Raw genomic sequence first — 64,254 nt, forward strand, 5'->3', positions numbered from 1 at the left:
TGCTCAACAAATATGTGCAGAATAAATGGATCACAAATGCTGAAAATTAGCAATTATTAGTATTATCAACTAAATAAATGAATAAACACATGATGATCCCAATCAGTTATTACAGTTTTGCTCCCTCCTAAATTCCCTGATTCTCTTATTTAATCTAGTCCTCCCCTTACACTAGAAAACACTTGGGTTCTCCCATTACAGAAATGAGATTTAAGAGGTAAATTGATTTTAGGAAAAGATCCAGACTAATAATTGGATGGCTGCCATCTGTTCTGAGCAGCAAACATGCAATTCTGACTGAGATATTTATCACTACTGCTCTCTTGTCTTTAATTTCAGCCAGGATCTGCAGATAAACAAAATCAAAAATTTTAAAGGTTTGATATTTTAAGCTTAAATATCCATCCAATAGCAATCAAGCTTGGCCCACACCTGGTCCATTCTCCCATTCTCTAGTTTCCCTAAATGTCCCTTGAGGATGTATGAGTAAAGACAAACTACACTCATGTATGACTTCAGACTGTGGAAACTGGTGGGGTTCACCTTAGGGTTCTATGGTGGGGTGACTTTAAATGACAATATGGGGAAATCTTTTCTCACTAGGGCCACAAAGGTTACCCAGAGGAGATCCCCACAGAGTTCTAACTAAGGGGTTTATACCCAGCTCTAAGTGTTCTGGGAGCTAGATGGAGGAGAAGGCTGGGGGCCCAACTCTTTCTCATAACGACTGATGTAACCTTCAGCCTGTGTTTCACCTTGCCCTGTTTCTTGGGCAGAACTGATGAATGGCTATTAGAAAGTCCAGGTTCCAATCCTGGCATTGCTACTTACTACCTGTGTGACAAATTACCTATCTGAGCCTCAGTTCCCTCATTTTTAAAATAGGGCTAATATCTGCCAGCACCTTGTAAGATAAATCCAACGTAAAGCATTTGCCTATAGAGAGTACTCAACAAATGTTAGCCATTATTATTACTGATATCAATAATGCAAAGGAAATTAGAACATCTGTTCAATGTGTGGGGTGTCCTTTTAACCTCTTCAGCTGAATGTTGATATGAAGGTGCTTGATAGCATCTAAACATGTAACAATGAGGTAGATGGTAATTAGGATTTATTACATCAAAATTTAATTAAAGGAATGGTAGGGGAAAGAAAACAAAGTCAGTCACAAAGCTTCCCAGCCTCTGCTTTGACCTAAGAGTTTCGCTGGGCTTGACTTCCTCTTTCTAAAGGGCCAGGGAATACTCACATGGTGTCGGACTACATGAGTTACAGAATGTCTCATCACACTTTCAAAGTCTCACTCCTTTCTCTTGCATAACTGGTGAGGTCAAGACGGGCAACTTCCTGAGTGTCATTGCTGAATAGGATCCAAGAAAGAACTGCATTCCGTAGAAATCCAAGACAAGAAATAAGGGAGGGTGGTACCTGACATTTAAACCACACTGAACACAGCTGGTGGACCAAGTTCTTAACAGAGTCACGTTAATGCCTTTGATTTCTCCATGACCTATAGATTCCAAAATTTGAAACAAACTGCTGAAGTAGGAGGGGAAGGGCAGCCTGATGTAAATTTACCACTATATTAAATTCTAAAGTTACTCTAGAATTTTGTATTCTTATCTAAATGCAATTAAAGGAAGAAAGGCAAGCAAGTGACTTGGCCCAGTCAAGGTAAGGCTTTGTCTTTGCAACTCTGGAGGACAGTACAGGTAAACAACTTTGTACAAATACACACAGACCCACACACGCAGAGATCTGGTTGTGTGTGGCTAGAGCAGAGGCTGATCAAGCGCTCAGTGCATGGGCTTCTAGTGCTACTCCTAGCAAAGAATGAATTGGCTAAGGAACAGTTAATAAGAAAATGTGCCTTGCTAACTGTGCACATGACAACAAAGAGCTGGCAGCTCCTGAAGGAAAAGGGCTTGTACGGCTGCCGTTCAAACTTGTCAGTCAGCCCGTGCCGGCAGCCTCAGCGGCTGCTTCCCCAGTATACCCTCGTTACATGTGTCTGGCCTGATCTGTACATCTGCTCAGAGACGCTCCTGCCGGGTCGGGGATTTCTGCTTTTCTCCACCGCTGCCAAAGCGGATTTCTCCCTGCTTCTCTGTCACCTCCACTCCTCTCCCCCAGGAGGCTCCTGCTTGATGGTAGTTTTGGACTTCCCTCACTGGCTGCCTGTCCTTGACTTCTAGAATGGAAGAAGCTGAGCTGGTGAAGGAGAGACTCCAGGCCATCACAGTAAGTCTTGCATGCAGTTACAACTCACGGAGGAGGGTGCTTATACGAACGACAGACGCGTTGCTAGCTGCCCCTGCCGCTGAGCCCCGTTAAGTGGAAAAACAGAACTGTCACCTTTCACGGACGACAAGTCTCTGCCACTCTCTTAACCCTGGTGACCCGCTGTAACTCTTGGTTTTCCGAACCTGAGTACAGGGCAAATGTTCTTGATTTCCACAAAAACTGTGCCTATGTTTTAAATAGCAGTCAGAAGTTTTTAAGGCAGTTTGATTAACCTTCTACGTACCTTAAAAAAATGCAGATTTTCCTTAAATTTATATTCAACAAACAATAGATCAAAAAACAGATCCCTAACTTGGAAACTTTTTTAAACAATTAATTCACCAAAAAGTTAAAATCTTTTAAAAGGAAGAGAGAAAAAGAAATAAAACAAATGACTTGAAACTTTTTATTTGTAGTTGTGGAAGTGTGCCCAGAAAGCCTAACAAAATTAAAATGAATGTCGTCGTACTTAAGCTAAGCATTAAACAAGAGAAAAGTAGGTAAAAGCATGTATCAGATTAATTCTAAGATATCAGTTTCCAGCAGAGTCACAAACTGAATAAGATCCTGATAAAGGAATGCAATGCATGCAAAGCAATGGATTTGGAAAATATTTCGTTAATACCAGGAAGGAGAATAGTGCATTTTTTATGTTTGTTCTGGGAAAGAGTCAAAGTGTGAAATGAATTACTTTCCTTAAATGATCCAGCTTTTTTTTTTTTTTAATTTTCCAAAATCCTCTATTTGGCAGTAACCTGGAAATCTCTGGCACAATCACTTATCATTAGCTACAACTTATAATTTTTTTTAAAGAAAAAACACTTTGGAAATCAACATTCCAGTTTTTCAGCATTTTCTGCCACTGAAATTAACCGTCAGGAGTACTTTTTAAAAACTGATGCATAATATCACAGATGAGGATTTATTCATTTTAATGTATATTGGACATTACTATCTATAAAAATAACTCTTCATTGCCTTGTGAAAAGAAAACTGATGCAAAATCAGGGTGGGTAGAAAGATATTACTCTTTGCTCTTCAAAGTCCCATAGCATAAATTATTACTATGCTAAGCCCAATTTAGAATTTTTATTAGAAGGATACAATGTTTCAGTTCCACCCAGAAAGATGCAATAACTTGAAATATTTTCTCAGCCAGTGGGTAGGAACCAAAAATCCACAGATAAAATTGGCACTTTTCCGTAAGACAGTGCTCTCGAAATGTCCAACTCCTAATTAGTACATTTTGCTTTCAGAAAACCTTGGTTTGGATTATTGTTTGCTTTGCTTTGTTCTTTTTTGTTGTTAAACTCAGCCACCATTTCAGCTGTCCTGCTTTAAGGGACAGGAACTGGGCCCTGCTCTGTTGTTTTTGGCGTGGGCCTTTTAGGTTACAGCTGTTGTCTAAAGGTTACTGTATGAGACTGTGTGAGTTGTGTGGGCACAAGCTCCGCTTTTCCTGATGCTTCTATCTCCTAATTAACTAAATTGAATCATGTATCCAATGAAATCCACAAGTAGCCCCTTGTTCCGCATTTTCCTTTTTTGAATCACAGCCCACCCTTGCTTCCACCCTTTTTACACCTGGTGCACCTTACAACTCGTACTAAAGCAGCATGTGTTCTAAAGGTATGACTGCATACAGTTATTCAGGAAAACTAGGAATTTTCACTGAGGGTTCCAAATGCAAATAGAGCTAGAACAAAAGTCATAATGCCTTAAATGCCTTACAAGCAGACAAGAGAATAAATAGGTTCCTGAATATACTGGTGTGTGCTTTTATGATCATTTAAAAAATAAAATAAAATAACAACTACTTTTTGGAATATTTCATTAGCTTAACCATATCCCATTAGAAAGAATTAAGCAAATCTCCAAAGTAAAATCACAAAGTAATTCTATTTTGGAAGTAAGATACTTGTATAAAGATTGTAGAGAAAAAATTGAGAAGAGTTTATGGGAGCAAATCTCCAATAGCGTACACCTCACCAGACTAAGTCCAGTCACATTGGTCACCACCTAAAAGGAAAAAATGGAGCAGTGGTGTGTCCATGGAAACAACACATCCACTCATCTCCCTCCCGGACACCCTGGGAAATGCCAGCTTTCTCCACCCTTGCCTTACGCAGGAAGCCACCTCAGCTATTCCCCTTCCCCCTGGGGAAATGAAAACATACAGTGTCCAGAGAGTTTGCAGGGATTGTTTCACTTTTGGAAGTACTTAAAATCTTCAAAATCTCTGACCTAGACTAAAACTCAGAGACAATATCCTCATTTTAACTGTTTTCCTCTTATTTCCCTACACTGAAATAATTTTTACATACTTTAAGAACAAAATCATAAGACAATTGCCCAAAGTAACCCAACACAGCAACTCATAGGCACTTTGTTAGAAAAAATAAAAAAACTTTTGACAGTCTAAGAAAGATCTATTTGATTTTTATACTAAAATTTATCCCTCCAATTCCTGGCTGTGAAATGAAATAATCTTCACTGTTATATTTATTCCACATGATTTTGAGCGCCCAAAAAGTCATTATTTCCACTGCAAGGAATTTAAAAAACAAATGTATATGCCTATAACTTGACAGAATCAAGTGCCAGTCTTATTGTTCCTCTTTTTAAAAAATCAGATTAAGCGTAGTAAGTAGATGGAATGTGACACCAGCCTCTCAAACTGAAAACTAAATTACTGTGATGGTGCCATTCATTTCTCATATCAGTAAGTTGAATTTTAGATTAGTCAGAAGTCCTTCTCAAAGACTTTAAGAGGGGGAATTCCCTGGCGGTCCAGTGGTTAGGACTCTGCTTTTCACTGCCGAGGGGGTGGATTCGACCCCTGGCTGGGGAACTAAGATCCCGCAAGCCACAGGGCGAGGCCAAAAAAAAAAAAAAAAAAAAAGAAGGACTTAAAGAGAATAAAGACAAAATTATGAAAGTACACAGAAATGATTGTTTAAAAGAAGGCACCTCATTTGGGTATACCAAACATGGGTTATATTTTGTACACTTACTCTCATGTTTCTCCTTCATTACTTTATCCATGTACAGGCGTACCTCGGAGATATTGCAGGTTTGGTTCTAGGCCACTGCAATAAAGCAAATATCACAAAAAAGTGAGTCACACAAATTTTTTGGTTTCCCAGTAGAGATAAAATTTATGTTTGGACTGTATAACATAATGCAATAGTATTATGTCTAAAAAATAACGTACCTACCTTAATTAAAAAAGACTTTATTGCTAAAAACTGCTAACCATCATGAGTCTTCAGCGAGTTGTAATCTTTTTGCCATAGTAACATCTAAGATCACTGATCACAGACAAAGAAATACTGTATGTTTTCACTTATATGTGAAATCTAAAAAATAAAACAGACAAACAATTATAACAAAACAGAAGCAGACTCACAGACACAGAGAAAAAACTAGTGGTTACCAGAGTAGGGGGAGGGGGGAGGGGCAAAATAGGCAAAGGGGATTAAAGGTACAAACTATTAGGTATAAAATAAATAAGTTACAAGGAGGTAATGTACAGCACAGGGAATACAGTCAGTATTTTACAATAAATTTGTATGGAGTGCAATCTATAAAAATATTGAATTGCTAGGTTGTGCACCTGAAACTAATATAATATTGTAAGTCAACTATACTTCAATTTAAAAAAAAGACTGATCACAATGAAAAAAAAAAAAAACAAAAGATCACTGATCACAGATCACCATAACAAATATAAAAATAATGAAAAAGTTTGAAGTATTGCAACAATCAGCAAAATGTAAAAGTGATCAAATGCTGTTGAAAAAATGGCGCCCATAGACTTGCTCCACGCCCGGTTGTCACAAACCTTCAAACCGTAAAAAAAAAAAGAAAAAAGCAGTATCTACGGAGTGAAATAAAAGTGAAGTACAATCAAATGAGGTACACCTGTACCAACTCTTCACTTACTCAATTAATGGTCAAAGTATATCTTAGCCAAAGAGTTCAGTTTTCAACTCTAAGTGGAAAACAGGGTACTTCAAACTAATTAAATATTACATTGATTAAAAAGTCTCTTGAGGCTTAAGTTAGTACATAGTGTTTTAACAAATAGCTGATTTTGATACAAAAGGACAGCTACTGAAGTAGGCTAGCGATTTGAAACGCGCTTCGAGTATCACCGGAACTGACAGTACCAATGTCTCCAGCGTTCTCGGGAAGAGTGAGATGAAGGACTGAAAGAGTTATCCCTACAGAGTTCCTCTCTGGAAGTAAACATGGTCCACACTAAAGAATGATGAAAAGGCGCAGGTAAATTTCCCTCAGAAATAGCAAGATCCCCTTATAACCAGCAATATCCTATACTGCTCACATCCTCCTCCACAAGGAACACGTTTCCTTATCTCCACTCCGACGGTGACATTAGAAAATACTGTTACTAAATAACATGGGGAGACTCAGACTGGAAAACTCCTAGATCTTAAACTGGCTAGAGATCATAGATTCACAAAAAGAGTACTGTTTGGGGTGAGGGGGGTGAGCTCAGAAGAATTCTGAGAACTAGAATCAATGTACAGAGAACATTGAGGAGAAAGGGGGTAAGAATAAAGCTGATATTTTTACTCTTATCAAAGCTTAACATTTAATGTTAGAAATGCATGTTATCCACTCATTCTCTCATTCCCTTTATTCAATTCATGGTTTTTGAGCACTTACTGTGTGCCAAACCTCATGCATTCACATTAAAATAAGTGAAGAAAAGGCAATCAGTAGTGTCAGGAATGGTATGGGATGGGTTGCAATTTGCAGTCGCATGGTCAGGATGGGCCTCATGGAGAGGGTGACATTTGATCATAGATGAAGGAGGTGAGCTTGGTCAAAAGTTAGACAACAGCAGTAATCACAAGAACAAGCACCAGCCTAGGCTCCATTTGGTAATGAGCCATTTAAAGGCCTGATGCTGGAATCTGAGCAACAGATTTGCCGGCCAAATCTGCTCATGACGCAGAATTATCAAGAGCTCTCACATTTCCCCGGGTCCACTCCCTATTTTGTTCCACTCCCAAGGAATTTTTTCTAGACTTGTAAACATAGGAATGTAGGGGGTAGAAAGCTCTTTATATACAACAGAAATCTACCCAATACAGAGACCACTATTAAAACAATAACATAAATACACACAGGTTCTATTAATAGTTACTTCCTTAGCACATGTTTCCTCTCACTAGACACCCCACCTCATCTCGTTCTCTTTTTTTTCACTATCTGGGATTTTCTAACAGTTAATAAAACAGTTAATGACCTCAAAGCAGGGCCTGCTACATAATTTGTGAGGCCTCGTACACAATGAACATGTGGGGATCCCTGTTCAAAAAGTGTTCAGAATTTCAAGGTGGTAACAGCAGAAGTTTAAAAGCATTCAGACTAAGCACTGGACCCCTCTGAGCATGGTGCCCTCACGTATGACTTCACAGGTCACATGTCCAAGAAGCCCAGGCTGGCCAGGTACATTTTTTTCCCTGTTCATTCTTCCTGTACAAATGAGAGCGTGAAAACAAGTGCAAGCCAGCCTGGATCTTGACAGAAGTTAGACCTTAACATGTGTTTGGATCGCTGTGTTATTTAGAGCTCTAAGGACTCCTTAAAGCAATAATGACTAAAAGGAAGCATAATGAACCATTGTTCCACTGTACCTCGTGGTTAAGACAAAGTTACGGGAAGAGTTCCCAATTTGCCATGAGCATCCCAAGACATTCACATAAAGATGGTATGTGGAGATACACGAATCTCCTAAGTAAAGATGTCCTGTGACACTATATTCAAACAATAAAGCCTCTGCACAATTTTCCACAGTGCTATACTGAGATTACATGTTTCTTCCAGAGAGGGAAAGGTTTCTTCAAACAAAAGTACTATGCCACATTTCTTTGCCAAACATAATAGCCCACCCACAAAGGAGACCATGTGATGAGGTATAATAATTTTGATAGCTTATTAAGGAAACTGCCTTTTGATAACCAGGGGTGGTTTTTCCAGTGTGCTACAGAGTGATAATGCTACTTTGCAAAGCCCTCTACTGACAAGGATCCCCATGAACTTTCTCAACATTACTAGATGGTGAAGAGGAAAAGCTGCTTCTTTAGAAAACTGTTCTTAAAACAAACCAGAGAGTAAGTCTAACAAGAGTCTAAACAAGTACAGCATAGTTCAGGCTAAAACCAAAACAGAGCTTCCACTTCTTAATCTAAAGTTTCAAACTACCTAGCTTCTCTTGAAATAAAATAAGAATATTTTAATTTATTAATTTATTTAATTTATTTAAATGGCAGTGGTGTCATTCTGGGAAGTTCAAGAAGTTTCCTCACCAGCAACCCTGTGACATGTCTATTTTTCTAAAACACCATAGGAGCAGTTTGAGTGAGATCTGAACTTACGGCTTTTATGTAAAACCCCAGTGACTGGATTCACTCTAACCATTTCAGACATAGAGCCAGGTTATTTTCTGAACCTCTGGCTTCTGCCTTAAGCATCAAGTTTTCAATGTGTAACTGCATCGATGATTGATATGGGGTGATACAACATGTTAAAAGGAGCTACATGAGCTACTCAAAATCAATCTATGCTAACAAATACAGATATAAAGACATATCCTAAGCACAAGAATTCTGCGATTAAAAATAATAATAACACCAAACTCCCAGTCCATCCCTCCCTCACCCCCCTCTCCCTTGGTAACCACAAGTCTGTTCTCTATGTCCATGAGTCGGTTTCTGTTTTGTAAATAAGTTCATTTGTGTCACATTTTGGATTCCACAGATAAGTGATATCCTATGGTATTTGTCTTTCTCTTTCTGACTTACTTCACTTATTATGATAATCTCTAGGTCCATCCATGCTGCTGCAAATGGCATTATTTCATTCTTTTTTATGGCTGAGTAATACTCCGAGGTATATATGTACCACATCTTCTTTATCCATTCATCTATTGATGGACATTTAGGTTGTTTCCATGTCTTGGCTATTGTGAATAGTGCTGCTATGAGCATAGGGGTGCATGTATCTCTTTGAATTATAGTTTTAGGAGTTTGGGGTTAGTAGATGCAAACTATTACATATAGAATGGATAAACAACAAGGTCCTACTGTATAGCACAGGGAACTATATTCAACATCCTGAGATAAACCATAATGGAAAAGAATATTAAAAAGAATATATATATATATATAAACTGAATCAATTTGCTGTACAGCAGAAATTAACACATTATAAATCAAATGTTTTCAATTTTTTTTAAAAAGATGGGAAAAATAATAACCGTTTGGGGTTAACATATACACATTACTATATATAAAATAGATAACCAACAGGGACCTACTGTGTAGCACAGGGAACTATCCTCAGTATCTTGTAATAACCTATAATGGAAAAGAATCTGAAAAAGAATATATATATATATATATATATATAACTGAATCACTTTGCTGTACACTTGAAACGAACACATTGTAAAGTATACTTCAATTTAAAATAATAATAATAATAACCTATTCTTGCATAGCATTTAGACTTTAAAAATAAAAATAAAAACTTTCACATTCATTATCTCATTTGTCCAAACAGTCCTATGAGTATTTTCAAAAGCAGATGTTGCCATCCCCACTTTATAGGTGAAAAACCTAAGACCAAGGAAAGCTAAGGGATTAGTTAAATAGTAGAAAATGGCAGAGTCTCTGCTCATGACATCACAATAAATTCTAGTAAACTTCAAACCCATAAACCTCACCCTTGTTCAGAACTTCCTCTGTTGTTCACTCTTAATAAAGTTTGAAGTGGACCAAAGAGAAGAATCTATGGAGGTTCTGCTTCACGTAATCCCCTTTTTTAACCCAAACCAGTCCTTCACACCCTGCAGTCTCCTCTCCTCTTCCCCAGGCTGATAGGCGTAAAAGTGGGAAAGGAAAGAATGTGATGCCATTGCAGAAGCACTTGTTATGGCTTTAACAGGAATGGGACAGAATCATTTTTCGGAGCATCCCATATTCTAAGCCTCGGTTACCTTCTCCCCATCCCACTTCCATTACATAGTCTCTTCCCTTCCAGCCAGGATTTCTTAAGGCAAAGACATTGTTGCATCTCTCACAGCCCCTCAACACTGAGCTCCACACTAGTTGGAGCCCAAAAAACCCGTCATGAATAAGTGAATGAGTGAATACCATCAAGCTGAAAGGAAGGAGACAGCTAATGATTGTCTGCCCAGCTAACAGTTTCTTTTTTTTATTTACTGAAGACATGGCCAAGTTTATCATCACCCTTTGATTATTCAGGAGTTTGTTTTGTGTTTGTTGTTTATCCTTGTTTTGTTTTGTTTTGTCACAATTCATTAGAACAAACAGGAAAGGGTAGACAAGGGAATAAAAGAGTAGAACATAAACCAGATTCTATTTAGAGATCTGTCAGAATTTGTTGTAAAGCTGGGAAAGAAGACTAAATTTACTAAATAAAATAAGGTTTAGAAAATTTGTGCTTTTTAATTCACCCCGTAAGTAGTAGTGTTAACTACATCCAATTCCTATGGCTAACATAAGAATTAGGGTTTTTCAAAGCTAAATTCAGAAATAACCAAAGGACCAGGAGAAAACTTAGGGATTTCTTCATCCACGTTCCCATCCCCGTTACACCATGCTCAAGAGATGATCACCCAGCCTCTCCTTGAGCACTTCCAATATCAGGTGGATTAATACCTCCCAAAATACCCTATTCCATTTGAGAACAACTCACTGTGTTAAGAGTTCTGACATAATGTGCCAGAATCTAGTGTCCTTTAACTGCTTCCCAATCATGACTCTAGCCATTGAAGCTGTACAGCTTTATTTTCTTGATTTCAATCATTCCTCATATCACAGGCTCATTCTAGACACTCTTTTAAATGTCAGTGTCACCCTTAAAGTTTGGTGCTGAGAGTTGAACAGAACACTCTGACCAGTACAAAGAGCTTACTGCTATAATTTCCCTTGTTTGGCTAATCGTATTTCTACAGATATATTTGGGAAGTGATAAGGAGTGGTATAAGGAGCATTATCTTTGGAATTATAGAAAATTAGGCTCAATACCAATTCCAACACGAGACCAACTTTATGACTTGGGAAAGCTGATAAACTCTCTGGTCCTCACTTCAGTGTCTCTAAAATTAATAATGAGTTAACTTGAAAGCTCAGTATCCAGATACACAATGAATATACAAAAATCAATAGCTTTCTGAAAAACAATAATTAGTCAGAAATTGTAATGTGAAAACATCCCATTCCTGATAGCTACATTTTTTAAAAAACTGTTGAAACCTAAAAATAATCCTGTTAAGAAAATGTGCAGAATTTATATGAAGAAACCTTTACGTTTTTATACCTACTAAGGAACTGTGCAGGATGTATATAGTGAAACTTTACTAAGTGATATAATATATATGTCTAGAGAAGCACACCATTCCTTGAGGTAATGTTTGAATCCAAAAAAAAGCTGTCATATATTTTCAAATTTATTTTAAGTTTAATGCAATTCCAATCAAAATCTCTAACGAGGCATTCTTGTTCACTTCTGATGGCACCATGAAATTGCTAAAACAGGATAATTTGGCAATTGGTAAAAGAAAACTCAAAAACTGTTTTACCCTTTGACCAAGAATTTCATTAACAAGGAAATTTATACTAAAGAAAAATAAGAGATGCATACAAGATGGATTCCTAAGATGTTCATAGCATAACAGAATCATTTCTATAGTATATAGTACAAAAGTTGAAGCAAATTCAACGTCCAAAAATAGGGATTAGCTGAATAAACACAGTGCACATATAAATGTGTGTGTATATGTATGCATGTATGTGAAATAGAATAATGTGCATCCATTAAAAATAATTTAGAAAACTATTTAATGACATGGTATATCATTATGTTCATGATATATTTAAAAAATAAGATTACTAAGTGTGTAACAAACAATTCAAATTTTCTATGAGCTATAATATATCATGCAGATGTAAATCATATATACCAGTATCGATCTCTGATTATCTCTGGATAAAGATAATTACTATTAGGAGTAACTTTTAAATTCCATCAGGGTGTGTGGTTTTTTCGTTTGTTTGCTTGTTTGGTTGATTGGTTGGTTGATTTTTTTTTTTTTTTTTTTTTTTTTGGTTTGGTAGGGAGTGATGAAGCATAAGGAATTGGTTGAGTTTTCAATTTAGTTTCTATTGAAATGTAACAAAATGATTCCAGAGTCCAGCTGGAAAAATAAACTACTGCTACTAATCAAGACATTTTAGAGAAAAGCAACAAAGGAAAACTTGCCCAATAAAATGTTAATTTATCTCATTGGTGCTACATAGTACCAAAATCTATAACTAAAGACACTATACAGATAGCCTAGAGCCAGGCCCTAATGTACATCTTTTTTTAGTGTAAATGATAAAAGTTAGTAAATGATAAAATTAGTAAACAAAAAAAGTAAACCAATAGGAAAGAATCCTTTGATGAAAATTCAGATTCAGTTTAAAATTTGGGAAAAAAATATTAGACCCTCAGCGTTTACCATAAATCAAAATTAATTAGGCTGGATTTAAGAGTTTTTTAAAAATTCTTTAGGAAACTGGAAGAAAATATGGATGAATAATTACTGTATCTCAGATAGTAAAAGATATTAAAAACATAAAAGCAATAGGAAAAAACTTTCAGTACTTCTAGGAACACCATAAATAAAATTTAAAGGCAAATAGGAAAAATTATTTACAACTAGTATGGCAAACAAAAGGTTACTATTCCTAATTCAAAGAGTTCTTACAAATTGTTGATCAACTAATTAATAGGCTTTACCCAAAAATAGGTAGCCATCACAAACAGGCAATTTTAAAAAATAAATAATACAAATAGCCAAGAAAATTATGAAAAATATTTGACCACACTAATATCAGAAATCTGATTAAGACATCAAAATAAGACACTATTTTTGCTCTACTTATATTGCTAAAGGATCTTTTACTTATAATATTCCTAATTAGAGTGAGGTAATGGACACTGTTTTGCAGAAATATAAGTTAAAATAACTTTTCATTGAAGTCCTTTTACCAATCTGCAACAAGAATTTTTAAAACATCCCTACCCCTTGACGAGCTAACTAAATTCTAGGGACCAATCCTGAGGAAATAATCAGACAAAAGTGGTCAAAATTTTACAAACAAGAAACTTCATCATACAACCACTTATAACAGCAAAAGATTCAAAACAACCTAAAAGGCAGAAAAAGGGAGACTGATTAAGCAAATTACAATACTCTGAATAAAATTCAATGTTTTTATTAATAAAATTCAATTAAATGAGAAATGCTCACGACACAATATTAAGTGCCAAAGGTGGAACACAAAACTATGTGTATGGGCCTCCTTGCGTGGTTTGCACATGTGTGTTTGTATAAATTTGCATATCTGTGTTTTGGGTATACTGAAAAACATATTGGAATGCACCAAAAATGCACCAAAATGTACATAGTAGTTATTTCTAAAGTAGTGGGAGTGTAGGAGATTTTTATATTTTTCTTTAAAGTTGTCTAGATTTTTCAACTGTTCTGCAATTAACATATCCTATAAGTTTCATAGTTTACATTTATTAATAACAAAATTAATCATTAATTTGGGCCCATTTTTCCTACCAGACAAGATGTTTGAAATCTTGGCTTGGTCATCTTCTATTTCATTGGTCCCCAAACCTGGCTGTTCATTAAAGTTGCCTGGAGCAGCTTCTAGCAATAAGTCTTCCAGTGCAAACCCACTTCACCCTTGAAATTCCGGTTCAGAAACTTAGCTCAGTATGTTTATGTTTACTTTTTTATTGAGCTTAGTTTCTGTTTTTGTTTTTGTTTTTGTACAGCAGGTTCTTATAAGTCATCAATTTTATACACATCAGTGTATACATGTCAATCCCAATTGCCCAGTTCAGCACACCACCATCCCCAACCCCCCGCGGTTTTCCCCCCTTGGCGTCCATACGTTTGTTCTCTACATCTGCGTGTCACATTCTGCCCTGCAAACCGGTTCATCTGTACCATTTTTCTGGGTTCCCCATACGTGTGTTAATATACGATATTTGTTTTTCTCTTTCTGACTTACTTCACTCTGTATGACACTCTCTACATCCATCCACGACTCAACAAATGACTCAATTTCGTTCCTTTTTATGGCTGGGTAATATTCCATTGTATATATGTACCACAACTTCTTTATCCATTCGTCTGCTGATGGGCATTTAGGTTGCTTCCATGACCTGGCTATTGTAAATAGTGCTGCAATGAACATTCGGGTGCATGTGTCTTTTTGAATTACGGTTTTCTCTGGGTATATGCCCAGTAGTGGGATTGCTGGGTCATATGGTAATTCTATTTTTAGTTTTTTAAGGAACCTCCATACTGTTCTCCATAGTGGCTGTATCAATTTACATTCCCACCAACAGTGCAAGAGGGTTCCCTTTTCTCCACACCCTCTCCAGCATTTGTTGTTTGTAGAATTTCTGATGATGCCCATTCTAACTGGTGTGAGGTGATACCTCATTGTAGTTTTGATTTGCATTTCTCTAATAATTAGTGATGTTGAACAGCTTTTCATGTGCTTCTTGGCCATCTGTATGTCTTCTTTGGAAAAATGCCTATTTAGGTCTTCTGCCCATTTTTGGATTGGGTTGTTTGCTTCTTTCATATTGAGCTGCATGAGCTGTTTATATATTTTGGAGATTAATCCTTTGTCCGTTGATTCGTTTGCAAATATTTTCTCCCATTCTGAGGGTTGTCTCTTCCTTTTGTTTATGGTTTCCTTTGCTGTGCAAAAGCTTTGAAATTTCATTAGGTCCCATTTGTTTATTTTTGTTTTTATTTCCAGTACTCTAGGACGTGGATCAAAAAAGATCTTGCTGTGATTTATGTCAAAGAGTGTTCTTCCTATGTTTTCCTCTAAGAGTTTTACAGTGTCCGGTCTTACATTTAGGTCTCGAATCCATTCTGAGTTTATTTTTGTGTATGGTGTTAGGGAGTGTTCTAATTTCATTCTTTTACATGTACCTGTCCAGTTTTCCCAGCACCACTTATTGAAGAGACTGTCTTTTCTCCATTATATATCTTTGCCTCCTTTGTCATAGATTACTTGACCATAGGTGCATGGGTTTATCTCTGGGCTTTCTATCTTGTTCCATTGATGTATAATTCTGTTTTTGTGCCAGTACCATATTGTCTTGATTACTGTAGCTTTGTAGTATAGTCTGAAGTCAGGGAGTCTGATTCCTCCAGCTCCGTTTTTTTTCCCTCAAGACTGCTTTGGTTATTCGGGGTCTTTTGTGTCTCCATACAAATTTTAAGATGATTTGTTCTAGTTCTGTAAAAAATGCCATTGGTAATTTGATAGGGATTGCATTGAATCTTTAGATTGCTTTGGGTAGTATAGTCATTTTCACAATATTGATTCTTCCAATCCAAGAACATGGTATATCTCTCCATCTGTTGGTATCATCTTTAATTTCTTTCATCACTGTCTTATAGTTTTCTGCATACAGGTCTTTTGTCTCCCTAGGTAGGTTTATTCCTAGGTATTTTATTCTTTTTGTTGCAGTGGTAAATGGGAGTGTTTCCTTAATTTCTCTTTCAGATTTTTCATCATTAGTGTATAGGAATGCAAGAGATTTCTGTGCATTAATTTTGTATCCTGTAACTTTACCAAATTCATTGATTAGCTCTAGTAGTTTTCTGGTGGCATTTTTAAGATTCTCTATGTATAGTATCATGTCATCTGCAAAGAGTGACAGTTTTACTTCTTCTTTTCCAATTTGTATTCCTTTTATTTCTTTTTCTTCTCTGATTGCTCTGTCTAGCACTTCCAAGACTACGTTGAATAATAGTGGTGAGAGTGGACATCCTTGTCTTCCTCCTGATCTTAGAGGAAATGATTTCAGTTCTTCACCATTGAGAATGATGTTTGCTGTGGGTTTGTCGTATATGGCCTTTATTATGTTGAGGTAGGTTCCCTCTATGCCCACTTTCTGGAGAGTTTTTATCATAAATGGGTGTTGAATTTTGTCAAAAGCTTTTTCTGCATCTATTGAGATGATCATATGGTTTTTATTCTTCAATTTGTTAATATGGCATATGACATTGATTGATTTGCGTATATTGAAGAATCCTTCCATCCCTGGGATAAATCCCACTTGATCATGGTGTATGATCCTTTTATTGTGTTGTTGGATTCTGTTTGCTAATATTTTGTTGAGGATTTTTGCATCTATATTCATCAGTGATATTGGTCTGTAATTTTCTTTTTTTGTAGTGTCTTTGTCTGGTTTTGGTATCAGGGTGATGGTGGCCTCATAGAATGAGTTTGGGAGTGTTCCTTCCTCTGCAATTTTTTGGAAGAGTTTGAGAAGGATGGGTGTTAGCTCTTCTCTAAATGTTTGATAGCATTCACCTGTGAAGCCATCATTTTGTTTGTTGGAAGATTTATAATCACAGTTTCAATTTCATTACTTGTGATTGGTCTGTTCATATTTTCTGTTTCTTCCTGGTTCAGTCTTGGAAGGTTACACCTTTCTAAGAATTTGTCCATTTCTTCCAGGTTGTCCATTTTATTGGCATAGAGTTGCTTGTAGTAGTCTCTTAGGATGCTTTGTATTCTGCGGTGTCTGTCGTAACTTCTCCTTTTTCATTTCTAATTTTATTGATTTGAGTCCTCTCCCTCTTTTTCTTGAAGAGTCTGGTTAATGGTTTATCAAATTTGTTTATCTTCTCAAAAAACCAGCTTTAAGTTTTATTGATCTTTGCTATCGTTTCCTTCATTTCTTTTTCATTTATTTCTGATCTGAACTTCATGACTTCTTTCCTTCTGCTAACTTTGGGGTTTTGTTGTTCTTCTTTCTCTAATTGCTTTAGGTGTAAGGTTAGGTTGTTTATTTTAATCTATTCATGTTTAAGGTAATTATCGATATGTATGTTCCTATTATCATTTTCTTAATTGTTTTGGGTTTGTTTTTGTAGGTCCTTTTCTTCTCTTTTGTTTTCCACTTAGAGAAGTTCCTTTAGCATTTGTTGTAGAGGTGGTTTGGTGGTGCTGAATTCTCTTAGCTTTTGCTTGTCTGTAAAGCTTTTGATTTCTCCATCGAATGAATGAGATCCTTGCCAGGTAGAGTAATCTTGGTTGTAGCTTCTTCCCTTTCATCACTTTAAGTATATCATGCCACTCCCTTCTGGCTTGTAGAGTTTCTGCTGAGAAATCAGCTGTTAACCTTATGGGAGTTCCCTTGTATGTTATTTGTCGTTTTCCCCTTGCTGCTTTCAATAATTTTTCTTTGTCTTTAATTTTTGCCAGTTTGATTACTATATGTCTCAGTGTGTTTCTCCTTGGGTTTATCCTGTATGGGACTCTCTGCGCTTCCTGGACTTGGGTGGCTATTTCCTTTCCCATGTTAGGGAAGTTTTCGACTATAATCTCTTCAAATGTTTTCTCTGGTCCTTTCTCTCTCTCTTCACCTTCTGGGACCCCTATAATGCGAATGTTGTTGCATTTAATGTTGTCCCAGAGGTCTCTTAAGCTGTCTTCATTTCTTTTCATTCTTTTTTCTTTATTCTGTTCCGCAGCAGTGAATTCCACCATTCTGTCTTCCAGGTCACTTATCCGTTCTTCTGCCTCAGTTATTCTGCTATTGATTCCTTCTAGTGTAGTTTTCATTTCAGTTAATTGTATTGTTCATCTCTGTTTGTTTTTTCTTTAATTCTTCTAGGTCTTTGTTAAACATTTCTTGCATCTTCTCCATCTTTGCCTCCATTCTTTTTCCGAGGTCCTGGATCATCTTCACTATCATTATTCTGAATTCTTTTTCTGGAAGGTTGCCTATCTCCCCTTCATTTAGTTGTTTTTCTGGGTTTTTGTTTGTTCCTTCATCTGGTACATAGCCCTCCGCCCTTTCATCTTGTCTATCTTTCTGTGAATGTGGCTTTTGTTCCACTGCAGGCTGCAGGATTGTAGTTCTTCTTTCTTCTGCTGTCTGCCTTCTGGTAGGGGCTTAGTTTTATTTTTCTATCCCTTATAGGGCATTGGTTTTTTTAAAAAAATGTTAAGACAATCACTTTCAAATAAATATTCCTCTCTGTTCACATTTACACAAATTTCCAGAAGAAAAAAAATAAGAAATTTTGTCAAAAGTCATACTAAAACCAAGATATGCTGAATTCCCATGATCTAGGTTCCTGTGCTCCTCAGTTTCTTTACCTGCATAAGGGGGATAAACGTGGTCCCTACTTCCTAGAGACTTGGGGAAAATTAAATAAATTGATACATTTAAGTGCTCTAAGTAGTTCCTGACACATAAAAAGCTCTCAATAAATGTTAGCTATTGTTACAACCATCATAATCGTCATCATCAGCAGATCTTAAAAAATTAAGCAAAAGAAATAGTCTTAAATGCTTCGTTTTTAATAACTGAATGCTATCTCTTAGACATTCCTTGTCTAAATACAAGACTATTTAATAATTCATTCTACAACTTTGCCAGGTATTAACCAATACATTCACCAGTCATTAAATATTCATAATTCACCTTTTTCTCTCTTCAAAAAACTGGGTCATTTGCCACTTTCAGCCTTCTGATGCCTCTTCACTTCACCCAAGATTCCAAGACTACTTGATAATATTTTCCTGTCATGCCTATAAATTTTTCTGCTCCCTGATATGAAACCCATCAGAGTCTGAGCAGTTCTGTCTTCGGTGCTTTATATCCTCTTGGGCTTTGATTTCCCTTTAAGCATATTTGTTCTACCCTTTCCAGGATCAGGATTATTCTCCTTAATCAAAAAAATGGAAGTAAAATAGGAGTGTAGTAGTTCTAGTTTATCTCTGACATGTTGATATTACACTCTGCATCTCAGCAGTAGTCTTTTTGCTCTCAACGTAACTTAAATATTGACTATATATATATATATTTACTTATACACACATGCTTTTTGTGTCCTCAGTGTTCTTCACATGCTTCATGTCTTGTCACCCTGAATTTGTACCTTATTTACATATTTGTACATATTTGTACCTATTACAAATGGGTACCACCTGTTTATCTGTATTCTTGGTTTCACGAGCTTTGGGGGAGCTCCCAGTGATATTAAGCTATTTAGTTTGGTTTTGTTTAGTTCTCTTTTCTTTTTACTTGAGATAATCTTTTAATTGTGTATCAATATTTCCATTCGTAAATTGCCCATACTTCATGATCTATCTTCCATCTTAAGATGTTTGCCTCTTTTCAAGAAATTTTTAAAATAATTTTTCAAGAATTTTTTTCAAGAATTTAAAAAATCTACTTTCATTGAAATGTAGTAAACCTCTAACTATGCTCAGGATTCAATTCTAGGATTGCATTTCACCAGGAAGTTTTGCGTTGTTGGTAGTATTTAAGTCCAAATAGTAGCTTCTATTATTGTTCTTTTGAGCCCTTAAACAGTGAAAATATCAGCAGAGGTAGTCAAGAAGTTACAAGATACTTCTATCAGAATGAATCTGAAACCATTTGCCTAATTGAATTCACCAAGTTCTATTATCAATAATGTCTAATTAATCCCAAAATAAATTTCCATATGGGTTCCCTTCCTCCAATACCTCTTAAATGTAGGTGTTTCACGAAGGCTCTGTCTTTAGCTCTCCTTTACATAAATATGTCTCCTGTCATGCTCTGATGTAGTCTCCTGGCCTCAGCTATCCCTTCCAAAACTCTGGCATCTTTATCTCTAGCTCTGACTTCCCTTCTGATCTAGCTCCATCCAACATTTCAACTACCTGCCAGATTACTCCACCAGGTTGTCCCAAAGACACCTCAACCTTGGTGTGAATCACCATCTTCCCTCCCAAACTCTCTTTCTTCTCCTGAATTTCCTATTTCTATTAGTGATTCTGTTCTCCTCTCAGTTTACCTGGATATAAAAGCCTTATACCCCATTTGACCTCTTCCTCTCCTGCATCCATATGTCATCAGTTGCCAAGTCCTGCTAATTTTAACTCCTTGGTATCTCTGACATCCACACCCTCTGTTACCTCTTGTTCAAGCTCTCTTGATCTTATGTATGAGTTGTAGCCTAACTGATTATCCCCTTCAAGTTGTCCTCCTTCAGTATCTATAAATCAGGCTATTTTAAACTTCTTAAAACATGGTTTTAACTCTATTATTCCTCTCCCTCTGAAAACCTTTCATTGCTCCCTATCTCAATATGTAAATAAATTCTAAACTCCTTTCCCTGCCTTTTAGTATTCTCTATTAAGGATTTATCCTCATCTCATTTTCTTATTTCATTTCCCACTACTCTCTGTACGACAACTTGGATTCCAGACTTGCTATTCCAAATAATGTCCCAATTTTCTAAAACAGGCCTTTGCTCACAATGAGCTCTAGAGTTGAATGCCCTTCCTCCCCACCCCCAGCCCTCCAGCAACTACCCAACATACTCTGTTTGGATGCTACTTGAAAGCCTCTCCTAACCAGATCATCTAGAAACAACCACTCCCTTTTGCCCCTCAACTCTCACAAGACCTCACTTGTGCCTTAGTAATGACATTTATCACTTTATTAGACTATAGTTCCTTGCACAAATGATTTCCCTTCTTTTTTTTTTAATTTTTATTTATTATTTATTTTTATTATTTATTTTTCGCTGTGTTGGGTCTTCGTTTCTGTGCGAGGGCTTTCTCTAGATGCGGCAAGTGGGGGCCACTCTTCATCACGGTGCGCGGGCCTCTCACTATCGCGGCCTCTCTTGTTGCGGAGCACAGGCTCCAGACGCGCAGCCTCAGTAGTTGTGGCTCACGGGCCTAGTTGATCCGCGGCATGTGGGATCTTCCCAGACCAGGGCTCGCACCCGTGTCCCCTGCATTGGCAGGCAGCTTCTCAACCACTGCGCCACCAGGGAAGCCCCTGATTTTCCGTCTTAAAGACAATGTAACCTCCTTGGTGAAAGTATCTACTTCTGAATAATTTTCAAACATAGCACAACTCTTAACATCACCTTAGCATAGCATTTATACAGAAGTCCCTAAGTGCTGAATAAATTAAAAATTAAATAACTCAGGATCAATCCTGCCTTCTTGATAGAGTCAAGCATTTTAGAATATTAGCTAATCATTAATCAATAATATCTCTAAAAAACTCACACTCCTAAGTACTGTGCTTACTTTTATCAAGTATGTGATTGTAGTAATATCAATGAATCATAGATGGTCACAATAGCTTTATAGTTGTACAAGGTTACTAAATTAATTTTCAAAACAATTAAGAGCTAGGCTTTTACAGAATTGGAATTTGTGGGTGTCCGCTGCTAAAATATTCCAAGTCAGACAGCTGAAAATCTAGGCAATTGCTCATTGAACAAAACGTCTTTACTAGTTGAACACTGAAGAAGTAAACAGGACTTCTCTGATGGCGCAGTGGTTAAGAATCCGCCTGCCAACGCAGGGGACACGGGCTTGAGCCCTGGTCGGGGAAGATCCCACATGCCGCGGAGCAACTAAGCCCGTGCGCCACAACTACTGAGCCTGCACTCTAGAGCCCGCGAGCCACAACTACTGAAGCCCGCGCGCCTAGAGCCTGTGCTCCGCAACAAGAGAAGCCCGCGCACCACAACCAAGAGTAGCCCCTGCTCGCCGCAAGCAGAGAAAGCCTGTGCACAGCGACGAAGACCCAATGCAGTCAAAAATAAATAAATTTATTTTTTAAAAAAAGTATACAGAAATATATGTTATTACGAACTGAGAGAGTGGCATGGACATATATACACTACCAAATGTAAAATAGATAGCTAGTGGGAAGCAGCCACATAGCACAGGGAGATCAGCTCGGTGCTTTGTGTCCACCTAGAGGGGTAGGATAGGGAGGGTGGGAGGGAGACGCAAGAGGGAGGAGATATGGGGATATATGTATATGTATGGCTGATTCACTTTGTTATAAAGCAGAAACTAACACACCACTGTAGAGCAATTATACTCCAATAAAGATGCTTAAAAAAAAGAAATATATGTTATTCATAATGGTTAACATTAATAAATATCTGATGTGCTGGATTATGACAGGTGTATATAGAGATGCTCAAGCTTCTGGGGAAATTCTGGGAAGCAGATGGCATTTCACATCCATTTATTCCATGATAATTGGGAAGGAAGTAGCTGGCTATGATAACTTTCGGTATACTAGCAATAGAACTACATGTAAAACATAATTTATTCTGCCATAACGAAACTAAATTGTTGCCATATATTTTTCAGTAATGCTTATAGATCTTTATGAAATTTGGCAAAAGGATAATAACTTGCTGCTGATGAATATCTTATGAGGAAAAGTACTCCTATCTTAAAATAGAGTCATGCCCATAACATTATAAAATTACCTTCTTAACTACCTAGACTGATATGAGAGAGGCATCACATTACCTCTGAGTGACAAAACATTGGTATTCCTTAGCAACCCTTCGATAAGCATCGTGTTGCCAAAACACTTAGACACCCTGCCTCTACCCACAGCTTTCATTAACTTATTACTAACCTCAGGATGAAACAAACAACCCAAACTGGTTACCGGCAGTGGTGGGGAAGCGTTGCTGGGTTCAGCAGTCACGGTCACACGTACATAACGCGCTCTTTTCTATGGGCTCTCCACGGAGAGAGGTGGGCGGTTTGCACACCAGCACGCAGGGAACTAAAAATGTGCTCCTTTCTAATGAGGGGCCCTCCTCCGGCGCTGGTTGTGCTGGCCTCCAGACCTCAGTACTTCCCGATAGACAGGGCAATGGGGAAGATGTGAGAAGCTGGACTAATTTCCCACTCAGGGAAATGGTAGAGTGAATTGGCTAAGAGGCTGAACTCAGATTGCCTGGCTTCAAATCCTGGCTCTGCCACTTACTAGTTGTGAGAACCTGGATTGGTTAGTTAATCTCCGGAAACTTCCATTTCCTCTTCTATAAAATGAAAATACTACAATATCTCTGTGTTATCATGACTATTAAGTGTAATATTATTATATCTGTGTTAGTATGACTATTAAGTTAAATAGTGCCTGAAAAATACTTACCAAAATGTTTGGCACAATAAGTTTAAAATATTACCAATATTTGCTTGGTAACAGTTTTGAGAGATAATGGAGAACTGACTCACAGAGGTCTTCATAGTTTTTATTCCTAATGACCAGATTTCATCCAAACAAACAAGTGAATCTGAATATCCATGCTTGTTGCCTAGCTCTTTTTTTTTCAAAAGAGCTGTTTATGAAATTTAAAAAACAATACAGATGGGGTCATATACACTTCTTACACACAAAGAGAAACATGACATAAATTTGGACAGCAATGTATGTTCAAATGAATGCTGTTACATTCAACAAATATACCTGAACTTATACATCAAAAAGGAGATTTACCTTCAAAGGAGTCACATCAGGAAGCCATGCACTTGTTTCAATAATGCTGCCAAATATTTTTGGAATTCCTCCTTCTAAATTACCTCCTGAGCCTGTTTCAAATTCTTTTAGATGTCTTCATTGGAAACAAATGTTTACCTTTGGGAGTTTTCAATTTTGAAAGCAGATTTAAAAACAACTCATAAATAAGATGGAGGACAATGTCACCTCCGGTCAAAAAATAAGGAAATAAGGGCCTTTTTGCATGGCTTGTAAAATGTCTCAAACAACTCCAGACAGGGAATCTCTAAAACATTTCAGACCAATGGAACCATTATCAGAATTAGTGTGTTGCTTTCTGTGTGATTAACAGATTATGTGTTTATTTACTTAATTGTATTAAACAAATACTTGTAGAGCACTATGTGTCAAGCACTGTTCTAGGAGCCTTTGCATACATTAGCTAATTTAATGCTCATCTTATGAGGTAGATGTCCTTATTACTTCCATTTTACAGATGAGGTAATGAGGCACCAAGTTAAGGATTTGGTCCCAGGACACACAGCTCGTTAATGGCAGAGCCAGAAATTGAAACCAGGCTTTCTATATAGTATACAGGCTCTATTTTCTAAAAAGTACAACTTCTGTGTATCAATAGTTATGCTATCTGGGATTTTAAGGTATTGCAATTTAAACTTGGTGAAAGATACTATACCTCTCCATGAATTTTTTTTAACCTCTGCTAGAAGCCCTCTTAGTGTTAACATGCATTATCTGATCCCTTTTTTTTTCTCTCTCTCTCTCTTCCCATAGCAAGGTTTACAGAAGGAAACAGTCTCACTTTCTAGTTTCCTCGCGTTCTAACGCTCTGTAGGCTATCCTGTTTTCCCACATAAGCAGATCTTTTACCCAGCAGTTTCTTCAGCCTTATGCCAGGAACAGTCTCTCTCCTCACAATGTTTCCTCATGCCTATTTCAAAACTCCCTCCTATTTCAAAATTCACATTTTCCATTGCATCTCTAAGTAGCTCAATCTTGTTAGACTTAATGGGGAAGATAGAAAAGATGAGGGGGGAAGGAAAGACATTAAAATATTTTTAAATTCTCTTTGAAAAAGCACCTTATATCATTTTCCATCAGTAAAATGCTTTGAATGTCTCACTTTGCTCTCCTTTGCCTTGAAATAGGAGTTTCCAAAGCAGCTTCATACCAATGCCAAGAGCATACCACTGGCCAGCCATTCGATAATGACAGCATCCCCAAGGAAACATACTTAAGCAAATTGAAAAAAAATAGATTATGTTGGAACACTTTTTATTGCAGGATAAAAGAAAAATACAGGAAGAAATCTCACAGAAGCGTTTGAAAATAGAGGAAGAAAAACTAAAGCACCAGCATTTGAAGGTAACTTATGACTTTAATTTCATTTCAATGATTTTGCATTCAAATATTCTAATTGCACTCAAATTTCAGTAGTAAAGATGCTTTAGGAAGGAAAAAAATTCCAACAGTTATACTAACACCCTAATAACCATAAGGGAAGCCAATAAGCTAATAATATTTGCATATGAGACTAATACCTCCTGGCAAACATGTGGAAAATTGAAAACATGTTTTTATTACTTTTACCCTTTATTACTGAATTTCCTCACTTTCTTGGGTAACCTTGAGAATTCAGTCTCGATAGTTTAGCCCTGAATACAGTCTTGCTTAACATCCCTCGGGAGTGGATCCAGCTGGGAAGTCCCTTTTGAAATCAATGAAAAGCCAGCCCTTACCCAGGGCGTGCAAAGCAGACAGTGTCTGGCCTGCTCAAGGATGCTCGTATTTAAAAGCTCAGTGCAATGAATTCAATGCTGTTTGAGTGTGGTTCAAGGTTCTGTTTTATTTTGTTTTGACAGAACATGAGATCATAACCAAAAATAAACCTCCATTTTTAAAATCAGACTTTACATCTTTCATGGGTGTGGTCATTTTGTAATTTAAGCACATTGAGTCTCACATTTTATTATGTAGCTTAGTCATAGGGTGCAACCAAATGACAAACAGGAGCTCCTTGTGAACAGGCCCAGGCAGGAAACTACTTACCTGGCAGGGCTTCTATCCATAGATGTAATAAATCCCTCAGTGAAACAATGCCGCACACTCGTGGGGTCTACAATCTTTTGGTAAACTTGCGGAATTCAGCTAAATCCATCTTTCTGTTGGATCAAGTAACCACCTCTTGAGAGAAAAAAGACACAGTTTAGGATTCCAATTAGCCTCAGTTCTCTGGATTCTGTTTGCTTCTTTGCTCCTATACAAATTGACATTTCCAATGTTTGATGAATAATTTCAATGTGTAGTCAGTCTGCTATCCTTACAGTTTGTCACATTGAATTTACGTGAGTAGGAGACATAGCCAAGAAATGCAGTGTGTACTCCCAGAAAAATCAATGAAATAACAAATTTTACCAAGTCATTTTGATACAAGTCAAATGAAGTCAAAAGCAAGTGTACAACAATTTTTGAGATAGGCAATTTCTAACTCCAAAATCATTCTCTCTCTCTCTCTCTTTCACACACAAACATACACACACACATACAATTTGGATCTCACAGTGAACTAATTACTGCTTCTGAGTAATTGCTATCCTTGCAGAATGAGTAGCCAAACAACATTAGCGTTCACAGTAGGAGAAAAGTTTTATATATCCTCTCTGTTCATTCTAGGAAGTAAGTTTCACACAGGAAAATTCTAACACACTGAGAGGTCCATTTCTGAGGTGACACCTCATTTCAGTACTCAACAAAAACAGTCCGAAAAGTAATATATACTGTTCCCTAGAGGTTTGCTTTCTGGAACCCAGAAGACCTCTTCTAATCCAATCCAATCAAAGTATGTATCATGCTTTGGACTGCAGCACACAGTTGTGCAGATGGTTTACTGCGTAAAGTTACCTGAGAGAGCGGGGTGCTGAAATCCTGCCCATACTCCCTTGGAACCGTGCGCTCTGGCACAGGGCTGCTTCTGTCTGGAGGACAAAGTTTCTTTCTCTGTGCACAAAAGTGCTGTCCACCTTCCCAAGCTGTGCACTGACCTGAAGGAGTAGGAGTGGGGAACTGTACCTTTTCCTAATTTGCATATTAATGCCTTAGAGACTAGCAGTGGCCTTGAGAGTTGTAGCCCTTATGCTTGCAACCTAGTGGGAAATTCAAGGTTAAGTAAATAATTAGTACAAGTTAAAGGATGATTTTTTTAAATTTAAGCATAAGTGTAAGCATTAATAATTCTTTAATCTGGGGTGGTCAAAAAAGGTTCTGTTAAAGGTGTGGGATTTAACCTGAGTCTTAACTGATAAGTAGAAAGCCTTCAGTCAATAAACATTTATTAAGCACCTATTACGTGCAAGGTACTAAGCTGGACATTAAGAATATAAAATAAGTTTGATCTGTGCCCTTAAATGGTAACTGACACATAAACTTATAATGACATTTATACTGTGATGAACACTGTATTCAAGGCATCAACTGCAAAGGGAACATAGAGGAGAGACTGGCTGTTTCAGTAAGTACATTCTTCCAAGTTCTGCAGAAAATGGTTGGCTATTCCAACAGCAACTAGGCACAATTCCAAAATAGGGTTCAAAAATGTGCAGAAGTGTTCTAAAAATTGATTCCAAAATATCTTCACCAAGTCAAAAAATCTCTGTTGGCTTCTGCAATTACCAGCCTTTCTTTTTATTTTCTTCTTCATCCATTTATCTCCATTCCAGTGACTATCCTCACCACTTTCCCGACTGCAAATTATTTCATTACATGTCAATGACTCACTTTAAACAACACAAATGTAAATATTTACAAAGTGCTCCTTCTGTATGAGCAGTACACACACTTCAACATAGTTGTGGTAACTCACTCTAATATCCTTTAGCTCTGGAACCTGACATTCATACCAATGACATCCTGGAAAGGGAGTTTCCATGGCCATTAACAGCATTCTCACATTCAAACTTTCTGAGACTTGTCCACTCTTGATCTTCTTGCCTAGTATTCAACCTAGAAAACATTTCTGGAAGTCCATTTAAATCATGGCATGAAAAACTAATTTATTCTTAACGTCTCCTGTAACTGCTGTGCAGAATATAGAAGTGCTTCAGGAAAACCTTTCCCTAAAAAACTGCCAGAAGATCTACTACCTGCATGTCACTTATATTTTTATTTAGTTACTATGGTTTTTGATTCTGAATGTCATTGTTGTGAAATAGATTTTATTCTATTCCTCAATCTCATAGACTAAAGCATAAGTCTAAACTGTGACATAAAAGCAAAATAACTTTGTGGTTACCACAATATGTGATTATACCATATCATTCTGATTGCACATCCAAATTACATATTTAGAGGCAAAAAGTTCTCTGCCAGAGTTAAATGACAATTCCTGAACTATGAACAAAGCTTATAAGGCTAAAATTAAAATTATTCTTAGTCCTAACCAGACTAAGAACCAAGAATGAAGCCCCAACATTACTTAATTATGTTACAGGAGCCATTCTCCACCCTCTACAACTCAGCATCATAAGACCATCCCATCTGAGTGTTTCTTACAGTGATATGGATGTAATTGACTGAAACTATCCTTGTAGGTGGTTTGTAAGAACTGTAATTTACTTTGATGGATGTCATCTATATTCTTTACTGTGCATTAGATATCATCATATTCCATCAAATAAAAATATACTAAAATCAAGGTAAATTCTTAAATGCTGATATATTGAGATTTTCTTGGCATATTATCAGGAAATAAATCTTGACCTTTATTAATAATATTTACTGTGTCTGTGGGAACACATCTTTACAAACAACTAAACAGCTATAATTAAGGGAAAAGATAACATTGTGGGAAGGAATCTGGCTACAAACTGGAATAATACAAACTGCTTTTATGGGGTGTGTTGTCCACATGCAATTTCTTGAAACTCTGAAAAAAACCAACACAAATATGATGATCTGGGTTGAGATAATTACTGACTTAGTCTAGTGGTTTTCAAACTGTGTCCTGTGCATCTGTAGGCTTCCAGGTCCCCTCATTGCTTCAACTAGAGCAGGCCACATTTCATCTATTCTACAAGTTATAATTCCAAATAACATTTATTTGTAATCAGTGTAATATTTTTAATGATTTGAAAAAAAATTGCCTTAGTTAAAATAAACTTCCTTTGGTAATTATCTAGCCCAATCAACCTTATTTAAATTTATCTTAAATTCAGAGGTATTTACATTCCAGTTGTATTAATTCTGTTTTTTAAAAAAAGCATGTTTTTAAAAAAGACAAATATTCCTCTTACTTGCTTTCATTCTAATCATGGTGTTAGAGAGAGAAGTGTCAAAAAAATAAGGAAAATTCCCATTCTTCTCTCCTCACCACTTTAGAAACAGTAAATTCCCAGGGAATAATTATTGAACAAATAATTTACAAAGGTAGATAGATATATAGTGACAGTACTTTTCTTCAGGAAGAAAAGAAGAAACTCAAACACTTTGAAAATAATATCTAACAGTTTTCCCTTGAGACACGGACAGGATGCTAGCTAAAACCCCCTGAAATTTACAGGTCTTCTTCATTTGCTTTGTCTTCTTAGGCTCAAGTCCAGGAATGTAATTCTTTCATGCAAATTCGAGGGGATTTTTTTTCCACCTGATGAAACATAAATCTTTTTTGTTTTATTAAAGTTGACAAAAATTCAACTCACAAATATTTAGACAGATTGGTGAATTTTATGTATCATATGATTGGGACGAGTAGGGAGCTGAACGTAAAGGATATCTAGAACCAAGGAGGCTCTCAGACGAAAGAAGGGGTACTGGGTAGGCAAAACAATAAATGTCAACCACAGAGCCTAAGACTGTCATTGAATTAGTTTAAGATACAATAGCAATCTCTTGTTTTGCCCACCATTCCAATTAATCCCACAAAAGATTTTTTTTTTTGGAGGGGTCACTACGTACTGTCACTGGGATGAATAGCAAATGGCTTCAAGGAGCTTGTTACTTTGACACAAGATATACACCCATCAACCCAACAAATCATAGTAAGGCATCATCATGATGAGGTCCCTACATGACTGTTAAAAATACAGTAAACATACAGTATAGGTAAACATACACTGCTGTGTGATTCTGAAGAAGGAGAGTTCCCTGGGGGTGAAGTGAGGCTGGGGGGGTGGGGGAAGATGCAGAGGTAGGACAGAGATCTTCATAGAGAAGGAGGACCTGAACTAGACCTTAGGATATACATAGGATTCAGATACATAAACCCTGGCTTTAGAAGGGGGTCAAGAAGGGTGCAAAGTAGGAAACTATCACATTTATTCACGCAAGACTGAGAGAAAACAATTTCTCTTTAATATTTCCACTATTTGAAATTAATAAGATTTGAAAGCATTCAGATTTTGGAATTTTCGATTGATATAAGAACATATATTTATGTTTCCTGATATCAGAAAAAGGCCTTGAGGGAGAAATGGCTTCTAGATGGAATCAGCAGTGGAAAAGAACAGGAAGAGATGAAGAAACAAAATCAACAAGACCAGCACCAGATCCAGGTTCTAGAACAAAGTATCCTCAGGTATGGCCCTCTCTGAGATACTCCACAACTACCTTTATTTTGACTTTGTCCCATGTTGAATGTATAAAAGCCATTCTCCTTTTTAGGGGCACAATCAGATCTTCCATCTGGATTTCTAAGACTAAGAAAACACACCAGAAAGCAACAACAGAAATTTTGCTGTAAAGGTCCCCAAAACATAGCAACACGAGACTCATTTTTAAAATACGTATGGGTGACTTACCCATAGCTCTCTGAGCCCATTTCCTCATCTACAAAATGGTAGTAACATTATCTATCTTTCAGAGTTGTTGAACAGATTAATAAATGCATGTGCTAAACTACTAGCACCTGCGTGGCATTTGGCAAGAGATCAAAAGCAGTTCTTCACTGCCTCAACCCCCTCTCTCATCTTAGGACAGGTGACAGTTATAAGGGTGTGTGCGGACTCTCCCCCCATCACACCTCTTCCCAGGCCCTCCCTAGCCTCAGCCATGATATTTTGGAAGAGAAGACACTATAGGACTACTTCACTAACATTTTCTCTCTTCTACTTCTCTGATTGATCACAAGGGTTGACTTCACTTCTCAGTGTCCTTTCCTGACCGTCATACATAATTAGTACAGACTCAGCAACTTCGGATATAGCAAGTAAAGTTTTTTAATTGCCTTGGCTTAAAATGAGGTGTTGGACCTGAAAAAAATTGGAAAGCTCAAATATAAGATGGGATTATTAATATTATCACAAAGTATAGATAGCACAGAAGAAAAAGATGTGAGAAATGTCAGAATCATTTTCTAGCCCACACATGGAAAAAAGATGGAACTTTTTGTGGTATAATAATGACAATAATTTAAAGCCTACACATCTTTGAAACATAGGCAACTTTCAAAGCCTCACTCACTGCAAATTTGTTACCTTTTGTGAGGACCATAGGAAAGACCGGGAAGATAAAAATATCCAGTAGCTGTGCTATGACCACATTTTGTCCATACTCACCACACTATGTAAACAGATTGCATTAGGCCTTAAATTGACAACATGGAAAAAAAAAAAAAAAACTCTTTTTTCAACTGATTTTTATTTTACTAGCTTAATTTCATACACTTGTATATTTAATAGCTAAAATCATTGCTCATTCTTATTTAGATGTTTTTAAATTAACAATTCTTTTAAAGTTATATTTTATAATTGAAATGTTTATATTTATAAACTCCTCAGTTGTTTGTTCAAAGATATGAACTGCTGCTGAATGGCAGATAGTAAATACTTTTAAAATAACTCAATAAATCAACTCTACAGTTTGGAAAACTTGATTATTCGTAAGGCATCCCTTAGCAAAAGCTTCCTAACAAAGTCTGGTTTAGTTGATGATTGCTTTCCTCACCCTTCCACACACAATCCTTATCTCTCAAGGAGCTCTGAATTTAATCCCTGTAAACCCTTGCCCTGCACAGACACCTCCTTTCTTCCCCTCAGAGCGCCTTCTTTGGAGTCTTTCCACATACTGAACACCTACGACTTTCTCTGCATCTGATGATAAATGAAGTAGCTACATATACTCAAAGTCCATTAACGAGTCTGGGCTGCTTTCTGAGTAATCCAAGAGAATTTACTAGGACTCTACTGATTGCTTTCAGGCCTTGCCTGAATGCTCTGAGAATCACATAAGCTTCTAGTAGTTTTGGTAGTGGCTTGCCTAGTTAGAGCTCCTCTGTGACGAAAGAGAGAGAAAAAGAGGGAGGGAGGGAGGAAGGAAGGGAGGCAGGAAGGAAGGAAGGGATGAAGGGAGGAAGAAAGAAGAACAAAAACAAGGGAGAGAAAGAAGAGGAGAAGTAGGAGGAAGAGGAGGAAACCTATTTGCTGAGCCATATTATGTACCAGGCGTTTTGCATATATCATCCCATTTAATCTTCATAACCCTATAAGGCAGGTGTTACGATCTTCACTTTTTGCAGAGAGATTAAAGAATTCACTGTTAGGAAGTGGCAGATCAGAGACTACTTAATTTGACTATCCAATGCTGCCTATAAAATAATGGCACACAGCAACCTCTGTGGACTGAAAAGTCATTATCTTGTAAGAAGTCTTTGAAGCATGTTCTGTCCCTTGGTTCTGCTTTCTCCAAACAGCCTTTACCACAATCAGGATCTTCTTCCACGTCCAATTAATGTCTTTGTTAAACTACCAATTAAATGTCTATTCATTACCCAATTTCTGGCATCTCACTGCGACTCTATTTTAGATCTTTAGGATGTCATTAACCCATCAGTGCTCCTTTATTAACACCAAACGATTTTAATCCCCAAATATAAATAATAATAACAGTAATGGTTCATTTTTAAATGGCCTTGTGCAATTTACAAAGCACTTGCACTTCCATTAAGTCATTTATTACTCACAGCAATCCTAGAAAGAAAGCATCAACACCTCCATTTCACAGATGAAGAAATATGCTCAAAGAGGATAAGGGACTTCATTAAGATCACAGAGCCAGTAAAGGATAGATTTGGGTCTCAAAGTGAGTCAAATTCAGTGCTCTCCAGCTGTAAAATTAATAGAGAGCTATAGGTGTAAATGCTCTGGAAGTAGTAAAATACCTGACACCTAACAGCAAACTGCATTGTTTAAGGAGTAGTCCTAAAAAGACGTATTTGCAAAGAGCTAGTAAAGAATTTGCACCATCATGACCCATAAAGGCATGTTTATCTCCTTTAAAATGTGCAGGGAACAGAACATTCTAAAGCAACCTACGGAGACAAAAAATAACTGTGCATTGTCAGTATTCAGCAGCCTCCACTGCTGCCTAGCATTATAGAAATCACGTTGCCGAAGCAGCTTTACCTGATAACTGAACATTTTTTCCTCAGGTATTTCTAAAGCTGCTAAATAATCAGGTACATGTTTTTAAATTCATTCTTTTTCAGAAACAACTACCCACAGTGCTTAAGAGGCTTTTATTACCAGCTAAATACAGTGCATTTTCCTGTAAGCTCCGAATGGCAACCAAGCCAACTGATGAGGTTGAAGTAGGCAGAGCCATCCTCCTTCCCTAAGCAGAAAAAGTATCCCAATCCCTGAATGTGATTTATCACCCGACTTCGGTGCCTGCTCAAGGGTAACATTTGCCATCTGCCAGGCCTCTCAGCTACAGGATAAGATTTTAATAGGCACATCAAAATAGAAATGTTGCTATTACCTCAGAGTCTGTAGCAAGGCCAGACTGCCCATGAAGTTTGCATTCCTTTTACTTCCACGGTTTCACGCGATGAACTGAGAGAGCATGGTCTTTGGCATTCAAATTCCTGTTCTGCCGACCATAGTTCATAAGCCTGGCCACGTTCTTTCATCTCTTTGGGCCCAATTTCCTTGTCTGTAATAGTGGACCATCATAAGCCACTTCACGGGACTGGGATGAGTGAAACAACTTCACGAGTGCCTGACGCATGGTAGGTGTTTAAAAAACATTAGATACTATTTCTTATAAGGAATCAAAAATAATTAAAAGAAGGACACTGCCTAGAGCTTTATCTGGAGATTTTCATCTTTTGGCTAAGATCTCTCATTCCTTTATGCTAGTACAAAGAATCTTTTTCTTTGAGTAATCTGAGGTTATCCCCCAACTAAGATTCTTTCCATATGGAAAATAATTGATGGATTTTCTTTATGGTTTGAAGACTAAAATGTTAATAATATCAGTTAATTTTTACAGAGCATTTGTGGTAGACCAGGCACTGTACTAAGCACTTCATATATATTATTTTGTGAATTCTCACAACCATCTTATGAGGGAGATAACATTTAACAGGTGAGAAAACTGACATTCATAGAGGCTAATTTGCCCTATGTCATACAGCTAAAAAATTAAGAGCCAGAATTTAAAATCGAATTAAAAGTCCTAATCATAAAAATAAATTGTGTCTTGGATCCATAGCAAAATTTTACAAAAGTTAAATCCTATAAAAGCTATCCTCTACAGCATTTTTAATTTCCAATCCATGCCATCATTTCACTCTTATATGCATCATTTTATAGAGACATTCATATGACTCTTTATCATATTAAAAACACTCAGAGGTTCCCTGACTCACACATAACCTTTAAGTAAAGTATGCCTTCATATTTATCCTCTCATTTTTCCTTTCAAAGAGAGGCAACATTTCAGAAACTAAGTGGGTTTCCATAGTTCTTGTTTCTGAGTCACACGTTAGCTCTGGAACAATATTAGTGAGCACTTTGACTTGTGCCCTGATTAATACCTTAGGAGAAAACGTTCCCAGGAGGAAAACTGTATTGAACATCTTGTGAATCACTTTGCTCAAATTAGAGTTTCAATTTGCCTCCCAAATGAGCCTTGCTCTTAGTGTGACCACTGAACCCTTTACTTGCTGATTGTAGGCACAGCTGCAAATCCAGCACTGACTTCTCAATCCAAATAGCCATGTGCACAGATTTATAGGCTGAATTAGAAATCCTGTTCTATCACTTCTGCTGCTTTCCTCCAACCAATACCTACACCCAAAAGACACCCCAAGCACCCTAAGAAGTGTCCAAGGGAGCTATGTCATTCACTTGCTAGGTTCCTCTTTGCTATCTAGCTACCCTGCAGTTCTCCATGACTCCCTCTGCCAAACTGCCTTGCATCAAGCTCCCTTCCAGATACTTGCTACTTTTTGTACTGTGTCCAAAGACCTCTGACTTCAATTGGAGCACACAGAGTGCCTGAAAGAAATGTCATAAGCATAAAATGCAAAAGGTTAACTGCCAAGGAGAATGATGCAAATACACTGCATTCCCTTTGAGAAGGATTATCTACTTCTGATTAAATGTTCCCTAGTAAGAATTTTTTTTTAATATTCCAAAGTACCCTTCTGACCTTCTGCCTTTCTTTTTTTTTTTTTTTTTTTTTTTTTTTTGCCTTTCTTTAATGCACTTTCATTCGTCTCCAAATAGGCAGAAACTGCCTTCCACGTATCATACTCATGGGAAGGTGCATGTGAAGCTTGGATTTCTATGTGATTGTATGTCATGAGAAAAGCTGGATAGTGGGCTGTTATAGCAGCTATAGCGAACTCACATCACTTAAGGGAAATCCCTCCACAAGTGGAGATGGACAACTAGAAAATACACTCTGCTCAACAGCGTGTAGAGCAATAAACTACTCAGTTAGCTCAAAAGATAGCAGGCAAGATTCAATTTCAAGAAGGAACCCGAAGTACTGATGTAGAAATATAAAGCTTAAATGACTTTGTTGCTGGTTATGGTTTACCAAAGTTTAGCTCATTAATATTTCTATCCAAGTTTAACCGCTACCTAATGTTCTTATCTACCTGTACAAGCCAATTGTACCTTAGTGAAAATAATGTCTCATCAAACACAGTGGCACATGCTGCATGGAAAATATCAAAGGCTAAATGTTTCTGTCTTCCTGCTCTGACCCAACCAGCCACATCTAACATCACACTGCATGGAGATAGACAAGCTGCTCTTCTGTGACAACATAAGAGAAGATAAAGGGAAAAAAGGCAAAAAGGGAGAAAAAAAACCCACCATTTGTTTCTTCTTAAATTTGCTGTTGCCTAGAAACACACAAGAAATTATTCTGAGGCAATTATCTCAGTCAAAATCATTCCAAGCATGTTTTTCACTGCCCATATTTGACTAACTCGTTTACCAGATTTGTAATAGTTCATCTGTGGTTATTTTTAATTTCCCAGATATTCTGATTATTTTTAATTCAGGAGCTTTTTAAATTTAACAAAAAGAGCTAAGTTAACCAAATTTTCAGCATAAAAAAGGGGGAAAAAATCTATCTCCCCCCACAAAAAAATACAATTCCTAGCACATAGTAGGAGTATCTATGACTACATAGCTTAATAAATGAATGAATGGTGGATGGATGGATGGATGGATGGATGAATGGACTTGAAAATACCACATATTTAAGGAGACCAGATGAAGATTAGACAGTGATTTGAATGTTAATAAACTACAAAGGAATGTCTTGAAATTTTTTAAAAAATAAAAAATAAACACCCAACTATCTTGAGTCAAGGGCAAAGTTACATGGCTATAGTGCCCCTGGTTTTTGAGGCAATTGTTGATAGCATGTTTTACCATCTCATCATTTTACTTTCTCACTTTCCCCCTTCTTCATATGCTCTTTTTATTTCCTTATCCCTGCCTTCCAGCATTCTCTCTTGCTCATACCTGCCAATCTTGTTTATATGTTAGTAGAAATAAGGATTAAATGGTTACCTAGAATAAACACTCCCCCACCACAATGGTAAGCTGAAAGGTAGAATAGAATAACCTCTGAGAGTCCTCTCCTCACCCGACTGCAATTCAGTAACAACAGCTATCCTTTACAGAGTACATATTATGTACTAAGCATTATTTTGAGAATGACAGTTCTCTGAGCGGAGTCTAATTAGCCTTGTTTTACACATACAGACACTAAAGCACAGAAAGCTATGAACCTTTTAACAACTGACCTATAAGTCACACACAGATCTTTCTGACTCCAGGCCCTTTCCATCATGCTTCACCCTGCTTATTCTTGATTCATTTCAATGAACATTTATTAAGAACCCGCCACATATAAGTCTTTGTTCTTCTAGAGGAGATTTAAGAATCATAAACTCCTCAAAGCAAATTTTTATTTGTTTACCTCTCTTTACATCCTTTAACTTTTCAATGTACTTTTACATTAAATATCTCATTCAAAACAATATTCGGTAACTTGAAACACAAGTTTAAGGCCGTTAACAGTGATGTCATAGATCTTTGGCTGTATTGGCATGAGTAAAGAAGGAAAAAAGGAACAACTGAACAATCCAGAAAGTGGGAGGAGAGTTCGTTTCAGTGATCCATCTTCCAGGTGGCGGTCATGTTCAAAAGCAGAGACTTATTGTGTTAGAGAAAGAGTCTGTGCTGCCATAGGGCCTAGGCTTCCCCATTCCCCACGAGAGTCCCCAGAGACTAAATTTATAGCTCAGAAAACTTCCACACCACCCCCTTGCAATGCATCTTTTGTCTGACATAAAGCAAATGTCACTTAGTTCATTTAGACCACCCCAGGCTAACTGGTCTTTGTTGGTTATTCTGTGTTATACTGAGGTTGGAGTTTATATTTTTGGTGTTCAAATAATAAGAGTCCTGTTCTTGGCATCAAATATGAACAATTAACACTAGGCTCAAAGTCAAAATGAAGTGGATAGAAAGTAGAAAATATAGTGGCTGCTCTATAATACTGTTAGAGATAAATGTTAACGGTTACAAGACACTAAGCCAGTAATTATTTCTGAATGGAGAGAGTCACTGGCTGTATACATCACTGAATATGTTTTGTCATTTCATAATATGGTTACAAGTAGTATATTCACTATAAATAGTTTTCCCCTACAACTTATTTTCTTTTAAGAAAAAAAAGCTTTCCAAAATCATGGATAAGCATATCTGCAGTTAACTTGCCATGACCTGGCTATGACAGTATTTGAAGGTCACTGGCAGAACATCTGAGAAGCCCATAACTAACCAATTTGCCATATCACACCAACCTCCCGGGTGTACGTTTATTTGTGTTCATTTGAAAATTACATTTGTAACTTGCACATAAAAATAGCTTATTCTCTGAAAACAGGTTTGGATTCTTGTTTTTCATGACAAATGCATACCTTAATTTACAAAATATTCTGAATGAGAGGGTTTGGTTTTCTACTAAATCAATCTCTTGAATACCTACCAGGCAGTTTCAAATCATGATAGTATTGTCTGCTCATAAGATAATTGTTAATATTTACAGTTATATTAGGAGATGAGATTCACCCCTGTAAAATCTGCTCACATGTAACTATAAATTATTCAGCTTTTCTAAACATCTGCTCTGTTCCAAATTATCAGAGCAAACTGACACTTGTTTCAATGTCACTGTTGGGCCAGCTCTCTGCTTCTAGTTATCTTGAAGCTACTGTGCTGTATTGCTTGTCCTGTTCTTCAGTGCTCAGGGTTAGAGGCAGTAGATCTGACTCGGGGGCAAACTTAGTGTTTGCTGTATGCCACATGCCCTTTAATTCTCTGGCAGGCTTACCCATGGCATGTGACTGTTTGCACTGGTGGGTTAGAGCTTTCTTATTATACATGCTCTTCGGCAAGGGCCGATTGAAAGGCAATTCTTGTCCTATGTCCACTCATAGGAGCATTCTTCATCTTTTTTGATATACTTTTTTTTTCAGTTTGGTGAAAAAATGTGCCTGACATGTAGTAGGTGCTTAATAAAAGTTTGTTAAATGTTTGATGAAAGTTATTGGACCCCAACTTTAAAAATAAAACAAAACAGCCTGCCTTCTACCTGATTACATACTCCCAATTTTATTTGGAAAATATAGTTTGACATTCCCATTGGCCACATTATCTGTAAAGATAAAATATCTATAACCTCTGACTCATTAGTAATAATGTATCTGCCCATTACATGTGATCAACACACAACAGTCAAGGATACTTGATTAAAGTCATCAACTATGTGTATTCAATAGTATCCATTGCAATTTCAGAGCAAAGTTTTTAGATGAGTTATGATTAAAAAATAAAATGACTCCCTTTTTTCATTGCAAACCTTAGCCATTCAATATTAACTAGCTAATGTCAACACAAACCATGTCAGATTTGATATATCATTTAGAAACATGTAAATTCTTTAACCACTAGGAGCAAACACTGATTTATTATTCTATTGTTACTGGTGAACTGCCTGAAATGCAAGATACTAATGATTAATTCTGCAAATCAACAAAAAAAATTATGAAAATATTTCATAAAATTTGTCACACCAAGATTCATCCTCCATAAGGTTATGCAATCATTAACATACTGGTTTTTTTGCTTTAAAAGCCTCCAGAAGAACAGTGGCTTAAACAAGATTAGAAAGGTTCATTTTCCTCCTACACATAACAATCCTAGCTGGGAGAAATTCAAGGGAGGGGAGCAGCGACATTACATGAGATGATCAAGAGACCCTGTTTCTTTCTGTGTTATTGCTTTGCTACCTGCTAAGGGATGCCCTTGGTTGTAAGGTTAAAGGCAGCTGACCATCACCACATCTGCATTTCAGCTTAGGAAGGGGAAGATAAATGGAGGGCAAACAGCTCTAGTTTAAGGCTATGACCTGAAAATTGCATAGGTCACGCTTGCTAATATCCTGTTGGCCAGAATTTAGTCACATGACATCATTTCAATGCAAATAAGACTGGGAAACGTAGTCTGTAGCAGGGCAGCAGGGAGACACATAGAACTCAGGGAGTTCTATTACTAAAAAGAACAGGAGGAATGGATTTGGGGAGAAATCAGTGGGTTGTCAAAGCAAACTAGCATGTTCTTTCTTTAATTAAATAGACATTGTTTACTAAACTGCATTTATTAAATAGACACTATCCCCATAAATGTTATGAAAATTCTAATAATGCTGGAGCACTGCTTTTTGTGTTCTGTCTAGAACGGTATTTTCAAGGACAGGTTTTTTGTTTTGTTTTTTTTTTTTGGAGTGGAGCACATTTATTTTATTTTATTTTTTGGGGGGCTGTTATACATGTTTATTATCTTTTTTTTTTAACCTCTTTATTGGCGTATAATTGCTCCACAATGGTGTGCCAGTTTCTGCTTTATAACAAAGTGAATCAGCCATACATACACATATATCCCCACATCTCCTCCCTCCTGAGTCTCCCTCCCATCCTCCCCATCCCACCCCTCTAGGTGACAGGTGTGTTTCTGATGCTATATTAGCACCATGCTTGCTCTAAAATCATTGATATCAAGGTTGAAGATCAAATCCAAAAATGGACCTGGTAGGTTTTCTCTTTCACTGGAGTTGTCAGAGAGGGCCCTCCTCTCCCTAGAAAACTGAGGAAGAGAAAGGAGTAACTAATCATTATTTAGGAATTCCTCTATGTCAAGCCCTGTGCTAGAGACTTACAAACATTATCTCATTTACCTCCTTAAAACAACCCTTTGTGAATATTATTCCTCAAATGAGAAAACTGAAGCTTGGAGGGGGTCAATAATTATGCCAAGTGAGTTAGCTTTGATATGAGCTTACTTTCTGTTTCCATGGGTAGAGCTGGGGGAAAAAAGTGGACCTCCTCCCACCAAAAAAAACCTCACAAAACATAGGTAAACCACCAGCCACATCCTGTTCTCCCAAGATTCAGTGTGGAAGAAAAGAAAGAATCTCTGGCCCAAGGGAAGAGTCAGGGATTACAACTACTTACAACTCTATGTTGAATTCAACACCCCGTTGGAGGCAAACATATCTGAGAGCCTTTAAGTCCCAAAAAGAAACTGGGTCCTTCTTTGTCTAGCCTGGGGTGGGGTTGGAGAGGTGGTCCTAGCACTTCCATCGACTGGGTTCAGAGGTACATCAATAGTGGCACAGCCTGGGTCTAAGACCTGCTGACTCAGGCCATCCCAGAGAAGTGGCCATTTGGCGCTATCTTTATGTAGTCCTGGCTTTTAATAAGAGAGCTTGAGTTACCGAGACATAAGTATTAATTCATCAGTACTTTCAAAGTATGTATCTAAAGCCAGTCATAAATTTAATTGCAAACATAGCATTGGTGATTACATTCAAATTGTGGAGTTGTAATCAAATTGTATAACCAGCTTTATATTTAAGACCTAAAGCTTCCATTATTTTGAACAATAATCTTGTGTCCAAGCAAAGAAAATCTCTCTGTAAAGTAGCACTAGGTTAGAAAACCTCAGACTCTTTTGAAAAAGACTATTCTAAGAACTCCTACCAAAAACCAAACTCAAGCAGCCAAAGAGAAAAATGACAAAGCCTGGACTTTAATCCTGGTCATACTGACTAGACCACTAAGCAGAGAAATTCTCTGCACAACAAAATCACTCTAATGAAGATCAGCAGAGAAATATTAGCTTTACAGGTAATGAGTCAGCACCGTTACATTGTGATAGACCCCAGCTAGCATTTCAATCTTCACTTTATTATCATAGAAACTTTAAAAAATCCTTTTATACTGTTGAGCAAATGAATGTTGTTTGTAAGTTCATAAGAATCCATTTTTTAAAGTTTTGTTCCCATGGTGGCTAATCAGCAAGGAGTTCAGAGCTCAGGCTCTATTGGCGGAGACTTGATTTCAAATTCCATCCTGTCACAGGCTACCTGTAAGCCTCTGGACCAGTTGTCTTTCTAGGTGCCCAGTTTGCTCACCTGTTGAAAGGAACTAATAACAGTACTCATGGGGGTTGTTGTGAGGACTAATTAGGCCAGTGCCTGGTACGGTGTAAATACGCAGGACATATTAAATGTTGTTATAATTGCTAACAAGTGAAATACTGTAAGGTAGGGCATAAACTTTTGAATTTTTTTCTCTTAATTTCTCGTTTGTTTGGTGCCTAATAGCAAACTCCGTCAGGTTGTTAGTCCTTGTTAACACCACCAAAAACTGAAAGAGATAAATGGACCCTTAGCAGCAGAAAAATTGCCTTCTGAAATAACCCTTTCTTGGCGCATGCAGCGTTAATGTGCTGTCCTTTTTCTAAGACAATAACTTGCGTGTTAGACTTGGATTGGGGATATTATCTCATGATGATTAAGGAAAATTATTACTAGAACAGTGCATGAAATGAAAGCTACCTGCTTTCACCTAGGGAGCTCTTGAAAATAACCCTCTTTTTCTCCAGCAAATAAGCAAGGAGAAGAAAGATTCCAATAATGGATAGCATTACAAATCCTTTTTCATGTACTTTGCTTATCTAAATTGGCACATGATGCCTGCTCACCATCTCTCAGAAACTGAGAGAGGTACTAACTCATCCATCAGACCCCGCCTAACAGCCCAGGAGGCACCAGGAAGGATATTTCTCTTTCTCTGCTGCCTGTTTCTCGCCAAACTGAATCAGCATTTCTAGGAGCTTAATTCCCATTTGGGAAAGTAATACCTTCTAGAGATGGGGGTGGTAGCACTTATGGAAATTCTAACCCATCAGCTGAGAGATAAGCAGGTGAAAGTTAGAGTTATCCCCCAGCGACCTACCCAAAACTTTCCAAGTAAAAAAAATTTAGTTTTATATATGCATGTATATACACATAAATTTATATTTTTATATGTAAAACTAAAATGTTATATATGCACACACAAAAATACAGACATACATATATACATATATGTGTATACATGAATGTACCTATACACACATACAGATATATAGATATATATTTCCCCAATTCTTCACTTATACTTGCTAAATTTTCTCTCCACCCGAAACCTTTGGAAAAGGATTGGATATGAGGCCCTAATTTAAGCCCTGCACGTTTTTGGTTTTGTTTTGTTTTGGGCTGCACCACACGGCTTGTGGGATCTTAGTTCCCCAACCAGGTATTGAACCTGGGCCCTCAGCAGTGAGAGCATGGAGTCTTAACCACTGGACCGCCAGGGAATTCCCTGCATTTTTGGAGCTTCAAATCAGGGTTAAGTATACTCTCAATTATGAATGGTCACTGAGCCAGGAAATAAATATATATTTATATATAGAGAGAGAGAGATTTGAAAATCAAGTGAACCCGAACGATAATTTTAAATAAAAATAGGATGATCAAATTCTATTCAAAACATAATAAGTTTGGATTCTATATTACAGCTAAATGGAAGAGAGAAATAATGAGGAAAAAGTAAAAATATACCAGAGGTAGATATTTCAAAATCCCTTGTAAAGCATGTATCAAGCACCTATACTACACCAGGCACTGTATTAGGTGCCCAGCGTTTCTCCACTTCAGCACTATTGACTATTTGAACCAGATAAGTCTTTGTTGTGGGGACTGTGCCGTGCATTTAGAACGTTTAGCAGCATCCCCAGCCTCTACCCACTAGATGCCAGTAGCACTTCTCAAGCTGTGACAACCAAAAATGTGTCCAGACATTGCCAAATGACCTCAGAGAGGAAACTGCCATCAGTTGAGACCCACTGTACTAACTATACAAAGATAGCACCTGCCTACCAGTTGTAATTTTTGTTTTATGTTCCTTAAGAATCTTCATTCCTCAAAAACTTGGTACATCATCTGGTGTAGAGGTTGTGAGACCGCTTCTTCTACTGCTGGGCTACCACAGTGCCTGCCCCTCTGAGTTCTGGTCTTTTGAGGGGGTAGGCTAGAGAGGAGCCGGTTCCTTATCTTCAATTACTATTTCCTAGGTCTCCCATTACTTCCACTGACATTCTAATCTTTTAGAAAGCTTTGTCAGACAAAAAAGTCTAACGTTTTTCTCTTAATAATATTTATGTTATCCACAAATAATATACAGAAGTATCAAATCAACATATAAAAATAGCATATTGAAGTGAGAATTTTAAGAAATGCTCTATATCAGTAAGCATCTCCTGGCAGAATTTTGCAATTCTAAGTTGTTAGGACCAAGATACTTCCTTATTAACCTATTTAATGAAGAGTTGGTTGTAACTAAGTTATAAAGAAGAGAAAAGGGGTGTGTGTTTGTTTCTATTTTGTTTTCACAAACATATCATGATGTGTCATTTGACGACAACCTCATATTAATTCAGCTTTCACTGAGGACTTGAAAACCTTCGGAAACATTCATTAGCATATACTCTGACGAGGTTAGCAGGCTTTCAACCTCATATTCTTACCATATTAGTCTAAAGATATTCATGAGAACTACATGACATTACGTTAGGCATGGGCCTCTCTACAGAGGAAAACAACTACCAATACCAGTGCATTTCATACTTCCCTGAGATGTAATTGCCCAGGCAGACCAAGAGTTCTATCTCTGTGCCCCAGGAATAGAAAAGGGCAGAGACAGGAGGAAACTAGCATTTGCCAAGTGCTCGCTATTTCTTTTATTTTATTCCTTATTAAACCCTACGAAGTAGATAACATTGCCCAGACCTCTAAATGCTTAATTGCCCCAGGATTCAGTCCTTGGAATCCCTAACTTTCTAGGAAATCTTATCCACTCCTATGGCTATAAATACCAACTCCCAAATTTATATCTTCAAACCCAGACTTCACTGAGCTCCCAACTTTTATATCTGTCCTCTCCATATCACCATTTGACCGTCTCACATTTAACATGTCCCCGCCAAGCTCCTTCCTTCTCCTTCCCAGGTTAGTTTGGTCAATTGCATTCACATTTTTTCAATTATTCAGATTACAAACATTGGAACCACCCTTGACATCTCTCTTTCTCTCACTTCTCATATGTAATCTATCGACATAGCCTGGCAGCTCTTCCTTTGAAATATTTCCAGAATCCAATCACTTCTCACTCTTCTACCAGCAAGGACCCTGGATTAAGCCATCTTCGTCTGAATTATTTCAACAACTGAGACCTCCATGTTTGCCCCCCTCCAGTCTATTTTCAACACCGCGGCCAATGTAATTGTTTAAATTTCATGTCTTGGCATGTTTCTCCTCTGCCCAGAATTCCCAAAGGCTCCCCAAAGGCCTTACCATGCAGAAGGCCCCCTATGGTCTGGCGGCTACCCCCTCTCTGACTTTATTTCTCACCACTCACCTCCTTATTCCCTTGCCTCTCATTTCAAGTTTTGAAATTACTCTTCCCTCTCTATGAAGCACACTCCCCCGACACCCTTGTGTGTCCCTCCCTCATTTCCTTCAGTCTCTACTCAAATGACCCTTTGTTAGAAAGACTCCCCATCACCACACTCTGTAAAATAGAGCCCCTTCCCCAGGCACTCTCCATCTCCCTTATTCATCTGTTTATCGTCCTTATGCTACTTTTTTCATGGGAACATCTTTCTTCATAAATAAATGTATATATGTGTGCATATACACATATTTGTTTATTATGTATATATATTTGCATATATGTGTGTTTATAAGTATATATATGAGATGTGTATATGTATAGATATGTATATGTATGTATATGTATATATATATATATACACATATATGTATATATACATATATGTATATATATAAAGTCCAGGGCTAGATTTGATCCTGGGTCATACACACACAACATTTACAGGAGTTGGCAAATCTAGCCCTGGCCTACTTTTTATATAGCCATGAGCTAGAAATGGTTTTTATATTATTGAAAGGTTATAAAAGGGAAAATATGAAAGATGAATAGGCAACAGAAACCAAACGTGGCCTGCAAAGCCTAAAGTATTTACTGTTTGCCGGCCCCTGTGTTAGCGTGTTGTCCACTAGAATGTAAACTCCTTGAGGGCAGGAACTCTGTTTTGTTCACTGTTATAACCCAGCAAGTAGGAGAGTGCCTGGTATAAAGTAGATGCTAAACAAACATTTTGAATGAATGAATGAAGACAATGAGACTTAGCAAGGTCTGGTGGCTTGTCTAGGGTCACCCAGGAACTTGACAGATGAACCAGAATTCAAACCCAGGTCCGCCTGGTTCCACAGCTGGATCCTGAGGTCCCAGAGCTTTATACAGCAATGACTTGAACCTTCTTGTTTTCTACCCAAAAGCCCCTCATTAGACTGTCTCTAACATGCTGTCAGGTAAAGGACCCTGCAGAACAGGACATGGAATAGACATGGTGTATTGCAGAAAACCTTTGATAATTATACCATAATAACATTTACATCTGATATCAATTATATGTAACGTGCTTTCAAATACATCACTGCTTCTTAGCTTCACCGTGTTTCTGTATAAAGTGAGGCAGGTGCTATATTCTCATTGTACATGTTACAAAACTGAGTTTCAGGCAATTTAAAAGAATTGGCTCTCACAAGCAGTGAGTAGCAGAAACAGAATAATCCAGATATATCACTTTCAGTATAGAACTTTCTACTGTACCAACCAACATATATCCCCACAACTCTACTGATGGGCAAATGTGCTCCATGGATGTGGAGGGAATTTAATAGAATGGCGTCACATCTCAGTAACTTCTAAGAAACGGGAGGTACTGCATTTTACTTGGAATTCTGTGATACGCAAGAAAACCTCCTCAGCTATAAACAGCCAACTACCAACAGCCAGAGGCAGCAGGAGAGTCAGAATTTTGAAATGAAAGCAATAAGTAGGAGAATGATCTGCTTGACCATAGCTTGGACTTTTATTGGTGTGACAGTAGCACAGGAATTTTGAGCTGCCAGATGCATGACCATCTTAAAGAAGGAAGTAAAAAAAACTGACAATTATCTTAGCTGACACTAATACCCACAGCTGTCATCTCCTGAACTAGCTGCTATATCTGAGCAGCCATCCTTTGAGGCAGCTGATTTGAGAGCTCAGAGTATTTGGCTGAGAAACTACATGTGTTTCATGGCTGCCGGGCCAGCTTTACTAACTTTGTGAATGCTAGTGGTTGTGTGTTTTTATCCAGGATAGAGGTCACGATGCCACACCCTGGAATTAACTTGAATCTGACATGCAGCTCTAAACTAGTCTAGATACCAGCTCAGAAAGCAACAATCTAATTTCAAATGTCTGTTTCTGTCCCTGCGAGCTCCCTTATACTTTGTCAGGCCATGTGATAACATTTTTTTTTTTCTAGGAAACGTAGTCTCTATAAACAGCAGCAGCTGAGGCCACTGCACTAGATTTTGTCCATTTCTCACCTCTTCACTTTACTCACTATAATATGGTACAACTTTTAGAGAACTGTGAAATTAAAATGAAGTGTCATTTTCAATGTTAGGATATGCAGGGTTTTTAAGTGTTAAATAGCTATGATTTTAAATCAAATTTAATAATTATAATGTTACAAAGTGTTGCTTGGCTAGAAAATAAAATTATAATGTTTTCTCCAAACAATTTATATGAAAACTTGTGTAAGGAAAATTAGCAATCTACAGGATAATGACAGATGGACCATTCCTTTTGGTCCAACTTTAAACTTAAGTCTCTTTGTAAAAGAAATCTCTGTTTCATGTGGAAGTAACATTAGTAGTTGCAATGAAGAAAATGGGACCAAGGGTCAAATATTTTACCTAAGAATCCCCTTTGTCAAAAATAAAAAATAAAAAACTTTAATTGAAAATTGTTAAGCCAAAGTCAGGTATTAGGTATCTTCTATGTACTTAATGTGATGTTTGGTGTGATGCTAAGTTCTTAGAAGGTATCTGGATACTGTCATTCAATATTCGAAGTAAAGTTTGTATATGGGGAATATATATTTGAGAGCTCTGTATTTGTACTGTCTTAAGTAATATAAAGTATATCTTTTTGTTCAGACTTGAGAAAGAGATCCAAGATCTTGAAAAAGCTGAACTGCAAATCTCGACCAATGAAGAGGCAATTTTAAAGAAACTAAAATCAGTTGAGAGGACAACAGAAGACATAATACGGGTAGGCATTAGCTAATTTTAAAACTGAATCCCTCCCAAAGTGATTCCACAAACGGTATATAATTCTTCAAAGTATATCCACATTTAGAATTTATTTTTTAAACTGTATTAATCATGGAGAATTCTTTTTTCTTGTAGTCTGTGAAGGTGGAAAAGGAAGAAACATCAGGAGGTATGTTTTTGAGCAGCCTATGCTATGTCTAACTAAAATATTTTTTGATAAGGCCACTGAAATTTTTCCCTTTATTGTAAATATATTCTAAATATATTTTAAATTAATATTAATTTTACAGAGTCAATTGAAGACATCTATGCTAATATCCCTGACCTTCCAAAATCCTACATACCTTCCAGATTAAGGAAGGAAAGAAATGAAGGAATAGAAGATGATGAACAAAATAGAAAAGGTATGCGAAAAATCTGTCTTCAATGGTAGGTTCTCAAGTTCAGATTTTACAACATCAAATATTAGCAACTTGCTGTGACATTCTATCCTTCCAGGTTAAGCAATGGTCCATTTTACAAAGTTCCATGAGGTATGTGAGTCACTTACAAAAATAGGGATAAGGGAGTTACAATATTTATTCCACGCATTTCATTCCCCAGCAAACTAGGTAAGAACAGGGAAGATAAAGGCCTGAGGGAGACAAAAGCTCTTAAAGCAAAGCTCCCCTGCTCAAAAATATCTCTCCCAACATATTCCATGTAGTAGACACTAGAATAAAATGAAATGAAATGAATGAAGTGAAAATATTCCCCTTGAGAAGGCTCGGCATTATTTACCCCCATGTGGGAATGATTTGCATGACACTAATACTTCAAAGCCCCAGGGAAAATGAAGGCTTGTATTGGGGCAGAGAGGGAACCTTTGAATTTTAGAGTGAAAAGAGAAGCTACACTCTATCTGCAGGAAGTAGTCATTCATTCATCCATTCATTCATTCATTCAACAAATATTCAGTGAACCCCCTACTCTATGCCAAGCTCAGTTCTCACAGTAAGAATACAGTAATGAATAAAACACAAAAAATCTCTGCCCTGATAGAGCTGACATTCTAAGGGAGGAAATAGATTAAAAATTAGGTAAACAAATAAGATACATTAGGAAGTGAAAATGCTAAAGAGAAGAATAAAACAGAGAGGGGGAATAGGGCAAGTGTGGGTGAAGGTGCTGCAGTTTTATTTGGGTAGCCAGGGAAGGCCAAGAACCACTGCGCTACGGAGGAGAGATGACATGCAAGATGCATTCAAAGAGGAAGGCGGGAGCACAAAATAAAGCAGGCAGTACAACGTTGTCATTTTGCCCAGGATCCCATTAGCTTTACTCTGCCAGTTAAAATCACAGCCCTCAGGATCTTGCCAGGGATATGAAGCAGATTTCAACTTCCCCAAAATCAACCAGTTCTCCCCAGTTCAGTTGTTTTAGTATAGCTGATATTGCTCTATTTTTAGCCCTTCTTAAAAATGGGAGTGAAAATGAAAAGAAACATAAGGCAAAATGAGAAGCATGTGATTCTAGCCTACTCCCTCCCTCTTCTATACCAGTTCTACATTTAACAACCTCCCAGTTGGGAAAATTTTAGAACACTCCTCTCTAATTTCAACAGGCTGCTGGCCTGTGCAGCAAGGCTGTAACAATAAAATATACAGTGCTTGGCCTTTTATCTACAGTAATGCACAGAGTGACTTATTCTTCCTCACTAAAAAAAAGATCTGATTCCTGAGCAATGTAAAGAATGTAAATCTGTTGCGTTGGATTTATTCATTAGAAAGGGGATATCTTCTTGTTCCCCAATGAAAAGCCTTACCCTTAGGAAACATCAGTTTCTCTTCTCCAATCAGCTTCTCTTCTTCAATCCTTTCCATTTTTTCAGTAATTTCATACATCCTTACATAAAAACCCATGTCATTAAACTATTAGTCATTATATAATTAATGAATAAAATCAGAAATTTTAAAAAGACATCTCATAAAAGAACACAAAGGGTATACTTAATATAAAAATAAACACTGTGAAAGCTAGCTGGTTTACAAGAGAAAAAGTTAACCAAATCAGGGATCAAACTTGTCTCTCAACAGCTTTGTATGCCATGGAAATCAAAGTTGAAAAAGACTTGAAGACCGGAGAAAGTACAGTCCTGTCTTCAATACCTCTCCCATCAGATGACTTTAAAGGTACAGGGATAAAAGTTTATGACGACGGGCAAAAGTCAGTGTATGCAGTAAGCTCTAATCACAGTGCAGCATACAACGGCACCGACGGCCTGGCACCAGTTGAAGTAGAGGAACTTTTAAGACAAGCTTCAGAGAGAAATTCTAAATCCCCAACAGAGTATCATGAGCCTGTATATGCCAATCCATTTTGCAGACCTACAACTCCACAGAGAGAGAAGGTAACTCCTGGACCAAACTTTCAAGAAAGGATAAAGATTAAAGCTAATGGACTGGGTAATGATGTGAATAGATCCACACGCAACATGGACAATGGACTTTCAGAGGAGAGCGGCAACAGCTTCAATCACATCAGTCCCGTTCGGCCAATACCTCAACCCCGGTCAATGACTCAACAAGCAGAGAAGACACCCCACACCCAGCAGAAGAGGCTGATGACTCCTTGGGAAGAATCAGATGTAATGCAGGACAGGTGTGCTCCCTCTCCAAAGGCGGGACTGAGTCCCAGCGAAGCACTAGTTGGGAAGTCAGGATGCCAGAGTTCTTCACCTACTTGCCAGGAGGATGAGGTAGACATTAGATATAATATTGTTCATTCCCTGCCTTCTGACATGGATGAGAAAGAACCCGTGACGATGATTTTCATGGGTTATCAGCAGGCAGAAGACAATGAGGAAGAAAAGAATCTTCTGACGGGATATGATGGGGTCATCCATGCTGAGCTGGTTGTGATTGATGATGAGGAGGAGGAGGGTGAAGGAGAAGCTGAGAAACTATCCTACCATCCCATAGCTCCCTACAGTCAGGTTTTCCAGCCTGCCAAACCAACACCACTTCCAAGAAAGAGATCAGAAGTTAATCCCCATGAAAACACAAACCATAAATCTCCCCACAAAAATTCCATATCCCTGAAGGAGCAAGAAGAAAGCTTAGGCAGCCCTGTCCACCATTCTCCACTTGACGTTCAGATAGCAGGAGATGGGACTGAGGATCCCTCCTTAACAGGTAACAAAAATGACAAGGCTTGTCACTGCTGTCTAGTCCTGTGATAATCTTCTCTTTGTGTTGTTACCAAACCCTCGTGCTTTCAGCTTTTTTTGACAACTTCATAAACTAATACGTGCTAAGATTTTTTTATTAATGCTGATATGAACTGTTATCATCATAAGCAAAGTGATTAAGTCACTTCAAAAGATAAAGAAAGTGAAACAAAAATTTGTTGCCTTATTTGGGTACTGCATTGATTGACCTTAGTAACTTGAAATTCATCTTCTGGCATGGTATGGATGTGAATGTATTTGAATTACTATCATGTTGGATCATCAATATTAGATCTTTTCCCATGAGAATCGAAGCCAGCTCTTTTTTTGTGTCTCTCTGTGATTTAAACTTCCTACATAAGTTAACAAATTGCCTTAATTTTGCAAGAGAAAACAAGAAACAAATTTTATTTTCAATGTGATATTTTATTACTTTGTTATATCTTGTTTCTCTATACTTTTATAATTTATTTAACTTTATTTCCTTAACTTTTCTACATTTTAAAAAAGAATATCAGTTTATTCTACATTATCTGTAACATTTAATGTCACATAATCTTCCCTAACTTAGAAATTTTATTTTTTTATTTTCTAAATATTTGCATTCCACATATTCTCATTCTCTGTAAAGTTTTAGAGCTATCTAGCTTTTTTAGCATTGAATAGAAAATAACACTTTTCTATAAGACTGATAGCTCATCAATTTTAGATTCTTTATTATCACTTGAATATTGTATTCTACTTGTTTATAAACAATAAATAAGAAAATGATAAAATTAATTATAATAGCTGATAAAATTAATTATAATAGCTAAAGACATAAATCAAATTACCCAGACATACGTACTAGATCTGTGAAAGGAACAGTAATTTTAAATGTTCTAATAGAAGAATTTTCATTAAAAAGCAATAACTATTGAGTCCCAGCTAATCCAGCAATCAAAAAACCTGATAATTCTACAGAACTGTTGGTAGTACCTGCACCACTCAGGAAGGATTCTTCCTCTGCAACCGAGAAACCCAGTCTTAGGTTGCCAATAATACAATAAAATGGACCTCTTCCATTTTTTAAGTAGTTAAATTAGACATAACTTTTGTATGTCTAAAAGACATAACTTTTGTAAATTTAGACATATTGTAAATTTAATTATCTGAAGAATTTCTAAGCTCTTGGTAAGTGAGCACTTATATTATCTTCCTAAATCAGAGTTGAATGGTGTGTCCCCACAACGGAAACCTGATAAAACTAAAAGCTCCTTTCTGTTATGAGAATGATCAAACTTTGCAGCTTAAATTCACTTTTTAAACAACAACACAGAAGACTTAGAAAAGAGGAGCATGCTGTTTACGGTCCAGAGCAGTGACGTTACGCACTATAAAACCTATTTTTTAACTTGAATGTTAGCCAGCTCCTCCCGAACACCCTTATTCCTTCTCCCCTACCCATGTCAACACATATATCCCAGAGAAAAAGACAGGAAGTGACTAATGTTTCCAGACAACACTAATCATGCCACTGAACTAAAATAGTGAAAACAGGAAGACCTTTTCCAGACAAAGTAACAATACAAATGTTGTACTATCAATCAAATCATCTTATCATCTCCAAATTCCTTGCCTTCTGTTATGATATCATATTACATTCCCGTTTTCCAATTCACCACGTGGATTACAGAACTGATATTTTTAATGGGTTTTTTAAAATAAGTATATCATGTTGAAATATGCCCTCAGGGTACGTCCATATTCATAGAATATATAGCCACCTATGCATTTCAATTTCACTAGCAGCCAACTAGGTTGAGCTTCTCCCTCTAAATGCCTCCCCCCCAAAAAATACATATTGATACTTGAAAATCCACCATTTCAGTCCATTCCTTTATTTATGGTATAGGTGCCCTACTAAATATAAATATTCCTAGTAGGCATAATAGTTAAGAAGTGTAAAGTTAAGAAGTGTAAGTCTCTTTTCTCTTAGTGTAAATGCTGTTATCAAAGCCTAACCTAAGAGCAATTTTTAACTTGGAAAAGAACATGAAGGAGGAAGAAAGATGGAAAAAGGTGGAGCCTGGAGACCCTAAAAATCAGATTTTTTAGCCAAAACTTTGAAAAGGATAAGACACAACAAGAAAATTTAGGCAAATTTATGTCCATTTATTTATGTATCAATAAATATAACAGGATCATGTTCAAAGTATCTGGCTCAATGCCAGCTGCATCCAACGAGTGGCCCCTGTAAGCTTTTACTGGGACTCCCCTACTATCCCCACCAGCCAGACAGTTGACTCCCTTTGGTAATCCTCACCAACCTACTTTTGTACTTTTTTTGCTCTGTTCTCCCCTCTTACAGATGTCAATGGCATTTCAGGATGAAGAGGTAGGGAAACTCAGCTCCGGGGGAGTCAAAAGCTATTGGTGCCAAAATTGCCAACCTGTGGCAACCATTAGGAGCCAAGGGATACTGAGAGTAAGGAGGCAAGCTCTCTTCCCTCAAGTTAAAACCAGCCAAAACTATGCGTCTGAATTGCTATGGGGAGAGGAGATAGAGAACAGAGAAGAACAGAAAGGAGAAGTAAAAAGGAGAGCTGATGACTCAGGTCTTTTAGCTGCTACACCAAGGGGCCTTCCCATTCTCAAAAGCTGTGTCCCCACACATCTACTTGGAACTCACACCATCTACTTACCGTAGGCCTAAAGAAAGGAATAGCAGACTAACAATCTAGAATTCTTTTTTCCCCCTTAAGAAACGGGACAGTGAGTTACTGGATTACCCCACTCCTGAGGATGCAGACATCCAGAATGTCCTTTAAGAACTTCATTGAAAATGCACAGCACGCTGGCTATGCCTGATTTACTGAATCTAAGTTGATGAGTAACTGTAGGGAGGAGGATTTTGCCCCAGCCTTAAAAGAGACCTTCAAAAGTCCCTTAAGATGAACTTTTCCTCTGCTTTCATTTTTGGTATGGGCAAGATAGAGGTCCAAAAATCCCAAAGTAAAACCTATAAAGACTTGCCTTCTGCCTTCTGCCTTCTTGCTGTGGAAGCACAGTCCTGTCCTTCAGTTTCACCGTCCGACATCTCCCAGCAATCAACACCATCCTCCTGGCTACAGAGCAAAGGAAATTCTCTCAGCTGGTCCTAAATTCAAGGGAATATTCTTGATCCTGCCACTGGAAATAATCATTTCCCTTAAAATTCCAAGGGAAATAAAGCTCTTTGACTTCATTTAAATGAAAACATTTCATATAAGTAGAGTGAAAATAAAAATGACCATGGCCTTCTTACAATATTAGATCCCCAACCTTCTCGTATTTGTGAAAAAGAGCTTCTTAGAAACAGGGTCATTTCATTTGTTGATAGACAACTAATATATGGCTGTGAAATAAGAAAACATGATTTCCCTTTTTGATTTTTTTTAATTAAACAAAATTTTACAAACAGTTAAATAGCTGGTTCTTGGGCCATATTACACATGATTGAAATGATCAGTGCCTTGAAAGCATCTCTCAACTTTTGGAACATGACTGAGACAGCTATACTTTGTTCTTAAATATTAATGGCATGATACCAGAACATCAGAGGAATGTTATGAATTTTAAATCTACATTTTTAAAATGTTTTCTACATCCAATATACCATTAGCAGTGAAATATTCTCAAAACGATAAATTTGCCCTTTGAAAGTACTTATAACATATCTTGACAAAGACATTTTATCATGACTTCAACTCCTAAATACTGGTTCGTATTGTTTCATTATTAAAAAAATTTGTTCTTGCCATTCTATATCCAAGGATGAAGCCCCTTGGGATAACCAAGTTTGATGAGTTAAAAGATAACCCAACCATCATGAATTAGGGTTTATGTCAATGCTTTTTTCTCTTTAGTAGTACATAGCTCAGAAATATGCACAAAATAGTCATTGACCCATAGCTGTTTATCTATGGCTAATAGTGATACTCTGCACTAATCCTGTATTTACTCAATTTATGCTGTGTTTGCTCTTTTAATTTTTATAGAAATAGGTTCCTTCTAGTTCTGAACCTGCTTCTTCCCTAAGTTAACCATAGCTTATTATTTCTACTGTCTTTTTATGCTACTAAAACAATGCTCACATTGTTGGATAAAATCATCTGAGGTATGTTTCAAACTTTCCTGCAATCTATGTAATGGTCATTTAGAGTGAAAAGTAAAGCTTTTTTTTCCATAACTCTCTCTCTATTTTCTCTTTATTTTGCAGCCTTAAGGATGAGAATGGCAAAGCTGGGGAAAAAAGTTATCTGAGAGGTGTACCATCTACGTAAACACCCTTTAAAGAAGAAACTAAGAAACATTTACAAATTTCTCTTCTGGATATTTTGTTTCTTTTTCCTGAGATACAAAAAATTATAATTATACCCATATTAAGCCATGTGAATAAGCAGTAGTCATTATTTGAAACAAATTCCAAAAAAGCTGGGGAGAACAAACTCTTAACTTTTCCAGTTACTTGACATGATTCAGTGGGGGGGGGGGAAACCAACATATTTTTATTGTATTGATACCAAAGCATTTCTAATAAGAGCTTGTTAAATTTAAGAATAAAGTTATTTAAAATAGCCCGACTATATTTTATTAACTGACCTTGTAATTTTGCTGACACAAAGATTGAAAGATCATAGGAAGCCACTGCACCTCATCACAGAAATATTCATCTTCAACTCTGACAAGTAAACATGCCATCCCACGTCAACAAGGCTCTAAGACAACTACATCCTCCTGCTAAGGACCAACTCAATTGAGACTTAAAACTCTTTGCATACATTTTAAAGGTGCATGCAATAATTATCCTCATATTTGGGGACTGGATTTGGATTATCTTGATAGCGTACATGACTTTACAGTTGATAACCAATATGTTCAGTCTTCTTGAAATATCATCTTTCTTTCATTCAGTTCAATGTGAATTCCAGGGTACAATGACTGATTATGACCCAAGACTGTTGGATGGGGGACTTCCCAAATTCTCAACACAAATCTGATCTAATGTTTGACCAATTCTTGTAAACAAGTTAGAATCCTAATATTAAAACATAATAAGAAAGTGTACAACATTTCATTCCTAAGTATTCTTGCCAGGATGTTAAATCATGATTTGAAGGAGAATACCCCCATACCAATTATTTCCTGCCTTACCTTGTTATACTGCCCTCCATCCAACACCCTCAAAATCCACTCAAATACATCTTCCCCTCGATCGTGCCAGTGCTAATTACCCAGCTCCTGCCAAGTCTTTCAGTGAATGGTCTGTTTTCTCTTGGGAAAACACTGAATTGCCCCGGTGAGACCATGATGAAATTATCTTAGCTACTAGTGTGGAGGCAATGAGAAGTAAAAGAAGCGGATCCTGATGAGGGCAAGCATTACCTGGAGAGCATCAGCCTCAGATGAGTGGTCTGCAAGGGGCAGTTGTTCTCTAGGAAGAAAGAGCTCCTCTGCTGGCCTGGAATGTTCCGGGAAATCTGGAAGGTCAAATTTCAGAAGCACTTTTACACAAACACCCCTATCCCAGGTCCAAGGGTCCCATTCCTTCCTTTTCATGCTTCTGACTTTAGCATAAGTGACTTGTCAAATCTGCACATTCTTTTGTAGCTCTGCCATCCTTGTGATTAAATCACTGGGTTTGGGTTTTGGTTTTTGTACACAAAAGTTTATTAGAACACTGCCTGGCACCTAGTAAGTGATCAATAAGCAAATGAATGAATAAGTGGTTCAGAAGGGGAAAGATGTAGTCTGCAAGGGGAGGCTGTGTAACACCAGTTGGGTTCAAGCAACATAAGCCTGAATCTGTCTGGCAGATCATGAGGCATGGACCAGGGCTTGTATGCAGAAGTGGCCCAGCATGGCCAGATGGTGTGGGAAGTGGGAACTGGTCTTTTGCCTGGGGGTAAAGCGGGCGCTGCTGCAGAATTGGCTGCCAGGTGGGCAGAATGGGGTCTGAGTGCAAAGCTGGAGCCGTTCAGTCAGGGCTGCTGAGGTGAGTCTGGACCATCCACACACCAATCCACTGGCTCCTGTGCTCAGTAAAAAGGAAGGAAAGCAGGAAAACGGAAGTGAGGTGCCTTCTTGCTGCTGTTGCCATGCAGCATCCCTCCAGTACCCTCTACTGGCAAAGGCTAACGTTGCTTCACCTGGCAAAGAAGAAATGTTTACATCACAAAGCAGGGCAAAGAAGGGTGGATTTGGAGATGAAGCATTAAATGATGAAGATAAAGATGAAGCATTAAACTGGCACTGTCCACTCGTTTTTCTACCCAACTTCCGTGTTTATCTTTCTACATAATGTTGACCATTCAAGCAACTAAAAAACAACTGTTTCCATCTAATAAGATGCAGCTATCCTTTAAAAAAGATCTCACCTTCTCCCCCAAATGAGGAGACACACACTCCCGAGTTATGCTACCCACAGCTAACTATATTCAACATTAAAGAACAGTTTTAGATTCAGAGAAAAATCCAAAAGATAATACAAAGTTCCCCTATACTCCACACCCAGTTTCCCCTATTCTTAACATCTTACATTAGTATGGTACATTTGTTATAATTAATGAACCAATAGTGATACATTATTATGAATTAAGGTCTTATAATTTATTCAGATTTCCTTAGTTTTTACCTAATGTCTTTTTCTCAGTTCTAGGATCTCATACAGAAAACCACATTACTTTTAGTTGTCATGTCTTCTTAGGCTCCACTTGGCTGTGACTGCTTTTCAGACTTTCCTTGTTTTTGACAAGCTTGACAGTTTTGAAAATTACTGGCCAGGTATTGTGTAAGATGTCCCTCTATTGCAAATTGTCTGGTGTTTCTTTCATGATTAGACTGAGGTCATAAGTTTGGGAAAGGAAGACAAAAGAGGTAAATTGCCATTTTCATCACATCATATCAAGGGTACATACTTTCCACATGAAAGTACGTACTGTTAATGTTGACCTTGATAACCTGACTGATATAGTTTAGTCAGATTACTTCACTGTAAAATTATTCTTTTTTGCTCTATGCTTTGGCAGGAACTCACTATGCACAGCCCATACTTAAGGAGTAGGGAGTTAGTCTCACTCTCCTTGAGGATAGAGTATCTATATCAATTATTTCAAATTCTTCTGCACAGGAGATTTGTCTATTCTTCCCCATTTGTTTATTTATTCAATCATTAATTTAAATCAGTGTAGACTCATGGGTGTTTACACTACACTTGAGTTATAATCCAACACAATTTGTTGCTCAAATAGCTCCAGCTTTGGCCGCTGCAAGCACTTTCAGTTTGTTCCTATGCACCTTTGACATACACCCATAAATGTTTTGAACATGAGATGACTTTCCATTTCATCAGATCTTCTTTAGTTTCTTTCAATAATGCATTGTATTTTTCATTGTACAAGTCTTACATCTCCTTAAATTTATTCCTCTTTTATTCTGTTTGATGGTTATGAATGGAATTGTTTTCTTAACTTCACTTTCAGATTGTTTTTGCTAGTGTTTAGAAATGCAATTGATTTTTTTGTATATTGATTTTGTATCCTATAACCTTGCTGAACTTGTTTATTTCTTCTAGTAGTTGTTTACTGGATTCCTTAGGGTTTTCTATGTATAAGATTATGTCATCTATGAAAAGTGATGGTTTTATTTCTTCCTTTACAATCTGGTTGTCTTTTATTTCTTTTTCTTGCTTAACTGCCCTTGCTAAAACCTCTAATACAATGTTGATGCAAAGTGGTGATGACACTCTTGTTTCCGATCTTAAGGTGAAAGTGTTCACTCATTTACCATTAAATATGATGATAGCTATCAGCTTTTCCTACATGTCTTTATCAGGTTGAGGAAATCCCCTTCTTTTCCACATTTGAGTATTTTTACCATGAATGGGTGCCTCTCTTTAATTCTGTCAACTTTTTCTTCATGTCTTTTGGAGTCTGTTATTAGGCACATTCATATTTATCACTGCAATGTATTCTCTTTTTTTTAATTAATTTATTTATTTTTGGCTGCGTTGGGTCTTTGTTGCTGCGCATGGGCTTTCTCTAGTTGCGGCGAGTGAGGGCTACTCTCCGTTGCAGTGCACAGGCTTCTCATTGCGGTGGCTTCTCTTGTTGCGGAGCATGGGCCCTAGGCGCACGGGCTTCAGTAGTTGTGGCTTAAGGGCTCTAGAGTGCAGGTTCAGTAGTTGTGGCGCACGGGCTTAGTTGCTCCGCGGCATGTGGGATCATCCCAGACCAGGGATCAAACCCGTGTTCCCTGCATTGGTAGGTGGATTCTTAACCACTGAGTCACCAGGGAAGTCCTTGCCCCTTTACATTTAAATCATGTCATGGGTTTTACTTTTTTATCCATCTGACATTCTCTGCCTTTTAATTGGAGTATTTAGTCTACTAACGTTTAATATAATTGTTAATATGGCTGAGTTTTGGCCTATTTTATTATTTGTTCTCTCTTTATCCCCTCTGTTTTCTTGCTCCTTTATTTTTCTTTTCTTGCCTTTTTAATTAAATTACTTAAATAATTTTAAGATTTCATGTTATTTTTTCTACTGGCTTTATATATATATGTCTTGTTTTTTGTTTTCTGTAGGAATTACAATATACATTTTTAATTCTTCACATTAGAACTTTTCACTTAGAACTAACATTGTATAACGTTATATAAAATGCAGATGTCTTTCAACTATGCAAGTCTATTATCTCTTGACATCCTTTATGCTAACTTGTTATATGTATTACATCTGCATACATTATAAACCCCACAAAACAATGTAGACTCTTTTTTGCTGTGAACAGACATATTTATTATAAAGAATTTAAGTTGTAAAAAACCAAAGAGGTTTTTTTATTTGCCAATTATTTACCATTTTGAGTGTTCTTCATTCTTTCCCTGGGATCCAACTATCATTTCTCTTCAGCCTGAAGAACTTCCTTTTGCCTCTTGTAGTGCAACAAAGTCTCTTAGATGTTCTTCGACGCAGATTGTCTTCATTTTTGTCCACATTCTTGAAGGACATTTTTTCCACAAGTATAATTCTTATTGACTTTTTTTCCTCTTTCGGACGTTATTTCACCCTGTCCGGCCTCCATAGGTTCTTATGGGAAGTAAAATGTTAACCAAATCATCATTCCCCTGTTTGGAATGCTTAATTTTTCTCCTTCTCCTTTCAAGATTTGCTCTGTATTTTTTGCTTTCAAGACTTTGACAATGATTTGTATAAGCATAACTGTTCATATTTTCTTGCTTGAATTGTTTTCCTGCATCATGAATCAGTAAAGTTAGGTCTTTTAGCAAATTTGGGGAGTTTCCAGTCATTATTAACTCAAGTTCTCCTCTCTTTCTGAGATAATACCTAAAGATGCTATCATTTAACAGGTCTTGAGATTCTGTTCAATTCTTTCCTAAAATTTTTTCCTTATTCTGTTCAAACATTAGATAATTGATTTATCTCCTAGTTCATTGGCTCTTTTTCCTGTCATCTCAATTCTGATATTAATTCTCTCCTGAACTCTTTCAAATACTGTATTTTTGCAGCTTTCCAATTTCCGTATGGTCCTTTTGTATTGTTTCTATTTTTATGTATTTTTATTTATAGCAAGTAAATTTCTTTTTATATAGTTGAGAATAATTATAATACATGCTTTAAAATTCTTATCTCCTCAATCTAATCAGGTGAGAAATCTCAAAGTTTGGTCTCCATTGATTGTTCTTTCTTTAGAGCAAGGGTTAACAAACTATGGCCCAGAGGCCAAAGTCATCCCACATCTTGTTTTTGTATGGCCCACAAGCTAAAAATGATTTCTCACATTTTTTGAAGGTCTGTTTTTAAAAATGCTTATGCTACAGAGACCATATGTGCTCCACAAAACCTGAAATATTTTCTATCAGTCCCCTTAAAGGAAAAGTTAGCTAACCCCTGCTTTGGAGAATGGGCCAGAGTTTCTTGGTTCTTTTTATGTCAGGTAATTTTGGATTGTTGTCGGTACATCATAAAATAAAATACTGGATTCTCTTATTTTTCACCAATGAATATGGCTTCTTTTGTTTTAGCAGGCAAATAACTGGGTTGGACTGCAAACTCTGTTTCCTGTGTTCCAGCTCCAATTTCAAGCCAACTTTTTTTGTTTGGTCTAGCTGCTTTGCACCTGCGTTATGCATGTGAACATATTCAGGGATCAATCAGAGCTATGGGCAAACAGGATTTGGGATGCCCTCTCTACTGTTTTCCTTTCCAAGAAAGGAACTCCCCTTCCTTCACCCCACTCTCTGATAGCTGCAGTTGACCAGCCATCAGTCCTCTGGATTTCTATGCCAGACACACTGCAGTTCCCCTGCCACCCAACACCACATACACAGTTGACTTCAACTGTCCTGAAACTAAAAACAGTGAAAACAGGGAACTCCAAACAATTTTCCTCCTCTGAGTGTGGACACCTCATCCAAATCTTCCTGCTTCTCGTCACTCTCTGGGGCTTTCAGATAGCTGCTTTTTGAAGTTTACTCTAGTTTTCTGAAGAAGAGTCTATTTGGCAGGATCTTAGCCATTACTGGCAGTGGAAATCACATATTTAGAATGTATGGGTTCAGGAAATTCTTATCCGCAGAGCTTGATTACCATGTCTGAGTACCTGATTGGGAACCAAAAATTTGTTTATGTTCTTACAAGAAACCCAGAGTACAATACAATTTCTTTTATGTGTTTATAAGATATATGAAGAAGATATACTTCTAAAGATATCACAGGGAGATCAGCTTGGTGCTTTGCAACGACCTAGAGGGACAAGATAGGGAGGGTGGGAGGGAGGCTCAAGAGGGACGGGATATGGTGATATATGTATGCATATGGCTGATTCACTTTGTTGTACAACAGAAACTAACACAGTATTGTGAAGCAATTATACTCCAATAAAGATCTATTTAAAAACATAAAATAAAAATTGGGAAAAATAATCACTACTTAAGGTTTTTGGTAAAAAACAAAATAAAATAAAATAAATAAATTTTAAAAATTAATAAAATCCATGAAAAACCACTGGAAAAAAATAAAGAAAGAAAAAAATAAAGATATGTTCTAGGAACTGTCTCTCCTCTAAACCAGAGTTATATGACCAGGCGTTATATAAAATGACATTAACTTATTTGATAACGAAATAAGAAATTAAGCTGATACCAATTTTAGGGCAAGCAAACCTCCCAGATCTTTCCACCCAAAGGTATAATCCAAGAGTAGTAATCAGATATTTGTTTTACTGAGGTGAAATTCACATAACATAAAATAATCCTTTTAAAATGGCATTTCTTATATTCACAATGTTGTGCAACCACCACCTCTATCTATCAACAAAATATTGTCAGCACCCCAAAATAAAATCTTATGCCCATTATGCAATTACTCCCCATTCCCTCCTCCACTCCCTCCCCTCAAGGCCCTGGCAACCACCACTCTGCTGTCGCTATGCATTTACCTATTCTGGATATTTCATATAATCACAATATGTGACATTTTGTGTCTGATTCACTTAGCATAATAGTTTTTTTGTTTGTTTATTTGTTTGTTTGCTGTTCCTCTTCTTATTCCAGTCCTTTGATGTCTCTGGTAGCCATGGAGAAGCATAATGTTCTGAAGGTTCATCTATGTGACAGCATGCATCAGTACTTCATATCTTTTTATGGCTGAGTAATATTTCATTGTATGTATATACCACAACTTGCTTATTCATTTATCTGTTGATGGACATGTGGGCTGTTTCCATCATTTGGCTATTGTGAATAGTGTTCCTATAAACATCAAATTTTTAATTTTTTTTTATTGTGGTACAATATACATAACACAATATTTTCCACTGTAACTACTTTCAAGGGTACAATTCAGTGCATTAAGTACATACACAGTGTTATGTAAGCATCACCACTATCAATCTCCAGAACAATTTCATCATCCCAAACAGAAATTCTGTACCCATTAAATAACAGCTCCCCATTCCTCCCTCTCCCCCAGTCCTGGGTAAGCACGCTTCTACTTTCTATGAATTTGACTAGTCTAGGTACTCCAAGTAAATAAATCATATAATAGCTGTCCTTTCTTGTCTGGCTATTTCACTTAGCATAATGTTTTCAAGGTGAATATCAAATTTTTTATCAAATAAAATCTACACATTCCATAGGTAAAAACTACTAAAGTTTAACACTGTAATCAAAAGCAATGACATCATCAACAACATGTACAAAGCACCTTTTGCTGTTACCACTTCCTTCCTTCCTCATAACTGCCCTGTGAGATGGGCTTTACAGATGAAGGAATGAGGCTCAGAGAAAATGAGCGATTTGCCCAACGACATGAGTCTTATAAATCAGACATGCAGGCTCAGGTCTTCCAGCTCCGCTCCCAGACTCCCAGTCTTTTTTATGTACAGGGTTATCTGCCTCCCAGCATACCGTTTATAAGGATGGTCAGGAGAGACCTATGCAGAAGGAACAGTCAGGGAAGCCTCCAAAAACAAGAAGGATTTTTGAGCCAGAACTTAATAAACTAGTTTTTGCTAGAAAGAAGGGAACAGGAAGGGCATTCCAGGCAGGTGACCATCAGTGACCTGGGTGCAGAGATGAGCCCGGTGGGTATTGGGCAAGAAGGAAAGAAGCAGGGTGTGCACAGTGACAGTGTGTAACCTAATCTGATTTGAAAAGAGCTTAGAAGAATCCTTTCTTTCATTCCCATCTACAGTGGATTATCTTAAACAAGGACCTTTGTTCTTTGTTTTTTCCTTGCTTCACCAGAATACACAGACAAATAGAATTTCAGCCAAGAGCTACAGGTCCCCCCTAGGGCTTCCTGGTTGGCATCTGCTGCATCTGTCTTTTCCCACCACAACCTGGACTGGGGCAAGATGTGGAGGGATGAATATCACTTAACACACATTAGGGCCAAAATCCTGATAACCAAGTAGGCACTAAAGTGTTATTCAATAACTTATGCCATAGGCTACCTGCGTCCTTAAGATTGATTTCCAAAGATAAGAAAATAATAAAAACAAAAATAGCCTCAGTTATGAATGCTACCCCAACCACAACTTTCTAGAATTTGTTTCACTTTTTTTTCAAAAATAAATAGTTATTTTTATTTTATAGAAGAACCCATCTTTAAGAAGAAAACTCATGATTTTGCTATTTGGGGCAACATTGCTGAAGATATAAAGGCATTTAGTTTAACAATTACTCCTATCAAAAGATATCTTTAAAAAAACAGATTGTTTATTACAAAAACAAGAAGGAAAACTGAGAGGAGCAACGAATAGGCATTTTCAATTTGTAGATGTCAACCATTCATAAGCAGAAGAATCATCATTTGATATTAATGAAAAGGTTTGTTGGTCTACTAAGGTTAGATGACAAAGACTTCTTCGGACAAC

The 64,254-nt window shown here is 37.2% G+C and overlaps 1 protein-coding gene across 1 annotated transcript; it reads left to right on the forward strand.

Moving 5' to 3' along the window:
• The first annotated feature begins 1,463 nt into the window (after nt 1-1,463).
• Nucleotides 1,464-55,428, forward strand: PALMD (palmdelphin). Its single transcript, XM_068540387.1, has 9 exons — nt 1,464-1,677; nt 2,199-2,244; nt 25,024-25,104; nt 30,183-30,307; nt 47,506-47,620; nt 47,758-47,791; nt 47,913-48,026; nt 49,698-50,795; nt 55,071-55,428. Exons 1-9 carry the CDS (start codon nt 1,631-1,633, stop codon nt 55,112-55,114), a joined length of 1,704 nt encoding a protein of 567 aa, XP_068396488.1. The 5' UTR covers nt 1,464-1,630; the 3' UTR covers nt 55,115-55,428.
• The last annotated feature ends 8,826 nt before the right edge of the window (nt 55,429-64,254 follow it).

The sequence above is a fragment of the Eschrichtius robustus genome, chromosome 3, assembly GCF_028021215.1.
Source record: "Eschrichtius robustus isolate mEscRob2 chromosome 3, mEscRob2.pri, whole genome shotgun sequence".
In the NCBI taxonomy this organism is placed as follows: domain Eukaryota; kingdom Metazoa; phylum Chordata; class Mammalia; order Artiodactyla; family Eschrichtiidae; genus Eschrichtius; species Eschrichtius robustus.

Bases quoted from the DNA above. Each gene is read 5' to 3' on its own strand.
- PALMD (XM_068540387.1), top strand. From the start codon at position 1,631: ATGCAATTAAAGGAAGAAAGGCAAGCAAGTGACTTGGCCCAGTCAAG. The intron at 47,792-47,912 runs GTATGTTTTTGA...TTAATTTTACAG, and splicing joins AAAGGAAGAAACATCAGGAG to AGTCAATTGAAGACATCTAT. The intron at 50,796-55,070 runs GTAACAAAAATG...TTTATTTTGCAG, and splicing joins TGAGGATCCCTCCTTAACAG to CCTTAAGGATGAGAATGGCA.